Source organism: Coenobita brevimanus, chromosome 40, assembly GCF_032717465.1.
Source record: "Coenobita brevimanus isolate Jiangsu-jjx chromosome 40, ASM3271746v2, whole genome shotgun sequence".
Taxonomy (NCBI): Eukaryota; Metazoa; Arthropoda; class Malacostraca; order Decapoda; family Coenobitidae; genus Coenobita; species Coenobita brevimanus.
In genome coordinates, this window is record NC_136993.1 from 45,195,607 (window position 1) to 45,267,695 (window position 72,089).

General features: G+C 41.5%; 2 protein-coding genes across 2 annotated transcripts; one reads left to right on the forward strand and one right to left on the reverse strand.

Annotated features, from left to right (window-relative positions):
- Nucleotides 1-27,866: 27,866 nt before the first annotated feature.
- LOC145397070 (glutamate receptor-like) lies at nt 27,867-45,311 on the forward strand. Its single transcript, XM_080270279.1, has 4 exons — nt 27,867-28,003; nt 42,650-42,888; nt 44,513-44,697; nt 45,036-45,311. The coding sequence occupies exons 1-4, from the start codon at nt 27,867-27,869 to the stop codon at nt 45,309-45,311; spliced, it is 837 nt and encodes a 278-aa protein (XP_080126405.1).
- A 14,637-nt stretch (nt 45,312-59,948) lies between these two features.
- Nucleotides 59,949-60,710, reverse strand: LOC145397071 (zinc finger BED domain-containing protein 5-like). The gene is made up of 2 exons (XM_080270280.1): nt 60,476-60,710; nt 59,949-60,328 (listed from the first exon to the last, which is right to left on the reverse strand). Exons 1-2 carry the CDS (start codon nt 60,708-60,710, stop codon nt 59,949-59,951), a joined length of 615 nt encoding a protein of 204 aa, XP_080126406.1.
- Nucleotides 60,711-72,089: the final 11,379 nt, after the last annotated feature.

Sequence of the window (72,089 nt, forward strand, 5' to 3'; positions counted from 1 at the left end):
CATGAGAGTCGGGTCAGGTGAGTGCAACAATGGGTTCTGGGAGGCCACATATGGTATGGAGAAGTGGGAAAATATATAGAGGAGAGACTGTTTTCCCCTATATGGAAAAGGCATTGTAGCAAGAGCAAAAATGGTGTATCGTGTGCTGTCTGTCGACAGGGAACATAAGTCCACTGTTTATGATAACCTTGCAGGAGTGATTGGTTGTCTGTGGTAGATGGGTCAGTTGTCCAGACTGAATGGGGTTATTATATAACAACAACTAGTCCCCTCCTCATATGAGGATACTGTTCACTCGTGGTGAGGGTCTAATGACGTACCATATAAAAAGAAAAAAGAAAAAAAATTGTTGCCACCAATTTTCATTGACCACCTACATCATAATCCTCACTTTCAGCTCTCTTTCTATCCCTCTGGTTCTGTTTGTCATTTGTACCTTCTTTGTTGCCTGGTCTTTCGTACTAAGTGATTGGAAGTTGTTATTGTTGTTGTATAACCCCAATCAGTGTGTACAACTGACCCATGTACCACAGGCGAGCAATTGCTCATGCAAGATAATCCCATGCAGTTGACATATGTTCCCTTGCGTCAGACAGCACTTCACGACGGTGAGGAGCAGGAATATTGTGAAGGTTTGGCTCTAAGATGCAAGCTGCAGTCGCACATTCCACCCAGTTAACAGGGGCACCTCGGTGGGCTTCACATCACCTCCATGAAATGTAAAGGACAAGACAGAGAGGAGGGACAGCAAGCACAAGGGTAAAAGAAGGAAAGGAGGGACAGCAAGCACAAGGATAAAAGAAGGAAAGGAGGGACAGCAAGCACAAGGGTAAAGAAGGAAAGGAGGGACAGCAAGCACAAGGATAAAAGAAGGAAAGGAGGGACAGCAAGCACAAGGGTAAAGAAGGAAAGGAGGGACAGTGGAAGAGCTGAAAAGGACTGACTTGGGACCGAAGGGGCGCCAAAACCACTGCATAGGATAAACTTGCAGGGGCGATTGCTTGCCTATGGTAGATGGGTCAGTTGCACAGACTGTCTGAGATTATTCACAAACAACAAAGTAGACCCTTAATATGACAACAATAATTGCTTATTTTCCAATCATTATTTTACATTCAGTCCCTCACTGAAGATCAGCAAATGTGTTCCCAGCCCAATGCTATTACCAAATAGAATATATTAAGTGAGTTTATTTTTTTAATTCCTTGTTTCTCTTGATTTACTTATTTTTCACACAATGGTCTATAATGTCTCATGTCTGACCCAATGCCTGTCATCAGCACATGGGAAATAGCATATGGTGCCTGGTGCTGTGTAATATTTAATAAAGATTATACCGTAACAAATAAAGCTTTGCATTTCATCAAATACAAAAACCCTTCAAGCATACTTAACATGAAATAAAGGACATGAGAACATGAAAATAATCTGAAATGTAACCTGACATATGATTTTACTAATATACCTAAGAAAAACAAGAAAATAATCTGAAATCTAACCTGACAAATGATTTTACTAATATACCTAAGAAAAACAAGAAAATAATATGAAATCTAACCTGACATATATACGTAAGAAAATGTCTAATGAAGCATTGATAATCAGGCATCATTGATACCAATATTTCCCAGCTTGCAGCAGAAATTACCAAGGTTAACCCTTAAGAATGATCATGAAAAGCGTTTTAGGTGATAAAATATTATGGGTCATTAACCTCTCTCTCTCTCTCTCTCCTGTAAACACAGCTGATTGAATCGTACGTCTGGGAGCAATGACAAGAAATGACAGGTAAAGTAGTATAGGCCTACAACATATGTTACTGATAAGTGTTCTCAACGAGCAGTCATGTACCACCCCTAAGGCGTACCGCATTTTCATTAAATCAACATATAACTAATTTTAGCAAAGTGTAGAGAGTATCTTCCTTGCATACTCACTTTTTATTGATGACCCTGCATGTTATTATTTTATACTGTTTCAAGCTCTCTCTCTCTCTCTCTCTCTCTCTCTCTCTCTCTCTCTCTCTCAGCAGACGAGTGACGAAGTAAAGACAGTGGTATGGCCCCTTTTTATATTTATTTAAGCTAAGGCAGCGAAAACTATATGACCTCTATGTCTCTATTATTCTTTCAATCCATGTAAAATATAGATAGTCAGGTATTATATTTATAGTCAAGCATAAAAAAGGTAAATAATTGTGATGAATACTAAACCTGGCATCCGATATGGCTCACTGCTGCGCGGTGTTGCCAAACTAAACACAGGGCAACGTTGCCATATGTGCAAAGTGATGGAACTGGGCAGGAAAAAAAATTTCGCGGGCCGGGGTGGCCTACCTAGGGAAATGCATTACTGCCAACGTCAGCCTCTTGACAGCATCTAATATATAGCAGTGAAATGATTGGCAGGAAATCTAGACAATACATTATAAATTAGGTAGTTCCAGATGAATGTAAATATCACTTACGCTTCTCCCTTCCCTCCTTATATGTATATTTATTACGAAAATAGATTATACGTCATATTTCAAGTGGAAATAAACAGCGAAAATTAGCGAACGAGTGCACGTGAAGTGTAGTCAGGTGATAATTAGCCAATTCCAGATGTATGGCACTATCACTTACCTTATTTCTTTTTTGTATATATTATTTGGTATAAGAATAGGGCATAGGGCTTATTTCAATGGATGAAATCAGTGGAAAATTCCAGGGAAGATTTACTTAGTTTAGAATACAGTGTGGTGTCCTGCAATAATTGTGTAGTTCCAGGTGAATGTAAATATCACTTAGGCTTCTCCCTTTCTTTCTTATATATATTTTTATTACAAAAATAGATTATACAGCATATTTTAAGAGGAAATAAACAGCAAAAATTAGCGAACGAGTGCACATGAGGTGTTGTCAGGTGATAATTAGCCAATTCTAGGTGTATGGCACTCTCACTTACCTTATTTCTTTCTTGTATATATTATTTGGTATAAGAATAGGGCATAGGGCTTATTTCAATGGATGAAATCAGTGAAAAATTCCAGGGAAGATTTACTTAGCGTAGCACGGCCGGGCAGGCGAGAGGATAGGGTAATGGAGGGGGGGTAGCGAGGGGAGTCAAGAACGGGGAGAAATAGCTAGATTGTCAACAATGGATGGGAGTACAGATGAGATTAGGAGTGCTGACTAGTGTTGGACATTGGCAGTACTGATAGATGATACAAGCCACCACTTGAAAGCCCGGGTGAATTCAAAATAACACAGAATCACAAAAGTGACGCCATGTGGTATGATCCCTTGCTCCCAAGCGTCACAAAAGTGACGCCCCGCAGTTAAGGGCTTAATAACGTTCCGCCTGGTCGAAGTCACTTCCTGCTGACACACTCCACCAAATGTCTTTCTCACACCCTGGAGATGGTGGGAGTCGGTGGAGATCCTATTGAAGGAATTGTAGAGGTAGGCAGCGTGTGCAGGTGAACTGAAAACTGAGCAGATTTATCTCTATTGGCCACAAAAAGATACGACTGTGAAACAGAGAGCTCAGAGTTAATACGTCCCTCTTGTTTGAATGATAAATGTGTTCTGCTTTAGCTGGCTGGCGTCCCCTCTGGAAGTGGCGCTGAAGTCAACATATTCAGAGGTGCCAAACTCTACAGACAACTGGGATTTATACATGAACAGAAGCATCACAACTTTACCATGCACATTATACACCTCAATAAAGTAGTATTGCTTACATTAAAGTATACCAACAAGATAAATATTTCCCACAAGACTTTAAACATTATATACAATTCATATTTCTCTATCGCCTTCCTTTTACCCTCAAAGTTTATGATAGAGAATGCTGGGCTCTGCAAAATCTAGGCTCATTTTCTTCCCACACCACACTACACTAAAGTGGTATTTGGTTTCTTATGTCAATGCTACAACACATTTTCTCTAAATATGAATAATATAATATGTACAGTAGCGAGAGACATGCTCAAATGTGGAAAAAATGTCAGACACTAGAATATTGCTCGGCCACACCTTTTCAACGTCCCCGTCGACGATGTTGTTCTAACTACTGTGTAGCCTAACCAATGTGTAGTGTAGTGAACTATGTAGGCAAGTCCACTTGCGATCTGCGAGTACGGACCCTTGGTTTTAGTATGTTTCTCATTTGGCCTCGTAGATAGTAGCCCCAAACTCAAACAAAGGACAAGACCACAATAAGTAGAAGACCAACACCACGACCAAAATAGGAAGGAGAAAGGTATGAAGGGAGATAGGACAGTACATATGGTTCTAAATCAGTCTTGTTCAGGTGAGCGAGGAACTGTATCTCATTGAGCACATGAGATAGCCTAGTCACATTCAAGGTAGAAACACTGAATGAAGGTAAAAAAAAGTCGTAACTGGGACGAGAAGTTCACCAACAAGGTTAGATGGTGCTTGTTAGGTAGAACTGCTATCTCTTTACTGTGCAAGTCACAATAATCGAGTGCAACATGGTAACCTTTTACCGTCAGGAACTGGTTTTGTGAGGCATATGTGAGTGTTACATCCTCTGTCTCAGGAAAGAAGAAGTATTCTTTCGCATGTACATGAGCATGGAAAACTGACTTCAGTTGAATGGGTTGGAAAGTGCAATGTTGCAGTGCAGAGGAAGTGTTTGTGTCCAACAAGGTCATCTTACACTTCTCTACCCCTGACAGAATGAAGACAAAATGGAAAGCATGACATACATGGAGATCAAGAAATAAGGCCTTACACTTCTCAAATTCATCCACAGTCGTTTCAGCTATATACCCTTTGTCATCTGACACAACTATCACCTCTGGTCCCTCATTCAGAATGACAGGTATTTTGTTTGCAGTAGCAAAAGAGAAAGAAATAAACCGCCATGCATGGTATATTACATCATTCCTCATAGGTACGAATATCAGGATGCCATCATGGGTCAACTGGGCCTCTAACAATGGTAAGAATATTCCAGTTGACTCATACCAAAAAGTGACATAAATCCATGCTTCACCATAGCTACGTCAAGAGCATTGATTAAAATGTGAGTAGGAAGCAATAAAGCATTAACCCTATTCAAACTTGCATCGATTAAGCTGTCCACCATATTGGCTGCATGCGACTCTAAAGCAGTGGTTGACTCACTGAGAGCATGTAAGTACTCAGTGATTAACACTAAGTTAGTCAGGGCTGGTAAGTTGGTTTGGATGTTGTTCACAACTCCTACGAGATGGTTGGTAGTCTTAATTATCTCGTTGGCATTGTTAGTGAACTCACCTAACTGCTTATAAGTGTGTATGATTAGCCTGTTATTTGCCGTAGCCACCAGTGCCAAATCATGCATCTGTCTACCTAATAGCACTACATCCTTGTCTAGCGCTGTAACAAAGAGCTCTTGAGACAGGATACCTAGGAGATCCACAAGTCCTCTCTTAGTACGTACATGCACATGCTTGAAAAGATCAGAATTTGCATTAGGTAAAGCGACATGCAGTTTAGAGAGCCTGTCCGTGAGCCTATCTATATGTCCAGTGTGAAGCTCGGTTACACCATGCAAGGTTTGTACCAAAGCTTCACTGTCTGAGGTCATCAACTGTGGGTGTCGGTTAAATAACTTGCTGCCTTCCAACAATTGCTGTATGAGGTGAAACAATCCCTTTAACCCTTTAACCGCGGGCATTGTTTTGCCCCGACTGGCCTCTCCCTCAGGGGTTCCAACCAAAATGTAAACAAACTTTAAGCCTTTATAACTCTGCACAGAATAAATCTAGAGTGAAAAATAAGGTACCATTAGAAAGTACTAACCTTCGGCTTTGCATTGATGTAGGTTTCATGATTTCGTTGACTATCACTGGATGGGCAGTGCCGTTAGAATTGAGCGATCTAAAATCACTATTTTTCGCTCACACACCATTACCTTCGCTCACACACTATTACCAAATGCCAACCTCATTCTGATAATAATACTATACACATATATGAACACTGCACATACGATAAACACCCACTCTGTGTTCACTGAGGCAGGTAAAAGGCACTGTAATTGCCCGCACTTCACTGCCACATCAGCGGTGTTGTAATCACTATTTTTCGCTCACACACCATTACCAAATGCCAACCTCATTCTGATAATAATACTATAAACATATATGAACACTGCACATACGATAAACACCCACTCTGTGTTCACTGAGGCAGGTAAAAGGCACTGTAATTGCCCTCACTTCACTGCCACATCAGCGATATTGTCACTCACACAGCTGGACAGATACTGATGCATGTTGGTCAGGGGTGGGGTGGGGGGCCCGGGGGATGGGAGGTGGGGGCCTGGGGGATGGGAGGAGGGAGGTGGAGGTCGGCTGGAGTGAAAGAACTTAATAGCTACTCTCCCTTGAAACAATTGGCGCACAGAAAAACATGGGGTATTCAAAATATTCACAAACATTCGAGAATGACACCCGCGGTTTGGTCCAGTTTTTGCAATGTCATTCTGGAATGACACCCGCGGTTAAAGGGTTAATAACATCTGGAGCTTGGAGATATCCTTCCATTGGATAGTAGATGCATACTGCATCCTCTACCGCCACTACCTCTCCAAGTGGGCTCTTCAGTGCTCCTGGCATCAACTCAGTCGTGTCCATGTCCGACGTCGTTCCATAGGTTCACTCCATGCAACGCAAGAGGAGTCCAAGTGCGAGTCACATGTCTGTAAGAGAAGACACTCCCTTTATCGCTCTTACTTTGGGATCGTAGCTTGCTGTGATACTCTTGGTTAGGGACAGGTACAGATGACAACATAGACTGCGACGAAGACAGAGGGGACAACACATCAGACGATTGGTTACTTAGGCCTAGCTCTTGACTTGCTGGTTTGATCCTGTCAGCATGTACTGCCTCCTGAGTTCCATTAGCATCATCCTTTATTCAATAAGTATGTCAATGCACGTGTTCCACAATGGTATATGGTCCGAGGAACTTAGGTTTGAGCTTGGAAGTTCTCTCAGGGTTGTTTATCATAACCTTCTGGCCTATCTCCAACATCTTTTCTTGACTACCTTTGTGTTGTTTCACCATCATCTCTGCTTTTGAGGCTTTTAATCTTTTTCGTACTTCACTATGTATGTGTTGGAACTTTGCAAGCTGGACTTTGGCATAATTCTCTTGATTATACACTGGCATAGGAAGTCCAGCCAGCAAATCGTAGGGTAACACCTTCTTCTCTCCATAAAGGATATAATGAGGAGATATCCCCGTTGACGAATTTTCTTAGGAGTTGATGGCCACCGCTACATGAGGTAACCAGTCTTGCCAGTCTCCTTGTGTATGTATCGCTGGTCTCAAGACTTCCAGTATCTTCCTGACTGTCCTCTCCACCAGGCCATTGCTCTTTGGACTGTAAGGCTTAATAAAGACTTGCCTTACCCCATACGTACGACAGATTTTCTCTAACACTCAGTTATGAAATTCGCTGCCATTATCGCTGAGCAATACCTTAGGTGTTGAGTATGGACAAATCACTAAGGTTACAAAAGCATGTGCCACTTCCTCTGCAGTTTTCGTCTGTAAAGGTGCTAAAACAGTGAATCATGAAAAATGGTCCACTGCCACCAATACACAGCTTGAGCCTTGATGACTCCTTGGCAAAGCTATAAGATCAATGGAGACTGTATCCCATGGTTTTTCTGGTAGGGGATATTCTGAGATGGGAGTCGGCAGTCCCGTAGTTCCTCGCATTTCCGTGCACTTGACACATTGACTAACGTGGGCTTCTATGTCCTTCCTCATGGCCGGCCAATAGTATTTCTTTCTTGCCTCACAAATGCATCTGTCATGTTGGGGATGACGCGCTTGAGGTACGTCATGAACCACCTGTAACACGGCTTGCTGTACTGTAGCAGGAACAACCAACTGATACACAGTGTCCTTCCCTGGGGGCTGTTTATACAAAAGGCTCCGTTGAAGATGGAAGTGAGTCATCTGTACCGGAAGTTCAGGTAGACAAGACTCGTTGCCAGACTCCAAGGCATAGATGATTTGAGACCACATCGTATCCTTACGATGTTCCGCTTTTACCATGTTCGAGGAATATCCAGAAAGAAGGATATCCTCAGATATGGCAGCAGCAATGTTTCTACTCAGCATATCAGCAACGACATCTTGTCAGCCTGGTAAATATCTGACCTCTGGGTCAAACTCCATTATTCTGCTGAACCAACGTGTGACCTTACTATGCAAGTTCTTCCCCTTAAACAAGTCAGAGCATGGTCTGTTAAAACAATTATCCGGTACCCGAAGATGATATCCTGGACATGTCCTAATGCCCACACGACTGCTAATGTCTCCAAATGTGTTGCCGAATAATTCTTCTCTGGGGGTCTTAGTGCCCTACTGGCATATGCAGTGGTGTGCATTTTGCCTTCCTCATCCTTTTGCTGTAACACCGCTCCCAGTCCCAAACCTAACGCATCCATTCACAGGTAAAAAGGTTGAGTATAATCAGGAAACACTAACATGGATGCCTCTGTCATGGCTTTCTTGAAGTCGTTGAAGTTTTTCTCTTCCGATGGTCCCCATTGCCATGCAGCATCCTTCTAAGTAGTGTCGTCAATGGTGATGCAATAGCAGCATAACTGTGGACAAAGCTTCTGTAGAAACCAGTAAGCCCTAGGAATAAGCGAACATCATCCTTGGACTTGGGTGTAGGGAAATTTAACATGGCTTTAACCTTATCCAGCAGAGCCTTGATGCCATTGCCATCAGCTAAGTGCCCAAGAATTCTAACATTTGCCTTTAGAAACTCTCACTTCGATAGCTTGATTTTGAGACCTGCGGATCTTAATGTTTCCATCACTCTTTTTAACTCACTAAAATGAGTCTTTGCTCACAATTATTAAGTCATCTAGATACACTAGGATGTCCTGCCCAATTATGTTACCAAACAACTAATTTAACCCGCCCCGTCCCGACATTTTCTGGGCAGTGGTATGCCCCAGTCCCGACATTTTTGGACCCTTTTTTGGGGGGGCTCAAACATCCGCTTTTGGTGAGAAACATCGAAAATTCACAGAGAAATCGCTCACCTGAGGTTTAAAATACTCGATTTATGTACGAGTATCTCCTTACCTGACTGGGTTTTCTAACAGGCTGGCACCAAAGAAAACGAGTTCTTTGGGAGGGTAACTATTTTATCCACTCATAAACAGTATTTATTTATTTACTTGGTACGAATTTATATGTAGTACAAGAGCATATTGGTTTTCAAACAGTAATATAGGCATTTTAAGCATTGTTTCACTCACTAACTCATCACCATGCATGACCTTTTTTTCCCACATTACTTGATCATCATTTCTGACTGTTTCTTCCTCTAATGCTATGTAAACTTTGTCCTCCACATTGTCATCGATTGGGGATTCACTCTGGCCCTGAATGTCTTTATTGGCCAGGTCACTGGTAACAGGTGAATTGCCAAGACAGTGGCATGCAGGGGAGGGGAAGAGGTTATGCGGTGTAAGGCATTGTCCCTGCTTGGCATCTTGTAGAGGACTAGAGGAAGGTGTCCCGTGTATACGTGCCAAAAATCACTCACAAAATCGTTCACGAAAATTGAAAATTGTGCAAATTAGGGACCTTGTAATGTTGCCACGTTAATTCACGTCTCCGGGATATGAGTTCACATCATGTGAGGACGTGAATTCACGTCTCCGGGACGCGGCGGGCTAACCTCCTTTGAAATGTCAAAGGAGCATTACTCGGTCCAAAAGGCATCCTGAGAAATTCAAAGTGCCCACGGTGAGTGCTAAAGACAGTGATGGGACGCGACTCTTCAGTCAGCTCCACCTGCCAATACCCTGATGCTAGATCCAGGTGAACACGGTATTTCATTTACCCAAGGACTCCAGTAAGTATTTGAGATGCGGAATTGGGTAACAATCCGGTATGGTTACCTTGTTCATTTGCCAAAAATCTACATCAGGTCTCACACCACCGTCCTTTTTAGGCACTAGAAAGAGTGGTGCATTCCAAGGTGAGGAAGAAGGCTGAATTCCTTCAACATGATGCATCTTTTCAACTTCGTCTTCCACTGCTTTCCTTTGGCTGTGTGGTAGGCGGTATGCAGGCACATATATCGGATTTGTACGAGGGCACAACCCAATATGATGCTTCATATTGTCCATCATTCCCAGCGGTTCTCCTGGAAGTGTCACTACGTCGGAGAATTCTCTAAGAAATGCTAGGAACTGCGTTTTATGGGCAATATTATCTGTTACCTTCACGTATTGTTCTAGCATCTTTCCTCTCCCAAAACGTGTAGGTTCCGACTGAGCCGTTGTTTGTGATGTGACTATGGGAGAGATCACTGGTACATTTTTTTCTTCCTTTTCAGGGGCACCATGGGACATCAAGTCGCCTATATAACAACCATCTCTGAGCTTAACTGTGCCACCAGTCATATTTGCAATGAAGAGGGGTGTCTTCTGGTCTGGTCCGATAATACTCAGGGTGGACTCCAGCGACAATGCCTTATGTTTTACGGTCTCTGGTAAACATGCCACATTAGTTCCCTTTGACACATCAGGTACTCGGACAGGAATTTTGCAGACAGTTCAACTGGGTAAGTGGTGATTCCTATTCACTATAGCTCTGACCTGCTTCCAATCCATACCGTCTGTTTCATGTGCATCCGGGGACTCCCTTGATGCTTCGCTTGTCGGGGTCACAACTGGTTGAACGGCTCCTGATTGGATGCCAGTTCCAGCTTGTGTTGCTGAGGGATTAAGGTCTACAAACTCCTTTCCATTAAAGGAAATAGAATGTCTCTGAGGGTTTATAATCATGTTATACTCCTCCATGGATTCAAAGCCCAATAACCCATCAGCTGGCAGAGAGAAATCCTCAACCACATAAAATGTAGCACATAACACAGGAGATCATTTATCTGCCCTCAGTGACAATGGTACCTGGCTTGCGATCTTCATTTTACTCCCTGTCACACCTGTCAAGATCACATCAGGTGCTGACAATGTACAATTAGCTCGAGGCATTTCATACTTCAGCCTCTCTAGTACATTACTAGAAATAATATTTGCACATGCCCCGGTGTCCACTATCAAAGACAACTGGCCTTTCCCTATGATCCAAGGTATTGAGAGCAAATCCACCTTTTTAATAGCTGCCACACACGCATCGGTGGACTGTACAATTTTATTTACTTCTGCATGTGGCCCTGAACTTTTCCCGAATTAACATGGTTGCTCAGTTTTTCCCAATTGGCAAGAACAAGTGGGCAATAGTCCATAGAATGAGGACAACGCCCATGGATAACACACCATCGTTGTACCTTTGGCATTTTAGCCTTGGCCTGGTTAAGATAAGTGGTTGCCATAATAGGTTCATGCCATGCAGAAGGAAAATTCACTTGAGTCTGCATGCTAATACTGTTGGTACTCATGCCCCATGGATTAGCAGAAGGATCCTAGGTTTGCATGCCAATACTATTAGTATTCACGCCCCATGGATTAACACAAAGATCCTGGGTTTGCATGTCAATACTGTTAGTATTCATGCCCCATGGATTAGCAGAAGGAACATTAGCAAATAAATGGTCTTGCCCTTGCTCTCCAAAGGTTAATGGTGTACTGAACATGCCTGAGATGTAAGTGGGTGTGTGAGTGGTTGCATAGCTATCAGAGATTTTTGGATCTTGAGTATCCTGAGTGATCACAGATACTGTTGTAGCCTGTTCAACATCCACAGTCTCTTCACTAGGAGTACCCTCATTAGCAAGACTAGTGGCCATTTTGGACCTAACTGAACTTTCAGGAACTGTAGAATAAGAACAACCAGAACGCAAATGTAAAGTGTTTAAGTCCCCACTATCCAGTTCCTCGGAAGTGTCCTGACTATCTTCAGCCCCAATATGTCCCTCACTACATAAAGTTTGAATGCACTTGTCTAGAGTTTCAATCCACTCACACAATTTTGAGTCTGATTCACTTTCCGTTGTGGTTGGTTTGTCTGAATCTCCCCTTAATTTTCGTCCCCACTTCATCACTGTATCCATCTAACCTTGTCAGAATTTATTCCCTTCCCAGTCACAGGAAAAATTAAACTGACATAAATAGATTAGTTATGGCTTTTAGCAATACAGAATGGGACACAGACAAGACATCCAGAAAATGTATATATTTAGGGGAAACTGAGAAACCTTTATTAGACACATTACCTAACTAACACGTGCTGCTTAAAAAGTGTGCCTGAAGGTTCCCTGTGCATGTACACTACCTATATGTCGTATGTTGCTGAAGTTTGCACCGCACCACACAGCCAACCACACACCACACACTCGCCCTGCCTCACTCCAGCCTCCGCGCCCAGAGTTGCCAGTGTCTAGACGATACCACCCTTTACCGCACTGGCCTCAGTGAGCCAATATCTCGCACACCAGAGCGAGATAATTGCCAGTTCGCACTTGAAGGTAGAGGTATCTCTCTCAGGCAGAGATAGAGAGAGAACGAGATTAAATACTCTGATATATCTGCTCCACTTACTCGCTCTGCAATTAGTCTCTTTGCAACAGGAGAGTAAGATTTTCTGTTTCACCTGCAGGATCACGAGCAGTTGCAAGGGTTTTCACGGTACAGATCCCTTTAGCACCTTTTCGTATTCCACCGCTGCCACCAATATTATGTGTCAGCTTGTATGAATTCCTCAACTGGTCACTAATATATCAGCTTATTGGAATCCCACAGCTGATCACCAATTTATATATCAGCTTAGACGTGACCTCATTGTTCCAAGCAAGGTTAATAACGTTCCGCCTGGTTGAAGTCACTTCTGGCTGACACACTCCACCAAATGTCTTTCTCACACACTGGAGATGATGGGAGTCGGTGTAGATCCTATTGAAGGAATTGTAGAGGTACGTAGTGTGTCCAGGTGAACCGAAAACTGAGCAGATTTATCTCTCCTTATTGGCCACAGAAAGATACAACTGCGACACAGAGAGCTCAGAGTTAATACTTCCCTCTCGTTTGAATGATAAGTGAGTTCTGCCCTAGCTGGCCGGCGTCCCCTCTGCGAGTAGCGCTGAGGTCAACATATTCAGAGGTGCCAAACCCCACAGACAACTGGGGTTTATACATGAATAGAAGCATCACAACTTTACCATGCACATTATACACCTCAATAAAGTAGTATTGATTACATTAAAGTATACCAACAAGGTAAATATTTCCCGCAAGACTTTAAACATATATACAATTCATATTTCTCTATCGCCTTCCCTTTACCATCATTGTTTATGATAGAGAATGCTGGGCTCTGCAAAATCTAGCACTCATTTTGTTCCCACACCACACTACACTAAAGTGGTATTTGGTTTCTTATCTCAATGCTACAACACATTTTCTCTAAATATGAATAAAATAATGTGCACAGTAACGAGAGACATGCTCCAGTGTGGAAAAAATGTCGGACACTAGAACATACCCAAGAACTTGAATACACTCACATTCTCCATATTCTCACCATCCAACCTCATGTACATTCTGTGACTTCATTGTCCTCAAACACCATAATTTTATTTTTGTTTACATTACAGTAACTTTCAGATTCCTCTTCCTACACACTGTCCCAAATTCATTCACCAAACCTTGCAACTCTGATTATCCTTCACCCAACAATACTGTATCATCGGCAAGCAGCAACACCGGAATCTTTCAAATCCCACCCTCATTCATTAGAGCCACCCCCACATCCACTGCCCTACCTTGCACCTCCTTTAGAACCCCATCCACGTATAACAATTTCTCCTTTCTCTGAAATCTCCATTTTAGGAGATTTCAATGTTCACCACCACCTTTGGCTCTCCTCTCCTTTCACTGATCCACCTGGTGAAGAAGCCTACACCTTTTCTATCTTCAGTGACCTAGAGCAGCTTGTGCAGCACCCTACTTGTATCCCTGACTGCATTGGAGAGAGCTCCAACATACTTGACATCTTCCTTACAACTAATCCTTCTGCATACACAGTTAATCTTTTCTCTCCATTAGGCTCCTCCAATCACAACCATATCACCTTAACCTGTCCTATCACTCCGGTACGGCCTTTGGACCCTCCAAAGAAACGTCATCTGTGGCAAGTTGGAGCTGCGGACTGGAAGGCCCTCAGGCAGTACTTCTTTGATTTTCCCTGGAATGATTATTGCTTCCATGGCCGGGAGCCATCTGAGTGTGCCTTGTGCATTACGGAGGTTATTCTCTCGGGCATGGAAGCATACATTCCTTTCTCATATCCCTTCGCTAATGCAAGAAAGCTTTGGTTCAATCACGCTTGTTCTAATGCTGTTCGCAAGGAGAGGACCTATAGAAGGTACTGGAGGCAACCCACACTTGTATCACATCTTTTATACATTTCTGCCCAGAATCGTGCTAAGGCTGTTCTTTACTCTGCTAAAAATAATTTCATTCGTACTAAAAGCTCTCAACTCTCCAACTCAAATTCTTCCCGCTCATTCTGGCACCTTGCCAAAAACCTTTAAAACAACTTTACCTCATCATCCATCCCTCCTCTTTTCTACTCTGATGGCTCTGTAGCTATTTCTTCTACTGATAAGACAAATCACTTCGCTCAGACTTTTTCCTCCAATTCCATCTTAGACGATTCTGGTGCTGTTCCTACATCACTTCCCCCCTCTGACTTCCTCATGACTGACATTAAATTTTCTTCAGCTGATGTATTTTATGCCATCACAGGCCTCATTACTAACAAGGCATATGGGCCTGATGGAGTCCCTCCTGTTGTTCTCAAGAACTGTGCTTCTGTGCTTACACCCTGCCAAGGCAAACTCTTTTGCCTTTGTCTATCAACTTGTATGTTTCCTCCTTTCTGGAAGTTTGCTCTCATTCAGCCAGTCCCAAAGAAGGGTGACCATTCCCAACCCTCTAACTATCGTCCAATTGCTTTAACATCCTGTATCTCAAAAGTTTTCAAGTCAACTCTTAATTGAAAAATTTTAAAGCATCTTTCCTATCACAACCTTCTTTCTGATCGTCAGTATGGGTTCCAGCAGAGATGCTCCACTGGCGATCTTCTCACCTACCTTTCAGACTCCTGGTCATCCTCCTTTCGGGACTTTGGTGAAAGCTTTGCTATTGCACTTGACATCTCAAAGGCTTTCGATCAAGTCTAGCATAAATCTTTAATTTCCAAACTGCCCTCTTACGGTTTCTATCCTTCTATATTTGCCTTCATCTCTAGCTTCCTTTCTGGTCGTTCTATAGCCGCTGTTGTAGACGGCCATCGTTCTTCTAGATCTATCAACAGTGATGTTCCTCAGAGCTCTGTCCTCTCACCAAATCACTTCCTTTTATTCATCAATGACCTTCTAAGCTGTACGTCTAACCCTATCCACTCATACACTGATGACTCCACCCTTCACCTTTCCATTCGGTTCCCGCAACTTCCATCTCAGCAGTTACTTCAACAAACAAGGGATGATGGTATGGCAAACCTAATGTCTGACTTGGCTCATATCTCTGACTGGGGTAAAAATAATCTTGTTGTTTTTAATGCATCAAAGAATCATTTCTTACACCTATCAGCTTGACAAAATCTTCCACAGGTGTACCCAGTAATGTTTAATAATATTCAACTTAATCCTGCATCATCCTTGAACTTGCTTGGAGTTTCATTTACTCGGGACTTATCTTGGAAAGATCATATTACATCTCTTGTAAAATCTGCTTCTAAGAGATCAGGTGTGCTAAGCCGACTCCATTCCTTCTTTATCACTGCACAATTGTTGACTCTATACCTGTGTTCTGTCCGCTCCTGTGTGGAGTACAACTCCCATGTATGGGGAGGTTCCCCACATACAGCACTTCTCAATGGGTTGGAGTCAAAGTCTTTTCGTTTCATTAACTTTCCTCCTCTTACTGACTCCCTTCAACCTGTCTCTTCGCCGCAGTTGCATGTTTAACTCTTTACTATTGCTACTTCAATGGTCACTGCTCCTCTGAACTGTCTGCATGTATTCCTCCACGACTACGACAGCTGCGGAGCACCCGTCTAGCAGAAAACTCTCATCCCTTTTCTGTCCAACTCTCTAATGCAAGAGTTAACCGTTACTCCCAGTCCTTCATTTATGCAACAAGTCAACTCTGGAACTGTCTCCCTCTGTCAGTATTTCCTGTTTCCTATGATCTCCAGTCTTTCAAACGCAGTGTGTCCAAACATCTCGAAATGATCAGATCTTGAATTTGGCTCTATCTTGTATTTTGTTTTTCTGTGGGAGGGAACAGTTATTGTGGGCTTGTGGCCTTTGGTTCCTTCTTCCTCACATAATATATATATATATATATATATATATATATATATATATATATAGATAGATAGATAAAACAGCCATGGAGATATCACACAACCCTGTTTCAGTCTCACACTGAGATAAAAGAACTCACTCAGCTCACGATCCACTCGCACCGTAGCCCTAGATCCGTCGTACATACTCTTCACAGCACTCAACTATTTTCCCTCCACTCCGTATATCTTTAATACCTCCCACATACCTTACCTATCTATTCTGTCATAAGCTTTCTCCAAGTCCATGAAAGCAACATACACTTTATTTCCCGTCCTTAGATACTTCTCCACTAAACATCTTGGAACAAATATTTGATCCACGGACCCTTTTCCCTTCCTAAAACCCCCTTGTTCTTCTCCAGCTAGCTCCTCTGTCATATGTCTAACCCTATCAATGAGTATTCTGCCAGATATTTTTCCAGTCACACTAAGAAGGCAAATACTTCTATGGTTACCACAAACTTCTCTCTCCCCTTTCCTTTGTATAAAGGAACAATTATACCTGATTTCCAGTCCTCTGGATCCCTTCCCTCTTCCCAAGCCAACCTACACAACTTCCATACCCACTCCACAACAATCTCACCCCCATACCTCAGCATTTCACCACACACTCCATCAATTCCTTGGGCCTTTCCCATTTTGATGTTCTTCCTTGCTTAAACTACTTCCCATCTTGATCTTCGTTGCTTCCACTACTTCCGCCCGACTGACCTCCTCCTCCCTCCTCTCACCTATTCTTCCAGCCATTCCCCAACCACTTATACTCGCACTGCTCTCACTCTCTGCATTCAACAAACCCTCAAAGTGCTCCTTCCATCTCCTCAATTTCTCTCTCTTCTTCACCAACAATCTGTTATTCCTATCTTTCACTCCCCTATTATTTCCCATTTCGCACTGCCTTACTTTCTTTACCTCCTTCCAAATCAATTTCTTACTCTCCCTCCATTTCACACTCAGATTCCTCCCAAACTCTTAATCCACTTTCTTCTTACTCTCCTTCACCAGTCTCTTCACCTCCATTCTCCTGCTCACATATACCTCTCTTTTCTCTCTTTCATCTTCTCCCCTACCTCTTTTCGCTAGCCATTCACTATATGCCTTCTTCTTTTGTTCCACAGCTCGTTTCACCTCATCATTCCACCATGCTGTCCCTTGCACACCCCTGCATCTCCTCCTCACTCCACAAACCACCTTACACGCTGCGCCTATCTTTTCCTTGAATATCATGCATACTTCTTCCACTCCTTCCATCTGCTCTAACTCATAGCTTCCCAATCTTTCTTCCACTATTCTCTAATACTCTGCTATTTTCACACTGTCTTCCAACTTTTCCACTCTCCTCACAGGAGCTGTTTCCTCCTGTCTTCCCCTTCGTCTCTTCAACCATTTTCTTTGCATGTTTACCTTGGCCATCACAAAATGATGGTCCGAGATTTCATTCCCCCACCCTCTCCACACTCCTGCATCCAACACTTGTCTTCTCATTCGCACATCCACACACACGAAGTCTATCATTGCCTTTCATTCAACAAGTTCACCATCCATCCTCCTCATTACACTCTATGTATACCTGTGGATCACCATATGCTGAAAGGAGGTGCTAGCTATTGCCAACACCCTTACCAGCACAGATATTCACCAAAGCACCACCATTCCCATCTACTTCAGCTGGCACATCCCACTGACCAACCACTCCATCCACTCGTACATTCCCAACTTTGCCATTCATGTCTTCAATCAAAAACACTCACTCGCTCCTCCCAATTTTGTCCATATATGTTTCTACACTCACCCAAAACTCATCTCTCACTCTTGCCACTGGGTCCTCTGTTGGCACATGCGCACATACAGTCGCCCACGCTTTTATACCTACTTTCATCCTCACCCATAGAATCCTTGCACCCACTGTTCAATACTCTCTTATATTCTCCTTCCACTTCTTGCTTATCATCAGACATACTCCCTCTCTTGCCCTGTCATTCTCATTAACTGCCGTACATATTCCTAAACCACATTCCCATTCTCTGTCCCTTTCACCTTCCCATTTAGTTTCAGTCAATCCACATATATCCACTCTTGCATCCTCAAGCACCTGAACAATCTCTCTTTAACTTCATCAGTCACTCCTCTCATATTCCATATCTCCACCCTCAGAATGTCCTTTGTTCATTCCTTAGTCGTCAATGTATAGTCCGTCCTGGTCCGAGGTGCTTTATTTGCTTGTTTAGTTAGTTCTTTTTAAGTGGTGGGGCAATAACCCACCACCAACACTTTTAGTCGCCTCGTACGACAAGCAGGGATACTGGCGGAGTATTCTTGAAACCCCCCTACCCCCAGGGGTTGGAATGCCATCTGGACATGGTAGCCTTGTTGGTTGGTAGATTCTCTAGGATGGATTATTTTTACGTATCTGGTCTGTACCTTAGGTGTAGCGATTTCGAGAGAGTCAAGTTCTAGTACGGGGACGTTCTGACTGACTTCCATTATTGTAGGATTTTTGGCAAACGCTCTGGCAAGGATGTTCGGTTTTCCACGCAGGTAATTTACAGTGTTTCCATCTGAAGTTTTTAGTGGGGGAATGTGTGATGACTTGCTAAAGTTACTGAAAAAACTAAGAGCTGACCAAAAAAATCTATTGTTATTACGATCGTTTAATAGTCTGGATTCTTGGTTGTGAAGAAGTTGTCACATATTACTTTTGTCATAACTTTCTATAAATACCTCTCCTTGTTACATCATCTACCTCACTGTTGGTCATAGGCCAACCAGTGTTGTCTCTGGTCATCTACAGATTAAATCCCCTAACTCCCTGTACCGTCTGGCCACAGTATTGTTGTCATAGGGAGTACATCCACATTCACCTATGGGTTTCTTTTAGGTTAAAGCACCGCCATGGGCAAATGTCCAGTAACAATTTTATACCAGTTGTGGTACTGTGAGGTATTACATGAGTTATTTTTCTGTGAATGTAATACTCTTTGAAGTACACAACTAAAGCATAAGAGGGACATACAGTGTGAGTCTTTTGGGAAAACGAGAAGTATGGAGGGCAGGACACAATGCAGACAGTTATGTCGGCGAAGTTTTGTTCATGATTGTCCTTTCTTTCTCATTATCCCTTCAATTTCCATCCGTCAAAAATATACTATTTAACTGTGGCAACCACTAACTATATATTATACTCAAAATATACTAGTATATTTTCTTTTTCAGGTGTGAGTGAGCCAAGAGAGCTGCAACAGTTGATGGTGTACCGCCGCTGTATGTACTGCAACGCTGGACAAGCGGGCATTCAGTTTCTGTTCAGAAGAAATTTAACTTCACTGAGGAAAAACACATTTCTTCAGAATGACATCCCCTTGTTCGAATGTATGTTTTCACACATTGTGCAAAAAATCACGTACAAGACAATATGAGAATAAGAACCAGAAGGAGTGGGCGAAAGTGTGTGAAACAATGAAGGAATAAAAAACTAAACAGTAGTGTAAAAATTAATGCATGTATAAGATTGACAGACAAGTTAGATTACCGATATCTCCAAATATTACTCACGCTTTAAAAAGGTGAAAACAGTTTAAAATCATGGTGTAATTCATCTCAAAGTGAGTTCAATTTCAACACCAGATATGTATTAACCCCTACATCGCGGGCATAGTTACCGATGTTTTGCGTGTGCCGCGGGGTTATTCGGGCTCCAACAGACTCTCAAAAAATATTTGCCAAAAATCAGTTATTAGTCCTAGAATATTAAAATTATATATGCTTTTGGCACATACCTTCAGCTTTCTCCTGGAATGTTTGTTGAGCCTTCGTCAGTTACCGTAGGACTTGTGGAGACCTCTGAATTTGGGTAACGAAGTCTCCACTTTACACTTCCCGACAACCCGTAATATGATTACCACAGCCAGATATTAACACTATAAACACTACGCAATGATTTTCAAGTAGTTTGGGATCCATACTCCAAAAAAAACCCCACTGTGAAAGCAATGAAAATTATGAGCGCGTCTGACTGTCGCACTTGCGCTAGTTCGCTCTTGGTACTCTGTCATTTATTATTCATAAAACCCCTCACACTTTATATTTCTATTACTATATAACACTTATATATATCTACAGTCTTTATCCATAAGATTCCTTCAGTAGTATTAGTTTATTGTCACTGTAGGGATTCAATTTCTTTCAGTAAAATACGTAGCATTCACTTTCTCGTCCTGTATACTAGCATTGAGAGTGAATGTCCCTTTCATCTTCACTGTCATAACTCATAGTATTCAGACATGCTAGAGTGAAACTTTAACTTTCATTACTCCTAGGGTATATACTCGTATTTTTATAATACTACTCATTTACATTTCTATTTACGTTCTCTATTTTATTTACGTTATTTACATTTCTATTTTATTTACAGTTTGTTATGCACTGTCACTTGAAGTAACTTATAAAACTATTTTCCACAATTCACGTATATTTACATTCATTACTTTCACTTAGCTCCTATGAGAAGAGTGGAGAAATTGCAAGATAGTGAGAAAAGGACAGAGTATAAGAGCATAGTGGAAGAAAGATTGGGAAGGTATGAGCTAGAGCAGATGGAAGGGGTGGAAGAAGTATGTAAGATATTCACGGAAGAGATAAGCGCAGCGTGTGAGGCGGTTTGTGGAGTGAGGAGGAGATGCAAGGGTGTGCAAGGGACAGCATGGTGGAATGATGAGGTGAAACGAGCTGTGGAACAAAAGAAGAAGCCATATGGTGAATGGTTGGCGAGTAGAGGTAGGGGAGAAGAGAGAGAGAGAAGAGAGAGGTATATGTGAGCAGGAGAAGGGAGGTTAAGAGACTGGTGAAGGAGAGTAAGAAGAAAGTGGATGAAGAGTTTGGGAGGAATCTGAGTGTGAAATGGAGGGAGAGTAAGAAATTGTTTTGGAAGGAGGTAAAGGAAGTAAGGCAGTGTGAAAGGGGAAATAGTAGGGGAGTGAAAGATAGGAATAATAGATTGTTTGGTGAGTGTAGCCTATACACTGTACATACACTGTATATGGCTAGTGAGGGAGTGATTGCCCTCTACCCACATAGATCAAAAGCCCTCGGGAGCAGGGGGGTGGTTGCTTTCTCAGGCAGAGGAACTCCTTGAGAGTGAAATGGCTGGGAAGCATGCCGGCACGTGACTGGCTACAGCATAGCTGGGTCTTTCGGGTGTGGGTAATCAGGCAAGTTAGCTGCCTACTGCGACTGCAACACAATGGCGAGGTGTTCAGGAAGTTAGCCAAAGAAACCTTGATGGACTCTGAAAGAACAATAATGGCCCCCAGTCCCGTGCAGCCCTTAAATGGGCAGGGGGTGCTAAGAATCTCACGGCTGCCTCAATTACAATCTAATTCCTTTGTCAATGCAAAAAATACAATTAAAATTGGTAACTGGAATGTGAGAACGCTAAATCATGACGGTAAGATCGAGGAGTTAGTGAAGGTTTTTCAAAATTACGGACTTGATATTTGTGCTCTGACAGAAACTAGATTAACTGGAGTCGATAAGTTGGATTTGGAGGATGGTATACGTTTATTGATATCTGGTCGACAGGACGGAATGCATTATCAGGGAGTAGGATTGTTGCTGGGTTGTAAGGCAAATAAGGCTTTATGTGAGTGGGATCCTATAGATGGGCGATTGTTATACGCACGGTTTAAATCAAATCATGGCAACATCAGTCTGTTTGTGTGTTATGCACCTACTAATGATGCACTCGATGAAAGGAAAGACACATTTTATGAAAAGTTGCAGGAAGGAGTAGGAAGGGTATCTAGACATGATGTTTTGATCTGCATTGGAGACTTTAATGCAGTAATGGGCTGTTCAAATGAGGGATTTGAGGCATGTATGGGTAAGATGGGAGTTGGTAGTAGGATGAGTGAAAACAGAGTGAGGTTTGGAAACTTCTGTCTAGCAAATGACTTAGTCATCGGGGGCACACTCTTTCAGCATTGCAGTATACACAAGACAACTTGGGTGTCGCCGTGTGGAAAATATAAAAATCAGATTGATCACATCGCTATCAGTAGGAGGCATAGAAGTTCCCTGCTAGATGTTCATGTTAAACGGGGAGCGGATATTGGTAGTGACCATCAACTCAGCATTGCAAAAATAAGGTTTAAACTTAAAAATCAGAAGAAGGAAAAATCTGGTGTTGGTAGATACGATATTGTTAAGCTTAGAAGGGAAGGAGAAGAAAAGGAGGAATTCAGATTAGAATGTAGAAATAGGTTTTTGGTGTTGGAAACGTTGGAAGAGGGGGAGAGAAGTGTAGATGAGATGTGGGAGGATGTGAACAAAGTTTTGCATGAGACTGCTGAATGTACGATTGGAAGGAGACATAGCTTCAGGAGAAAGAAATGGATATCAGAGGAAACGTGGGATATGATAAAAAAGAGACGTGAGGCTAAACTGAGGAGTGAGACGCAATGCGTTGATGAACGAGAGATTGAATTAGCAAGAGCTGCGTACTGGAGTTTGAATTCAGAAGTAAGAAGGTTAGCTAGGAGAGATAAAAGAAGATGTGTGGATGAAAAGGTTGCAGAGACTGAAATCTTAATAAACAAAAATGATGGACAGAGTCAAAGAATAGCATATGAATCGATTAGAGAACTGAGTGGTAATGCAGGTAAATGCAAGGAAATACCAGTTAGAGACAGGGAAGGAAATATATTGACCAAAGATGGAGATATTAAAAATAGATGGAAAGAGCATTTTGAGACAGTTCTTAATAGACCAATACCACCAGAAGAGGATATACCGTCTGCTCAGGAAGATTTAAATATAGAAACAGGAGAGTTGAGGCTTGCAGAAGTGGAGAAAGCAGTAAAACAGTTAAAGAATAATAAGGCACCAGGGGAGGATGGTTTATTTCCGGAAATGTTTAAAGTGGAGGGGGATAGATTAATAATGATCTTGACCAAGCTATTCAATAAGATATGGGTGACGGGGTTACTACCATCAGTTTGGAAGAATGGTGTAATTGTTAAAGTTCCGAAGAAGGGAGACCTGAGTGAATGTGGTAATTGGAGGGGAATCTCTTTGTCACCGATAGCTTTGAAAGTTTTCAGTAGAGTGTTGTTAAATAGGTTGGAGCCGGTGGTTGAGGGTATTCTGAGGGATGAACAGGCTGGTTTTAGAAAGGGACGTGGTTGCAATGATCAGATCTTTATAGTTAGGCATTTGATGCAGCAAGTTAATGATATGAGAGTACCGTTAAGTCTTTGTTTTGTTGATTTTGAAAAGGCTTTTGATAGTGTTTCGAGAGAGACTATGGGGAAGATCATGAGACATTATGGAATACCAGAGGAGTTTGTGAGGGTCATTATGAACATGCATGAGGACACATTTTGTAAAGTGATGGTTGATGGTTGTCTGAGTGATTCGTTTGAAGTCAAGTCCGGAGTAATTCAAGGTGGTGTTCTATCGCCTTTACTATTTAAATTGGTCATTGATTACATTATGAAACGCGTTGGAACAGAAACCGGTGCAGGTATACTTTGGGGAGAGAACAGGAAACTTTTTGGATTTAGATTATGCAGATGATATAGTTTTGATTTGTGATGGGCCAGAAGAGATGCAGAGAGTGTTGGACTGTTTGGTGAGTGAAGGTCGCAAGGTGGGTTTGGTTATTAATTGTGGAAAAACTGAAATAATCAATATGAATATGGAAAATGCGCAGGAATGTGTAATTGGAGGTATGGTTGTAAAGCAAGTTGATAGGTTTAAATATTTAGGTACTTATTTAGCCAAGGATGGTTCTTTGAACTTTGAATTCGAGGAAAGTTTAAAGAAGGCTAATCAGGCAATGGGAATGCTTAAAAATATTTGGAATAATAACAATCTCTCTGTACATACAAAAAACAAACTTTATAAGGTAATGGTTAGGAGTATCTTAATTTATGGACACGAGTCTTGGTACAGCACAGTGACTATGGAAAATAAATTCTTGGTGTTTGAAAATAAAGCACTTAGAAGAATATTAGGAGTTAAGTGGTGGGAAAGGATACCAAATAGTAGAATTAGAGAAATAACGGGAGTGCAGCCGATCGATGAATTTGTTAGATTCTCACGATGGAAGTGGCTAGGACATGTGTATAGGAGACAGGGAATAGTACGAGGTACACCAGGGTGGGTGGCACTTGGTAGGAGAGGTAGAGGAAGGCCAAAAGAGACGTGGGTGAGGACAATGAGACGGGAAGCTGGAGATGAGTGTTGGGGAGATCTTGAGGAGTTAGCACAAGATAGGATGTGGTGGTGTGAGTTCATCGAGGCCCTATGCATCCCCGAGGGTGCCACAGGAAATGATTGATTGATTGATTGGTGGAGAAGAGAGAGAAATTGAGGAGTAGTGGAAGCGATGAAGAAGATTAAGCTGGGAAAGGCCCCAGGAATTGATGGAGTGTGTGGTGAAATGCTTAGGTATGGGGGTGAGATTGTTGTGGAGTGGATATGGAAGTTGTGTAGATTGGCTTGGGAAGAGGGAAGGGTTCCAGAGGACTGGAAATCAGGTATAATTGTTCCTCTGTACAAAGGAAAAGGGGAGAGAGAAGTATGTGGTAACCATAGGGGTATTTGCCTTCTTAGTGTGACTGGTAAAATATATGGTAGAATACTCATTGATAGGGTTAAGCATATGACAGAGGAGCTAGTTGGAGAAGAACAAGGGGGATTTAGGAAGGGAAAAGGGTGTGTAGATCAGATATTTGTTCTAAGATGTTTAGTGGAGAAGTATCTAGAGAAGGGAAGGAAAGTGTATGCTGCCTTCATGGACTGGGAGAAAGCTTATGATAGAATAGATAGGCAAGGTATGTGGAAGGTATTAAGAATGTATGGAGTGGAGGGGAAATTGTTGAGTGCTGTGAAGAGTATGTACGAGGGAGCTAGGGCTACGGTGCGAGTGGATGGTGAGCTGAGTGAGTTCTTTGATCTCAGTGTGGGACTGAAACAGGGGTGTGTAATGTCTCCATGGCTGTTTAATATATACATGGATGGGGTTGTAAAGGAGGTACAAGGTAGGGCAGTGGATGTGGGGGTGGCCTTAATGAATGAGGGTGAGGTTTGGAAGCTTCCGGTGTTGCTGTTTGCTGATGATACAGTATTGTTGAGTGAAGATGAATGGGAGTTGCAAGGTTTGGTGAATGAATTTGGGACAGTGTGTAGGAGGAGGAAGCTGAAAGTTAATGTAAACAAAAGTAAAGTTATGGTGTTTGAGAGGAATGAAGTCACAGAGTGTGCAGTGAGGTTGGATGGTGAGGATATGGAGAATGTGAGTGCATTCAAGTACTTGGGTAGTGTGATGAGTAAGGATGGAACTTTGGGGGATGAAGTACGTGAAAGGGTACAGCAGGGAAGAAAGGTTGTTGGTACACTGAAAGCAGTGATGAGAAATAGGGAGGTGAGTATGGAAGTTAAGAAGTCACTGCATGATGGTATTGTGATCCCTACCCTGACGTATGGAAGCGAGGCGTGGACATTGCAAGAGGGGAACAAGTCAAGAGTGAGAGCAGTGGAAATGAGTTACTTGAGAGGAGCATGTGGAGTAACGTGGAGGGACAGGTTGGTGAATGAAGAAGTGAAGGAACGTTCTGGGGTAGGTGTGGATGTGGTTGAAAAGATTAGGAGAAATACACGGAGGTGGTTTGGACATGTGGAGAGAATGGAGAATGAAAGGCTGACTAAGAGGGTGTATGTGGGTGAGGTGGAGGGAGGGAGAGGGAGGGGTAGACCGAGGATGAGGTGGAGGGATGGAGTTGAGAGGTATATGAGGGAGGGGGGGGTGAGTTGGGGGGAGGGGAGTCAAATGGTGGGTGACAGAGTGACTTGGAGGCGTTTTGTCTGCGGCCACCATCTGCGGGATTAGGGCGTCAGGCTATAGATAGATACATAGATAGAGACTTTCACTTGCTGTTTACACATTATTTACAATTCCACTTGCACTGTTTTACTCAATAGAAAGATCGTAGTCACTCTTTTTATCAATTGTCAGCCCTTTACCTCTTTCCACACGAGGTTTAGTAGGGGTAAAGGTCACAGGGCCCTTTGCATGGGGGTGAAAAAGCCCCTGAAGTCAGCAAGAGGAAACAGACGTACCTCCACTTCGGAAGATGAGAGTAAACTGATAAGGGAGGGCCGGGTGGAGGCCTACTTAGTGGATATTCAGTACTACCAATGTTAGCTCTTGAAACAGCTATGTGTAGCACTGAAATGATTGGCAGGAAATCTAGACAATACATTATAAATTAGGTAGTTCCAGGTGAATGTCAGTATCACCTTGGCTTCTCCCTTCCCTCCTTATATGTATATTTATTACGAAAATAGATTATACGGCATATTTCAAAGGGAAACAAACAGCGAAAATTAGCGAACGAGTGCACGTGAGGTGTTGTTAGGTGTATGACACTCTCACTTACCTTATTTCTTTCTTGTATATATTATTTGGTATAAGGATAGGGCATAGGGCTTATTTCAATGGATGAAATCAGTGAAAAATTCCAGGGAAGATTTATTTAGCGTAGCACGGCCGGGCAGGCGAGAGGATAGGGTAATGGAGGGGGGGTAGGGAGGGGAGTCAAGAACGGGGAGAAATGGCTAAATTGTCAACAATGGATGGGAGTACAGATGAGATTAGGAGTGCTGACTACAGTAGTGTTGGACATTGGCAGTACTGATAGATGATACAAGCCCCCACTTGGAAGCCCGGGTGAATTCAAAATAACACAGAATCACAAAAGCGATGCCCCGCGGTATGATCCCTTACTCCCAAGTGTCACGAAAATGACGCCCCGCGGTTAAGGGGTTAAGGGACAGATTTCACAATTAACTTATCATTACCAGTTTTAAGACAGTGATTACCAACTTCATAACCAGAATTATCATTATCATTACATTTCCCACTGCTAAACAGGGTAAACAGTGTATCATTTATCATCATCACCATAACTATTACAAATACAATTCTGGGCAACGTAGTACATCATCACCACTTCTCACTGATAAAAGGGTACGCCATCTCTCATCACCATCATCATCATCGCAACTATTACAACTACAATTCTGGGCTACATAGTACATCACCATTTCCCACTGATATAAAGGATATGCCATCTCTCATCACCATCATAATCTTCATAAACATTTACAACTACAGTTCTGGAAAAGGTAGTGCGTCATCACTATTTCCCACTCATGTAAAGGGTACGCCATCTCTCATCATCAGAATCATCATCATTATCCTATTTGCTACTGCCATACCTAGTGGGGTAATATATATATATATATATATATATATATATATATATATATATATATATATATATATATATGTATATATATATATATATATATATATATATATATATATATATATATATATGTATATATATATATATATATATATATATATATATATATATATATATATATATATATATATGAACTTTTTTTTTCACAGATCAGTTCCCTAATATGAATGATCACGGGATGAAGATAGTTGCTGTTCGCTACTTCCCCTACGTGGACTACACCCCGGACACTGATGAACCATACAGCACCGCCACCCTTAAAGACTCCATGGATGCCAGACTCATAAAGGAATTCTCAAAAAAGTTGAATTTCACGTAACTAACTCTTTTGTGTATTCGGCAAGAATGTTGACCGTGCTGGTTGTCTACCTGTCCTTTCTATGTGGAAGTTACTATTCTGTCTCTTACCGCACCTGCATTGCTAAATGGTGATTGTATTGTACTGAAGTGAAGTTCTTTTCTTTAAACTGTTTAATTACTTGTACACTGTCTGTTCCTATTGGCACCTTTCTGGCCTGGAGTTTCATAAAAGATAAAAGAGCTCAGATAGAGAACGCACAGTTCTTCGTAAATTATCCAGATGTTACATCAACATCTGCACTACCTGTACATTGCTTTTTACTACAGTTCCTTGGTGAAATTCCTTTGCTCTTGACCAAAATAGGTAGCTATTCCAAAGTTAAAGCTCTTTCTTTTCTACTGAATTATGTGTTTCAGTGTTCCTCATATAAAAGCTAGATAGAAATATTAATAACGAATATTCATTCTCAGTGTTAAAAGAAGTTATGCACTGACTTCTCATTCTTTCCTGTTGATCATGTGTCAGTCAAGCAGATCATGTGTCAAACAATCAAGAGCTTGAGGATATTCATATTTCCATGCAAGTTTACGTCACTGCTTGGTCTTCGAGGCATCAGGGAGAAAACCGGTGCTAGGTAAATGCTGTCTCGGGAATTATGTTTCCCATCTTTACTCTGCCTAGGAACAGGAAAACAGGTAAACATTTTAATTCATCTCTGTCTATTGCCAGACACCTGAATCCCGTACGGGGCGGCCACAGACAAGTCGCCTCCATGTTGCCGTCCCCTGCCATTTCACTGCCCTGCTCCCAACTCACACCCTCCTCCTCTCTCTCATATACCTCTCCACTCCATCCCTCCATCTCATCCTTGGCCTCCCCTTCTCTCTCCCCCCCTCCACCTCACTCACACTACCCTCGTCTGACTCTCACTCTTCATCCTCTCCACATGTCCAAACCACCTTAGTGTGTTTCTCCTAACACTTCCTATCACATCCACATCCACGCCACAACAGTCCTTCACATCCTCATTTGTCACTGTGTCTCTCCATGTGACTCCACATGCTCCTCTCAAATAACTCATTTCCACTGCACTCATTCTTGACGTCTGTCCCTCCAGGAAGGTCCAAACTTGACTTCCATACGTTAGAGTTGGTATCACAATACTATCAAGTAGTAACTTTTTAACTTCCATGCTTACTTCCCTGTTTCTTATCATTGCTTTCAAGGAACCAGCAACCTTTATTCCTTGTCGTACCTTTTAAGCACTTCATCCTCCAAACTTCCATCCTTACTCATCACACTCCCCAAGTACTTAAACGCAGTCATATTCTATTTCCTCCTCATCCAACCTCATTGTACAACCACTGACTTACTCCTCTCGAAGACCATAACTTTACTCTTCCCTACATTCACCTTTTAACATATCTGTAACAGATTTTTTTTTTTTTCATATGCTGGGAAGAAGGTACAAAATGCCAGGAGCCCGCAAGCCATTCCTTCCAAGAGAAAAATAATAAAAGCAGTACAACAGAGAGCCAAATTCAAGATCCGTTCATTTCGAGATGCCTGGACGCACTGAGTTTGAAAGATTGGAGATCATAAGAAGTAGGAAATACAGACAGAAGGAAACAGTTCCAGAGTTGGCCTGTTGCATACATGAAGGACTGGGAGTAACGGTTAACCCTTGCATTAGAGAGTTTAACACAAAAGGGATGAGAGTTTGTTGCTAGACGGGTGCCACGCACCCGTCGTGGAGGTGGAGGGATGCAAGCACAGAGTTCAGAGGAGCAGTGACCAGTAACAAAAAAATTACGTGTGACGTTTCTTCTTAGACTTTAATGCTATTATGTAAACTGGAGTGCAATCCAATGATATCCCAGTGTGTGATTTATTATCATCGTCATCATCATCATCATCATCCAGACCTCCTTTCCCACCCTAGGGCAGAGTGAGGAGTAGTAATGTCCTGACAGCCCAAATTTGCCCAAACCAATTGGCCACGCTTCCATTCACCAATCACTCAAGCCCCCGGAATCATGGCTCTGTCGAATACGCCAAAAACATTCACCACGCTCTGTAGCTTCACAGAAACGTATCCGATTGAGTAAATCCGGACGCTGCAACGTAAAAAATATCTGGAAATATTTTATGAGTTCACCTACACCTTTGTGTACCTGGTTTTAATATTATGGAACTTTGAGTGGGGTATGTGGGGAGGGAATTGACCCAAGCGACCTGCCGCTTAGTTTTTCTTCTCAGCTAGTGTGATACGGATGATTTATGTCCTAAAAAATATAAAACGGAACCCTTTTGCCATATGCTATATACTTGTAAAATATTCCAGAAAAATAACGATACCAGGATCTTGACAGTAACTGGAGAGGACTGACCTTTGTCCATGATTATTGTATGTCTCGAATTATGTATGATATTTATGTACTGACAAAGAGAAACAGTCAAGGAATGCAGAAAACACTTCTAACCCGCTGAAACATATTTGATTTCACACATTTGGCTCAGTGCTGTTACTTTTTCACCCCTTCAGCATCTATAGATGCCGCTTTTCACTCGTCTATAAATTTTTAAAAGTTGTCTGCTTTGGAGATAAAATTTGCCGTTTCTTATGGATTTGCAGTGCACTGAAATCAAAAATGATAAAAAAAAAACAGCTGATCTGCTAGTGTTTCGAAAATAAGTTTTATATATTACAGTTATGTACATAGCGCCGACAGTACACTGTTACTCATAAACTTCAAAGCAATGTATTTCCATCCGTTTGTGATTCTACATGGATATATTATTTTTACATACCACGTATATAATACTCTTATTATTTGTCCGTACATAGAGTTAAATATAGAAACAGGAGAGTTGAGGCTTGCAGAAGTGGAGAAAGCAGTAAAACAGTTAAAGAATAATAAGGCACCAGGGGAGGATGGTTTATTTCCGGAAATGTTTAAAGTGGAGGGGGATAGATTAATAATGATCTTGACCAAGCTATTTAATAAGATATGGGTGACGGGGTTACTACCATCAGTTTGGAAGAATGGTGTAATTGTTAAAATTCCGAAGAAGGGAGACCTGAGTGAATGTGGTAATTGGAGGGGAATCTCTTTGTCACCGATAGCTTTGAAAGTTTTCAGTAGAGTGTTGTTAAATAGGTTGGAGCCGGTGGTTGAGGGTATTCTGAGGGATGAACAGGCTGGTTTTAGAAAGGGACGTGGTTGCAATGATCAGATCTTTATAGTTAGGCATTTGATGCAGCAAGTTAATGAAATGAGAGTACCGTTAAGTCTTTGTTTTGTTGATTTTGAAAAGGCTTTTGATAGTGTTTCGAGAGAGACTATGGGGAAGATCATGAGACATTATGGAATACCAGAGGAGTTTGTGAGGGTCATTATGAACATGCATGAGGACACATTTTGTAAAGTGATGGTTGATGGTTGTCTGAGTGATTCGTTTGAAGTCAAGTCCGGAGTAATTCAAGGTGGTGTTCTATCGCCTTTACTATTTAAATTGGTCATTGATTACATTATGAAACGCGTTGGAACAGAAACCGGTGCAGGTATACTTTGGGGAGAGAACAGGAAATTTTTGGATTTAGATTATGCAGATGATATAGTTTTGATTTGTGATGGGCCAGAAGAGATGCAGAGAGTGTTGGACTGTTTGGTGAGTGAAGGTCGCAAGGTGGGTTTGGTTATTAATTGTGGAAAAACTGAAATAATCAATATGAATATGGAAAATGCGCAGGAATGTGTAATTGGAGGTATGGTTGTAAAGCAAGTTGATAGGTTTAAATATTTAGGTACTTATTTAGCCAAGGATGGTTCTTTGAACTTTGAATTCGAGGAAAGGTTAAAGAAGGCTAATCAGGCAATGGGAATGCTTAAAAATATTTGGAATAATAACAATTTTTCTGTGCATACAAAAATCAAACTTTATAAGGTAATGGTTAGGAGTATCTTAATTTATGGACACGAGTCTTGGTACAGCACAGTGACTATGGAAAATAAATTCTTGGTGTTTGAAAATAAAGCACTTAGAAGAATATTAGGAGTTAAGTGGTGGGAAAGGATACCAAATAGTAGAATTAGAGAAATAACGGGAGTGCAGCCGATCGATGAATATGTTAGATTCTCACGATGGAAGTGGCTAGGACATGTGTATAGGAGACAGGGAATAGTACGAGGTACACCAGGGTGGGTGGCACTTGGTAGGAGAGGTAGAGGAAGGCCAAAAGAGACGTGGGTGAGGACAATGAGACGGGAAGCTGGAGATGAGTGTTGGGGAGATCTTGAGGAGTTAGCACAAGATAGGATGTGGTGGTGTGAGTTCATCGAGGCCCTATGCATCCCCGAGGGTGCCACAGGAAATGATTGATTGATTGATTGACATAGTTCAACCATTACTCAGCTTCTGAACTGTGCATATGGGCTTGTTTCGAGTGTTCATGAAATGGAGCATCCCTAGCAATAGCCTGCAAGCGTTGGTGGGCTTCATTTGCCCTGATACCGCTTCTCCAATGCTGCACTGTCCTGGTGAAATCGATCGCCATGTTCGTCGCACACTGCTCCGCAGTTTGTGGAAAGAAAACTAAATGAGAGTGCAAATAAATAAGTCTTGAGTGATTTTTGCAGCCAAGCTTATTGTATGTCGCAAGGAAGTTTTACACCAACTCCCTGTAGTTGTCTGCCATGATGTTTCCAAGAAATGTTGTTGTTACTAGCCTGAAGGCTTGCCAAGCATCCTTTGCCACACATTGCGCTCTCAAATGGATCATTTTGAAGAAGTTAAGGAATCTCAGGACCAACAAAAACACATTTATTTATTTTTGTTTGACATAACCCTGGGAATTTCACACAGAGACACTTGAAGGCTTCATTGAGTTTGTCCATGGCTTTGACAAGGTGGTGAATGCTTAACATTCTTCCTCTCTGGCTCCACTGACTATCGAATGAGTAACCAGTCTCTCTTGGTGTAGCGAGACCGTCTTGCATGACTATCCTTTTCACAGAGCAAACAGCAGTACTTTGTGTATCCAATCTACAGACCAAGCAAAATGGTAATAATTCTTCAGGTCACCGCAAAGCTGCCACTGATATAGGTCGTTGTTTATTGACCTCAACAGTTGTTTCATTTTGTCATAACTTTCCATTACATGGACTGCATGGCCAACTGGAATGGATGGCAAAACATTATCATTGTGCAGCAAAATACCATTACCACTCGTCTTTGATCAATCAGTGGTAAGTCAATACTCAACTGGATTATGGACGATGTTGAGTGTTGCCATCGGACCATCGATGTTGTTGCAGGCTACAAGATCATCATCCATGAAGAAAAGCTGGACAAGATTCCTTTGACGGTCAGGAACATGGAATTCCTAATCATATGCTAGGAGTATCCACTGCTGTAGTTTGTAGCCCGACTACTCTATCTTGTTCTTGTGCATTTCCAAATCCCTAACAAGATCATTCACTTCAACTTCTGTTATGAGGTGGGATTCAGTGGAAGAGGGTGGGACAAAATCTGAGTCAGGTGACGTTGTTGGTTCTGAGGTAGATGTTTTAAGGTTCCCCTCCTCCTCGTCTGACCAAATAAGAAGGATTCTGGTGCTAAAGGAACAGGCACCAATCCCCGTGGGGTACTGGGCGAATAGCTGCCTGAATGTTTGGATATTTTACAGTCCACTTTATCTGCTCTGACAGACTGTTCCTGAATAGGGGGCACCACATTGAAGTAGCAATTGCTTTAATGATGTGTTGGTTCTCGACAAATCAGCAAACGGCATATATTTCCTTTCCTTAATTAAACACTGGCCAAGATTTGTTGCACAAGTGTTGCAGCGTATAGCTGGAGCCCGGCATTTGTCTTGATCTCCAGTTTTACAGCCACATTACAGGTGGTAGTTTTTAACTACAGCAGTAATACTGTGCTTTTGACTCAAATGTCATTTCGCCACAAATATCTCTGAAATTACCTGCCTTGTTAAATCAAGTACGAGGCATCACTGTTCACTTTCGCTAAACAGCAATATGTCCCTTCGCAATATCAAACAGAATTATACAACGAGGGAGTTGACTGTACCACCAGTCGAACAAGGCAGTAGTCCAAAGATGGACGGAAGGCCAATGATAGGGAAAGCTAGAGCTCCCATTTCATCAGCCCACGGAAATAACTTCTGACCATCCCCCATTACCGATTTTTTTTTCCATCTTTCAGTAACAGAGAATAGACCAGCATAATCTCTTATACAATTTCTTCCAACTGTCGACACCAAACTACTTGCACAATACACACCACATTTCTTTTTTATCTTAAAAAGAAAAATGGCATCTCAGCACCCAGTCTTTGAGTCCCCCAGGGTGGCTGGGGGACATAAATTCTCCCACCATCCTCGCCTCTCCCAGTGACGGCCAAGAGAATTGCTTGGAACCAACGTCTGACTCACTTCTTCATTTTCATTAACATTCACTGCCTTTCCTCTAATTTCTTATCTGTTGAACACCATCTCTCTTCCTCTAAACCTCACCTCCTCCTCTGTAATGAGACCCAGTTGTCTGAGGCGACTGATAGCAAACCCTTCTCTATATCCTCCCGCTTTCTCTGTCTCTATCTATATACCTAAGCTGCTTCCCCTCCCTTAGCCAAGACAGGACGATACACTCTCAATTTACTCTCTCTCTCTCTCTCTCTCTCTCTCTCTCACACACACACACACACACACACACACACACACACACACATATTTACATGTATCTTAGTCCCAAGGGAAGAAGGGACAGATTCTCACTGCATCACACTCCACAAGGGTCAACTGTGCAGTGCAACCAGCTACATCCACTGCAGGGCCCAACAGTAGAGCTGGTTTATCTCTGCCACATCATAATGGACCCATCCCCTTACCCACACCTGACCTGATCAGCTGATCAGACCAAACGTGGAAGAATATCCTCTCGGGCCGCATCACCATTTACCCATTCACAATTTTTCTCCAGTCATCCCTAGCATGCGCAGCCATTCTTCCTTTCTCTACAAACAACACACTCGCATCTACTGCTCTCTTCACATTGTCTATCCATCCTATTCGTGGTCTTCCTCTCAGCCTTACACCTCTCACATCCGACCCCACTATCTTTTTCACCAATTGCTCTTCATCTATTCTCTCCATATGCTCAAACCACAGCAACAATTTCTGTTCAACTGGTTCTCTATGCTCACTTCAGTGCCAAAAGTTGCTATTGTTCATATATACGCAACAACATATCTTGCTCTCATATTCCTTAACTTGAATCTTATGACTTCTCTCCCCTCTGACCTCAGCTATTCTCTCATTCTCTGACTAATATGTCTGTGCTGTTTGCTTATCTGCTACTTCTGTTGACTACGAAAAATTCTTTGACTATCTTACGTCAAAGATGGAACACATCCTCACATTTTCTCCTTTCTCTTAAATCTTTATTCTAGGTCATTTTAATCGTCACCACCACTTTTAACTCTCTTCTTTCACTGGTCCACCTCCTGAACAAGTCTACATCTTCTCTGTCCTTAATGACCTAAAGCATCTTGCTCAGTGTCCCGCCTGCATCCCTGACTGCCTTGGAGAGAGTTCCAACATACATGACCTTTTCCTTACAACTTATCCATCTTGTTATGCGGTAAATATTTTCTCTGTTAGACCTCTCCAGCCCTGACCTCGTTATCTTAACCTGTCCTATCACTCCAATAACGCCTGTGGACCCTACCAAGGAGCGGCAGCTTTGGCACTGTGGAGCTGCTGATTGGGAGGCCCTCAGGCAGTACTTCTTTGATTTTCCCTGAAATGATTATCGTTTCTATGGCCGTCATCCATCTCAGTATGACTTGCATATCATGGGGGTTATTCTCTTGGGCATGGAAGCATACATTCCTCTGTTATCCTCTGTCTGTTAAAAAAAAAAAAATGGTTTAATCGCATTTGTTCTACTGCTGGCTACAACAAGGAGACAGCCTTCAAAAGTTACCGGAGCCAACCCTCCCCTGAAATTCATCTCTTTTATGTTTCTGTCAAGAATCATGCCAAGTCTGTCCTTTGCTCTGCAAAAAATAATTTCATTCTTACTAAATGCTCTGAACTTTCTATTTCAAATTCTTCCCACTCCTCCTGGCATCTTATCAATATATATCGTTTCTAACAACTTTACTTCATCATCCTTCCCTCCTTTTTTTTTTTTTTTGCTCTGATGACTCTGTAACTGTTTCTTCTACTGATAAAACTGAACTCTTCACTCAGACTTTCCATTCCAATTACACTTTATTTGATTCTGGTGCTGTTCCTCAATCACTTCCCTTCCTCATGGTTGACATTAAAATTTCTTCAAGTATGTGTTTTCTGCCTTCTGTGCTACACGCTGCCTAGGTAAACTCTTTTGCCTCTGCCTGTCAACTTGTACCTTTTCTTCTTGCTGGACGTTTGCTCTCATTCAGCCTGTTCCAAAGAAGGGTGACCATTTCCAACCCTCTAACTATCGTCCAACAGCTTTAACGTCTTGTATTTCTATTAGGCTGGCTTGGCGAGCTGTTGGAATGTTGAAATCTGTTTGGAATAATAATACGTTTTCGGTTCATACTAAAGTAAAAATTTACAAGTCCATGGTTAGACCAATTTTAATTTATGGGCATGAGTCATAGTTCAGTACAATCGCAACAGATCAGAAAGTATTAGGATTTGAGAATTTAATACTGTGAAGGATTCTTGAGGTAAAGTGGCAAGACAGAGTTACGAATGAAAGAGTACCGAATATTACGAGAGTGGAACCAGTTGATGAATATGTGAGACTGTCTCGCTGGAAGTGGCTGGAGCACATATATAGAAAAGAAGGCAGTTTAATACAGGATGTGCCAGAGTTGACTGCTAGAGGAAGAAGGGGTAGAGGTAGGCCGCGGGAAACCTGGTTGAGGACAATGAAAAGAGAAGCAGGAGAGTAGTGTTGTGGGGCCTGAAGGAGATGGCAAAAGACAAATTTTGGTGGAGAGAGTTCATCGAGGCCCTATGGTTCCCGTGGGGTGCCACAGGAAATGATCGACTGATTGATTGATTTCTAAACTTGTTGAATCTGTTCATTACAAAATAATTTTAAGGTACGTTTCCAATCATGATCTTCTTTACGATTGCCAGTATGGGTTCTGTCAGGGACACTCCACTGGTGACCATCTCACTTTCCTTTCAGATTCCTGGTCATCTTCCTCTCGGGACCTTGGCGAAAGCTTTGCCATTGCATTTGACACCTTAAAGGCTTTCGATTGAGTCTGATATAAATCATTAATATCCAAACTGCCCTCTTATGTTACTGTCCATCTGTCTGAGCCTTCATCTCTTGCTTCCTTTTTCGTCGTTCTACAGCTGCTATTCTAGACGTCCGCTGTTCTTCTCCTAGAGCTATCAGTAGTAGTGTTCCTCAGGTATCTGTCCTATCACCAACTCTCTTCTTTCTCTTTATCAATGACCTTCTAAGCTGAATATCTAACCTTATCATCTTTCCATCTGCACCTTTCCATCTGCTTCGCACAGAGTCCATCTATGCAGTTGCTTCAACAGAAAAGGGATGAGGAGATGGTAAACTTAATGTCTGGCTTGGATCTGATTGGGGTAAAATTAATCTTGTTATTTTTAATGTATCAGAAACGCAGTTCTTACATCTTTCGATTCGTCAACATCTGCTAAAGAAATATCCTCGAAATTTAAAAATGTCCAACTCAATCTTGCATCGTCTTTGGTCATACTTCTCTTGGAATTTGATTCTCTTGAAATTTATTTTGGAGAGATCATATTAGCTCTCATGTAAAATCTGCTTCCAAGTGATAAGGTATGCTAAGCCAAATCAATGCCTACTTTACCCCCTCACAGTTCTTGACTTTGTACATAGACTTTATTCGCCCCTGTGTGGAGTACAACTCTCATGCGTGAGGAGGATCTCCACGTACAGTAGTACTCAACAAGGCTGAGTCGAAGGCTATTCGTCTTATAAGCTCTCCTTCTCTTACTGGCTCCCTTCAGATTGCATCTCTTTGTTGTACTGTTCCATCTTTTATCTCTTTTCAGTCCCTACTTCAATGGTCACTACTCCTCTGAACTGTCTGTTTGCATCCCTCCACCATTATGACGTTTGCGTAACACCCGCCTATCAGTAAACTCTCATCCTTTTTCTGTCCACTTTTCTGATGCAAGAGTTAACCGTTGCTCTCCGTCCTTCATGTATGCAACAGTTCAACTCAGGAAGTATCTATGTCTGTATTTGCTACTACCGCATGACTTTCAGTAAAGGCATCTCAAAATTAATTAATCTTGACTATGGATCTCTGTTATCTTGTTTTTATTTTTTCCTTGGAGGGAACAGTTTGCGGACTTCTAGCATTTGGTTTCTTTTTCCTTACAAATATATATATATATATATATATATATATATATATATATATATATATATCAGAATAACACCATTTGATCTGCAGGGTTTATATAGGACACACACACACAAAAAAAAAAAAACTTTTATTTATACATTCAGTCAAATTGTTGCCCGTGTATGGATCATTTCTTGTTTGAAATAAGATCCAAGTCCAATTATTACTCAAGTATCTTATGCTATTCAGTTCAATGATCGTAGATACTCAGCAAGTAGAATATCGTTAAAAGTAGAGCCGATCAGACATTCTCACTGACTCCCAAACAGTAAAGTCTGATTATGTTTGTCTTGGAAGCATTTTCCATTTTGAATAAAAACTCATTTCCACCCTGTTCCCACTATCTCCATACGACATTCGTTAACTCAGAAGAGACTTTTCGAAGTCAAGAGAGGGATTAGATGTGGACCATTACAACATTGTTACTGGAGTGATGAAAATGGCATCATAACCTGTGGTAACAGTCTAAAAAATATTAAATTTTAGGCTGTGACCACAGGTTGTGATGCCATTTTCCTCACACCAATAGTCAAAGTATTGCTAGTCCTTATCTAATCCCTCCCTTTATTTCGAAAAGTCTCTTCTAAGATAAGGAAGGTAGTTTGGAGATAGCAAGAACAAAGTGGACATAAATTTTTATTCAGACCTGAGGAAATAATTTTAAATTCTCTTTAACCCCTTCATTTCTGTCGTCTATCTATATACCTAGGCTGCTTCCCCCAAGGAGAGGGAGGTAGCTGAGACAGGAAGACACACTCCCCATTTACTCATCCATTCAAACACATTCATTCGCATCTTAGCCCCAAAGGGGAGAACAGACAGATCCTCACCACACCACACCGCACAAGGGTCAACTGCGCAATGCAATCAGTGACATCCGCAGCACGGCCCGACAGCAGAGCTGGTTTACCCCTGCCACATCATAACAGACTCATTCCCTTACCCACACCTGGCCTGAAATAGCTGATCATACCAAATGCGGGAGAATATCCCCTCAGGCCTGCGTCATCACTTATTCATTCACAATTTCTCTCCATTTATTTATATCATGCACAGCCACTCTTCCTTGCTCAACAGAAATCCCTCTCGCATCCAGCACTCTCTTCACACTGTCCATCCATCCTATTAGTGGTCTTCCTCTCAGCCTTACACCTCTCACATCAGATCTAGTTATCTTTTTCACCAATCGCTCATCATCCATTCTCTCCATATGCCCAAACCATCGCAACACCCTCTGCTCAACTCTACCAGCCATCTCCCGAACAACTCCAGTTCTCCTTCGCACTTCGTCATTCCGCGCTCGATCCATACGCGTCACTCCACACATACTCCTCAGACACCTCATCTCCATTACATTCAAACTTTTCCTCTCTGCTACACCCATATTCCATGTTTCAGCCCCATATAATGCAGTGGTACCACAACACCCTCATACAGCCATCTCTTTACATCCATTCTAAGAGAACGACATCTAAACACTTTTTTCATTCCTCCCAGCATCTTTCCCACTTCATTTATTCTAAACTTCACTTCTGCATCTATTCTTCCATCCACAGCAACATGTGACCCTAGATATTTAAAACACTCTACCTCCTCATGCAACTCGCCATTCAAAACTATATTCATCCCCCTACCATCTACCAACCTCGTATGCTTCATCACTTTACTCTTATTCTTATTTACTTTCAATTTCCTCCTTTCACACACCCTTCCAAACTCATCTACCAACTGTCTCAATCTCTTCTCTGAATCAGCCACCAGTGCAGTATCATCTGCAAACAGCAGGTGCTTCAGATTCCACTCTCCACCATCAACATTCACCAAAGTCAGACCTCCACCTAAAACTCTTGCATTCACCTCCCTTACAACACCATCCATGTAAATATTAAACAACCAAGGCGACATCACACATCCCTGTTGCAGCCCCACTCTCACAGGAAACCAATCACTCACAGCATTTCCCACTCTTACACACGCTCTACTATTTACATAAAAACTTTTCACCCCTTTTAGTAACCTACCATCAAGTCCATACAATCTTAAAACAGTCCACAAAGCCTCCCTATCAATTCTATCATACGCTTTCTCTAAATCCATAAATGCCCAAAACACATCCTTGCCTTTCGCTAAATACTTTTCACACACTTGTCTCACCGCAAACACCTGATCCACGCATCCCCTCCCTCTCCTAAAGGCACATTGCTCATCACCAATCACTCCCTCTGTACCCTCTCTAACTCTTAGAATTAACACTCTACCATACACCTTACCTACAACACTCAACAGACTTATACCCCTAAAGCTAGTACATTCATACTTATCACCCTTGCCTTTATACAACAGGACCACACAAGCACTTGCCCAGCTAACTGGCACCATACCTATCACAAAGCACACATTCAACAATCTTACTAACCAGTCAGCAATAGTCACTCCACCACCCTTCAGGCATTCCACAGCACACCCATCCATACCTGCAGCTTTCCCTGTTTTCATCTCCTTTACTGCCTTCTCCACTTCCTCCTTCGTGATCAAAGAATCATTGAACTCTCCCAACACATTTATTCCTTGCACCCTTCCATCCACCACAATCTCAGCCACCCTTTCCTCCTCTACATTTAACAATTTTTCAAAATACTCTGCCCATCTCTTCCTTACTGGATCCATCTCAATTAACATCCTTCCATCCTCTGCTTTTACTTGTTCTTACTTCCCAGACTCTCCCTTTCGCACCCTTTTCACCTCCTTCCAAAACATTTTCTTATTCTGTTGAAAATTCTCTGTCAGCCGCCTACCCCACCTCTCATCTGTAGCCACTTTAACATCACGCACAGCCCTTCTCGCCCTATTCCTCTTTTCCTTATACCTCTCATATGACATCCTTCCTCTGCAGCCACATTTCATATGCACGTCTCTTCTCAGCAACAGCTATACTTACTTCCTCGCACCACCATTCACTTCCTTTTCTTACACCACCACCCACACGTCTCACGCCACACACCTCTTCTGCATGCCCCACCACAGCACACTTAAATAACTGCCATTCATCCTCCACACTGCCATTTTCCAGATCTTTCACTGCGTTCCACTCATCTTTCAATTTCTCCTGATACTCTATCTTTTTATCTCTTTTATCCAACTCACTCACTTTCAAAACCTCCCTGCCACACCTAACCCACCTAGCTCTCACCCATCTCTTACCTACTCTTAACTTCCCTCCACCAGGTAGTGGTCAGACATACCTCCACCCTCCCCTCTCAGAACTCTCATATCCAACAGTCTTCCTATTACATTCCTAGACACAACCACATAGTCCATCAAAGCTCTATCAACAACCCTTCCACCCTCCTGTCTCACCCATGTATACTTATAAATATCTTTCTTCTCAAACAGCGTATTTCCAATCACCATCTTTCGCTCAACACACATAGCTATCATTCGCTCCCCATTTTCATTTCTTCCAGGCACACCGGGCATACCAACTACACCTTCAACTGCTACATTTCCCACTCTAGCATTCAGATCTCCCATCATTACCACGTTCACATTCGCTCCAAAACTCTGCAGACACTCATCAACATCATTCCAGAAAGACTCCCTCTCGTCTTCATCCCTTTCACTACCAGGCCCATATGCACTCACAAACACCCACAACTCACGTTCAAATTTCGCTTTCACCCACATCAGTCTCGATGACACCTCCTTCCATTCAATCACACACTGCTATACTTCCGGACTCACTAACAAGGCCACACCTTCTCTTGCCCTTCCTCCATCAACACCTGACAATCTTCCATTCACACTTCCAAACATAGACTTACCCTTCCTTTTCATCTTCGTTTCACTCAAAGCTAACACATCCAACTTTCTTCTCACAAACATTCTCCAAGTCTCCTCCCTTTTAGCCTCACTCGTACTACATTCACGCACATTCATAAACCCAATCTTCAGGGTACGGGGATAACTCTATCCCCTATCCCTTTCTTTGGCCTGTCTCTTTTTAGGAACTAAAAAACAGAGGAGGGGGTCCCTAGTCCCCTCACCCAGCCCTTTTTAGTCGCCTTTTACGACACGCAGGGAATACGGTGGCAGTATTCTTCCTAACACAACCTGGCTGCAGAGTAGTAGTACCACCCCATAGTGCGGCCAGATTGTGTCCCCCCCGCCACTGGGGATGTTTCATGGGTAAACGGTATTAAATCAGTAATTTCTTTTAGTTATGTTGTTCGTGAGGAAATAGACCGCGTGGCGGGTAACCTGAAAAATGGTGTGTATGATGGAATGATGGGCCGACTCCAGAGACACGAGGTAGATTTCTGCAGCGTTGTGGCCCCTTTACGAGAGCGGTTGATCATTTTGGATTACCTGAGAACTTACCCATCCGACGTCATGACTTTGGTGTCATTGAAGCCACCTCCTCTACCACAACACCTCGCCCTTGTCGGACCATTTACAGGTAACTATCACTAAAGCTGTAACTGTCCTTTGCCCGTCACTCTTAAGTTTGACTAATTGTCACTGTTTCGCCATGCTGGCAAAACTACCTCTCTGACTTTATAACCACACTCTCATTTATTCCAACACATCTTCCACAGCACGTGAGCATTTATCTTTCACAGCATGTGAACATTTACATTACCATCGGTGGAGTTCTGGGTGTGGTGGAGGGAAGTGTAATGAGTGTGTGTGGTATGGTGGTGGGTGAGTGGGAGGGGCAGCAGGTGCAAAAGGGAAAGGGAGACAGAGGCAGTGACAGAAGAAGGGACAAAACAATGTTTTAATGTGGAAACAGGTGAGTGGAGGGACTTTCTGCTTGTCAAGAAAGCATATCAGCCAACTCTGCGTGTACAAGGTTACTTAGGGATTTTACCTTGTTTAAACACCAGGTAGTGATGCTCGCCATTGTATAAAGTCCTTATTTAAGGTATTTAAAAAAAAAATACTGTAGGGATAAGATAATTTTGAAGAAGCTCGAATTTGTCATCAGAGGCAAAATGAAATATGGAATAGACCGATAAAACACAAATTACATTTTTCTACAATGATTAATATAAATGCCGTTGCAAGAGATTCTTCCGCTTAATTACTCTAGACCCGATTGTGTCTCTACATTGTGTTATCAGAGAAATAAGAATTTACCAAACATTTTGCACAAACATTTTTTTTTTGTTCTCAGCAGTACAATAGTTGACAATGATATTCGTCAGCATAATTTATGACCAATTAGCATCTTTCCTATCACAACTAATTTTTTATGCCACCATGTAATTGTAATTCTTGTTATTTTATGCCATTAGCCGAGTACAGTCGTGTACAATTTGCAAAATTACGTTGTTAATAATTGATACGATGTATTTAAAAGTGTTATATCAAACTCTAACAATGATTACGAACAAGCTAGCAATGTGAGCGAATGATGTTTACTCTCAGGTAAGTTTGGCAATGGGTGGCCTGGCCCAACCCGACCGTCACGCTAAGCAGAAGCTAATAACTTTACTCCTATGTGAAGTAGAGTTTAAATTCTTTCTGCATGTGATACATTCATTCAATAAATTTTATCAACTAAAAACTCACCCATAAAGGCGTAGGAACCTCTTGGAATCCCGAGTTCTCCAAGGGAGTGTCCGGCTCTAAATGTGAAGGAATCAGATATGAAATCACATTAAAATAGATTTGCAGTCATAACACTGTTTCTTTTTTTTTTTTTTTTTAATCAGCCCTAGCAATTAAATATCGCAGATTCCACGCTCACAAAGTGCACTTTACTGGTATGGTGTATATCAATCATTCTAATATGGACAGCTACTGGCATCCCTTCTTTTGCAAGGAGTGTTCGTTCTGGCGTTGCAATGTTTACCCGCTCCTGCAACTACGCTCGTTCAGAAATTTAGGATTTCCATTGTGTATATTTATGTATTTGGTATTTAGTTTGTGTTGCTCCATCAACGCTGAAACCCAACATTTGAGGAAAGAAATCTTGATTATACTGATATGAATTATTATTATTATTATTACTACTACTACTACTACTACTGCTACTACTACAACTAATATGAAAGAAAAATCTCCAAAACTGTCAGCCATAGTGTGGTTGGGTACCCTGGTGAGTCTGCTGGTGTGGGCAGTGGTGTTATGGATGCTGCAGAGGCTGTGGGTGCAGGTGGCAGGAGGTAAGACTGTACAGTTCATCATCACATTCCTGTACGGCTGGGCCATCCTCTTGGAAGAACCGCCTAAGGATCCATCTGTTAATGTCTCTGGACAGGTAATCACTTAAATATTGAATATTGCATAGTATATCATCCCCATCCGCTGCCCTTGGACATTCCTGACACTTCAAGTATAATATATTTTGCCTTAGAGATCTTTTACAGTAGATGATCTATATGGAGCTTGTTTTCATGTACTCGTACTTCACTGTAAAAGGCTTTCCCCTCATGTAAAATAGTTTTGAGGTAATATATTTAAGTTAATCTTGTTTCATCGTACAGAACGGGTGAACTAGTGGTCTATAGTATTTTATAATTGATGCTTAGTACAGTTGGGAAGCAATATGTGAACTGACTCGTTATAATGACTGATTTATAATTGACCATGTTGTAGATGTTGGTTGGCTGGTGGCTGGTGTTCTGCCTCATCATATCAACGGGGTTCAAGTCTGCCCTGATCGCTCACCTCACCGCCCAGGGCAAGGGTAAGCCGGTGGAGACATTTCAGGACATGCTACATATCCCAGGCTGGAAATGGGGTGTTGAAGCATGGCTGATGACGGGGGCTCCTCTCCACTATTTTTCAACGCACACTGACCCTACTGTCAAAGCCGTATATGAAGGATTTGAGGCAAGTGAACTAAATCTCATTCAGGCATACAGACTATAGTAGACTATAAATAAAGTTATGAGTATCAATGCATACTCTGCAGTAAGGAACGAGGTAGTGTACAGTTCTTTTGAACTGTCTACTACATCCTTTCTTACTGCCATCTTAAACCCCAGCAAACTTTGGATATTAGTGAAAAGTGTCGGTATTATCCATAATTACACAAGTAATAAACCTCTTCAGACAGAGGACATAGGTGTTTTAGTCTACAAATCTCCAAACTGTTTTCATCAACTTAACACATTCAGGTAAAGTAATTTTTATCCATTGTATTCTTGTATTAGTAAGGTTAGATGTTACCCCACGGCATTACACATCATCGCATACTTATCCCATTGAGGAAGCAGTATCTGAAACATTTCAGGTCAGTGAACCGAACTTATCAAAAACTTACAGACCAAACTGATTAGGAAACTGCCATTGAAGATATTGAATTTAGAGATACTGAAATTAGTTTTTGATAGCAAAAGTGGGTTTCATTTAATTTTGGGGGGTTTTGCAGTGCCGTTGATTAACGGTAAATATTAAACACATACACTTTAATTGTGGTATGATACAGTTCCATTTGAAATCTCTTTGTCAAACCGAGGTATTTTATTATTATTATTATTATTATTATTATTATTATTATTAATGATAACAAAAACCCAAACCATGTGAAAATATAAAACAGTCAACACCAAATCATCACACCCTTCTTCAGCCAATGTTCGTCCATCAGTCCCACAATCATACACAGGTGTTAGTTGCAAGAAGTATAATCAAAGAAGTAGTCAATACCCTCACAGCACCCCGATCATGGCAGGGTGCAGTCACAGCCGGTGCTAGACTTTTAACTGAATTACAGTAAATATATATATATATATATATATATATATATATATATATATATATATATATATATATATATATATATATATATATATATTGTTACGTCCCCACCCAACACTACCACAGGCTCCAGCAACAGTAGTACAGGACAGAAAGGACGTTGCCCAGTGAGTTGTTCTTCCTATGGTCAGCCTCTAGGTGCACAGTACGCAGGATCAGCTCAGGCATAATAAATAAACACTGGCTTCCTAAGTTCACTGTCTTTATTTTCCAAATAATTACACTGAATGCTTTCAAGTTGCACTGCCCTCTGCCAACCATCCCAACCATTCTGATCCGCAAAGTAACTCGAACTGTGCACGGTAAGCTTCCCAAGATACTCTATCATCAAATCGTGAGGTTTCTTTTTAATTGGACCTCCATTATAGCCATGCACTTCATTGGCTTGGGGCCAAAAAAAACTGGGGCCTCGTAATTAAGACCAGGACTTAAAACTTCTGCATTCTGATTATTTATCCCTGTAATGCTACCTTTAGATGTCTGGGATCCGTTAGGATTCATCATACACTGTCCTTTCCTTTTATATGCCCACTGTACACAAACCTGAGTCTCAGCAGCGCAATATTTCTCTACAGCTTCAATTTTCTCACTAATTAGCTGCACATGGTCAACTACATGCTTCAACTGGTTATCTACATGCTGCCTGCACTCCATCACAGTTCCCTCGCTAACTGTCTTCATCTGGTCATCTACATGGTGTTTGCACTCCGTCACTATTTCCTCACTAACTGACTTCGACTGGTCATCTACATGTTGTTTACACTCCATCACATTATTGCTTACCTCATACTTCTGCTGCTCTTGCTTGGCACTACTTCCTCCTTAAACTGTTGCTGCTCTTCCTTCATTTCCCCTATAAAAGCATGTGGCTGTCCTTGCATTCTCAGCTGTAATTCCCTCTGTTGTTCCTGTAATGTCTCTTGAAGCTGTTCATAACGTTCTTTCTCTTCTTCGTTCTGTGCCCGCAGTTTTCTTTGATTTGATACCTGAGCTCTTGCCGGTCCTCACTTTGGGCCTGTAGTTGTTCTTAGAGTTCTTTCTGTCCTTCATTCTGTGCCTACAGTCTTTCATTCTGTGCTTGTCGTCTTTCATTCTGTGCTTGTAATTGGACACTTTGTACTTGTAACTGTTCTTTAATTTCTTTCTTTCATGCTTGTAATAGCTTCATAATTGCAGCCAGGGTCACCTCCTCCTGCCCAACTCGGGATCTTGTCTGCACACCACCTTGCTTCATGCCGAAGATTAGACTTACTGCAGGACCTAAATTATCCACACTCCTGACACCAGTATTACGTCCCCACCCCTCACTTCCATAAGCTCTAACAGCAGTTGTACAGTACAGGAAAGACGTTGCCGAGTGAGATGTTCTTCCCTATGGTCAGCCTTCAGGTGTACAGTACACAGGTCAGCTCAGGCATCATAAATAAACACTGGCTTCCTAAGTTCAAATCTTTATTTCCAGATAATTACACTGAATGCTTTCCAACTTCACTTCACTATTCTCACAAACACTGGAGCTATAGAAACTTTACTAACTGCAATCATACTTAATGCTTAACAACACTTCACTGTTTTTTCACAAGTACCAATGATGTACAAACTTCAATAACATCTCACTGTTTGCCTCCGTTTTCACAAGTACCGAAAATATACACACATCACTGACACTGCACTACACTCAAACTGAACTGAAAACCAACTGACTTTGCTCTAGTCTCCTCCCCATCCATATGTAAACTTCCATTGTTCTCGAAAATTCCAGCACACACTCGACGAGGCAACAATTAAAACATTTACCAACTAGGAGACATCAAAACGTGCCAGAGCTCTCCCACACAACACTAAATTATTTAGAATACAAACTTAAATTAAGTTACATAATTTAACAAACAATCACATAAATAAAACATTATTGAGATAAAGAGTACAAAAATTAATGCATAACTTACGAAACAACAACGCTCACAAACAGCAAGCTAACGGGCAACTCTGACTCATACCGGAGCTGGCTACTGTAAACACTGGGAAATTTCTCGACCACCCAACTGGCAAATCTTGCTTCTTAATAGTATAATACTGGTATAATGCGTTTTTTCTTGTGTGTGTGTGTGTGTGTGTGTGTGTGTGTGTGTGTGTGTGTGTATGTGTGTGTGTTCAGACAGACTGTGAAATCAGTAAATTCGTGAAATACCTAGTACGTTCGTGAAATGAGTGTAAATTGAGTTGGGATAATTTAGTCTAGATTAATTTAGGATTCGTTTAGGTTAGGCTACTATAATCTAGGTTAAGTTTAGGTAAGGTTAGGTTAAGTAAATTTAGATGAACGCTAACCCTATACTGACCTACCTGACATAACTTGCCATTCATTTTAATTAACCCAACCTAACCTAACGTACTGGGACATCTGTGGTGCGGTGTTATCTACTGGCCAAAACATCCTGTGCTGTCGGCGATTTATTTGTGAACGTGCTTCCCTTAAATACTGCAGCACAGCAGACGCCCTTTTCACCCTTCCTATTATGATCTCATTATGATTAATAAATTGATGGCTTTCATGAGGGAGGCTGGTTTGGTCAGAGTAGTGTAACCATTTTACTGTGTTGGTTATTCGTATTCCGAGTGAACATTTGTATATTTGTATGATTTATTTAGGGTTGACAGTAGATTTATTTCGAATAGTTCCTGCTTATGATGGTTTTGTTTCTTATACTGATGTCCCCAATATTTAACCATGTCCCTTGCCTGAAAGACTCCCGTTGATGAATGCAAGTGTGTAATACAAAGAGGTACTGGTTACTTACAGTTGATGGGGTCCAGTTGGGCGATGTAATTCTATTTTTGTACTGTACATATGTTGATGTTTTGTATCTTTTTTTTTTTTTTTTTTAAGTTTTCGTAATTGTTGATGTATATGAAATAGCTCTTGACTTGCTTAGTTCTCTTTCAAATATTGCTGTTCCGTATATTAATGCCTGTGCCTCGCCTGAGAGTCAGCAGGTGATGAGAAGGAGTGTAATGTAGAGAGGCATTACATAATTACTGTCGCTTGTGCTGTGTCGGTCGAGGTATTTCACCCATTAATGTAAGCACATTGGCTATTTAGTTTGGTTTAACTATTTCTATTTTAAGATCTTTCTATATGGTGGCGATTTGTCTGGTGGGTTTATTGATATTACGATTTTTGATTAGGTGTTTTTCTGTATAAATTAGTGAATAACCTTCTCTCAGTATATGGCAATATATTGGTAATGGACGTACAGCTCATCCTTAACCACATCAAAAACCTTTTCCCAAGGCGACTGGGACGATTTTTTTTTTTTTTTTTTATGTGACGAAGACGGAACTAAAGGCAACGAGCCTGCAAAACTGTTCCTTCCAAGAAAAAAACAAAATACAAGAGAGAGACAAATTCAAGATCCATTAATTTCGAGATGCCTGAACACACTGCGTTTAAAAGACTGGAGATCATAGGAAGCAGGAAATACAGACAGAGGGAGACAGTTCCAGAGCTGACCAGTTGCATAAATGAAGGACTGGGAGTAACGGTTAACTTTTGCATTGGAGAGTTGGACAGAAAAGGGGTGAGAGTTTCCTGCTAGACGGGCTCGCTCCCGTTGTAGAAGTGGAGGAATGCATGCAGACAGTTCAAAAACAGTGACCATTGAAGTAGCGATAAAAAAGAGATAAAGATGCAACAGTGCGGCGAAGAGACAGAGGTTGAAGGGAGTCAGTAAGAGGGGGAGAGTTAATGAGACGAAAAGCCTTTGACTCCACCTTATTGAGAAGAGCAGTATGTGGGGAGCCTCCCCACACATGAGAGTTGTACTCCACTCATGGGCAGATAAAACCCCTGTATAGAGTCAACAATTGTGCAGCGGAAATGAAGGAACGGAGTTGGCTTAGCACACCCAATCTCTTGGAAGCAGATTTTACAAGAGATGTAATATGAACTTTCCAAGATAAGTCCCGAGTCAATGAAACATCAAGCATGTTCAACGATGATGCAGGATTAAACTGAATATTTTTAAACATTAGTGGGTATACCTGTTGAAGATTTTGTTGGGTTGATAGGTGCAAAACTGAGTCTTTGATGCATTAAAAACAACCAGGTTATTTTTACCCCAGACAGAGATACAAGCCAAGGCAGACATTAGGTGTGCCATAGCCTCATCCCTTGTTTGTTGAAGTAACTGCTGAGATGGACGTTGTGGGAATCGAATGAAAAGGTGAAGGGTGGAGTCATCAGAGTATGAGTGGATAGGGTTAGATATACAGCTTAGAAGGTCACTGATGAATAAAAGGAAGAGAGTTGGTTATAGAACAGAGCCCTGTGGAACACCACTGTTAATAGATCTAGGAGAAGAACGATGGCCATCTACAATAGCGGCTATAGAACGACCAGAAAGGAAGCTAGAGATGAAGGCACAGATAGAAGGATAGAAACCGTAAGAGGGCAGTTTGGAAATTAAAGATTTATGCCAGACTTGATCGAAAGCCTTTGAGATGTAAAGTGCAAAAGCAAAGCTTTCGCCATAGCCCTGAAAGGAGGATGACCAGGAGTCTGAAAGGTAGGTGAGAAGATCGCCTGTGGAGCGTCCCTGACGGAACCCATACTGACGATCAGAAAGAAGGTTGTGATAGGAAAGATGCTTTAATATTTTTCTATTTAGAACGGACTCGAAAACTTTTGAAATACAGGATGTTAAAGCAATTGGACGATAGTTAGAGGGTTGGGATTGATCACCCTTCTTTGGGACTGGCTGAATGAGAGTAACTTCCAGCAAGTAGGAAAGGTACAAGTTAATAGACAAAGGTGAAAGAGTTTGCCTACGCAGGGTGTAAGCACAGAAGCACAGTTATTGAGAACGACAGGACGGACTCCATCAGGCCCATATGCCTTATTAGTATTGAGGCCTGTGATGGCAGAAAATACATCAGCTGAAGAAATTTTAATGTTAGTCATGAGGAAGTCAGAGGGGGATGTGATGGAGGAACAGCACCGGAATCATCTAAGGTGGAATGAGAGGAGAAAGTCTGAGCAAGGAGATCTGCTTTATTAGTAGAAAAAATAGCTACAGAGCCACCAGTGTAGAAAAGAGGAGGGAAGGATGATGAGGTAAAGTTGTTAGAAAGGTTTTTGGCATGGTGCCAGAAGTAGCAGGAGGAATTCAAGTTACAGAGTTGAGAGCATTTTGTACGGATGAAATTAGTTTTAGCAGAGCGAAGAACAGACTTAGCACGATTCCAGGGAGAAATGTATTAAAAATGTGATTCAGGGGTGGGTTGGCTCTGGTACCTTTTATAGGCCCTCTCCTTGTTGCAGACAGCATTAGAACAAGTGTTATTAAACCAAGGCTTTCATGCATTAGTCAAACGATATGAGAAAGGAATGTATGCTACCATGCCCGAGAGAATAACCTCCGTAATGCGCAAGGCACACCCAGATGGCTCCCGGCCATGGAAGTAATAATCATTCCAGGGAAATAAAAGAAGTACTGCCTGAGGGCCTCCCAATCTGCAGCTCCAAAGTGCTACAGATGACGTTTCTTTGGAGGGTCCACACGCCATACCAGAGTGATAGGACAGGTTAAGGTGATAAGGTTGTGATCGGAGAAGCCAAACGGAGAGAAAAGATTAACAGTGAAAGCAGAAGGATTAGTTGTAAGGAAGAGGTCAGGTATGTTGGAGCTCTCTCCAAGGTGATCAGGGATCCGGGTAGGGTGCTGTACAAGCTGTATTAAACTGCAGTGAAAGGAGAGGAGAGCCAAAGGTGGTGGTGAACATTGAAATCTCCAAGAATGGAGATTTCAGAGAAAGTAGGAATGGATAGAATGTGTTCCATCGTAGAAGCTAGTCAAAGAATTTTTGATAGTCAGTAAAATTAAGAGATAAGTAAACAGCACAGATATATTTAGTCAGAGAATGACATGATAGCCGAAGCCAGAGTGTAGAGAATTTAAAAGAATAGAGTTCAGGAACACGAGAGCAAGAGAAGTTGTTGTGTATATATACACAACAGCCACCTTTGGCTTAGAAATGAGTATAGAGAAAGTAGGAGGATACAGAAAAGGGTCTGTTGTCATTTCCCTCAGACAGCTGAGTCTCATTTAGAAAAAGAAGGTGAGGTTTAGAGAAGGAGAGGTGGTGCTCAACAGAGCAAAAGTTAGAGGAAAGGCCACGAATGTTGCACAAATGAAGAAGAAGAGAGTCAGACAGTGGCTCCAGGCATCTTGAGCCGTCACCAGGAGACGGACAGAAGGTGGGAGCATTTATGGTTCCCCTCCCTGGGGACTCCGAGGCTTAGTTATTCGACGCCATTTTTCAAAATTTTGAAAAGGAAGTGTGGTGTGTACTGTGCATGTAGTTTGGTGTTGATAGAGAAACTTGTATTGGAGAGCATGCTGGCCTACTCTCTGTGTTACTGAGACCATGAAAAAGTTCAAGAACGGGGGATGGTCGGGATCTAGTCCCGAGGGCTGATGAAACGGGAGCTCCAGATCTCCCTGTCATCAGCTTTCCATCCACTGCCCTGCTCGACTTGTGCTGCCCTGCTCGACTGGTGCTACAGTATCACAGTTGTCAAGGAGTGGCTTGCCCATTGGAATATTCAGTCTAGTCCACTGACCTTGTCCCAAAAGATTTAATGATTGCTTTCTGACGAAGAGACTCGACTGTAGATCATGAGAAAAGTTCCAAGTCTCCACGAGTTACACAACTGACTTTGCAAGTACTGTAAGTCAGCCTGCTCAGTGTCTTAAACAAGACAATAACCAGTCACCCAGATCAGTGTGAAGGACTTGTTGCATGAAAGTAGTTCATTAATAATGCGGCCCTTCATCCCATGAGAATCAGTAGTGCAAGAAGTATGTCCCCAAATGTTTGATGTAGAGTCTGAATAAATGACAGTTGAGTCATAACGAGAATTTAGAGCGTATTCTATGGTTTTGCTGATGGCAAACAGTTCACAGGTAAGCACAGATGTATAGGACTACAGGACGGCAACTAAAACTTGAGGACATATTCATTCAATCACAAATTAACACCCACACATTCACTCGACTTGAAGTCATCGGTGCACAATTGGTGGGATCCCAGATGATGCCTGATGATGTTATCAATCAAGTAATGGACGTCCGACCCCGGAGCCTTGGTCTTCGATGCTGGGAGCCATGAAAAATCAACACTGATGTTGGGTGGCTTCCAAGGCAGTACATTTTTAAACAACTAATCACAGTCATTCATGTTCACACTAAGCTTCTGAGTCAGGAAGCAGAGGTGAATGGCAAGTGGCAGACGAACACCCTGCATAAGATGGAGGTGTTGATGCCGGGGGGTAGAGGCCGCATTGCCTATATCACTATTTGGAACAGTTCATATGCTGTTTGAGAAAAGATGGTCCTGACGAATACTGAGGAGAGGAACAGTCAAAGAAACAATTATCTTTCCACTTCCATCTGAAGAAATAATACAACTGGCGATATAACAGTGCGTGTTCCAAATGCTTCAATTTTTCCGCTATGTATTTGTCACACTCTGGGAAAATACTTGTGTCTGTGCCTGTGCATTCACCTCACCTGCACTTCCATTATGAGTTACACCTGTACATCTTAAGGCTCCAAGAAACATTTGCAAACATTTATTCTGTTTCACATCCTCCTCAGTGTGGCATCAGGTGCTGACCCATGTGTCATATAAGACTTTGTAGTTACTTGTAGAGAAGTTATATATATATTAGACGTGTGGACGAGCGGTTGTTATACTTGAGTAGCTCTGTAAGTAGATAATCTTCTTTCCCATTTGTCATTCAATGACGAGGAGAGGTAAAGAATAGTATGGAACTATTTTTATTTGTCTTGGAAATATTAACAAGTCTCTCACACAGAGCGAAGTATAAAGTAGAGTCCCGGTAGCTATCTCCCCGTCTCGCTCTCTCTGTCTCTCTCTCAAGTTGCTAAGCCCTTCTCCCTGCGACCTGTCTGTTCTGTGGCTAGCTTCCTTCTGAGCTCTCTTTCCTAAATTCTGGTGAAACAAGAGTCGTATCACGTGTGTTCCCTGTGATTGGAAAGTTCTAGAAGCTTGTGTGTGAGTATGTGTGTATGTGTGTGTATGGTCAAGAAGGCTTTGTTCCTCTGGTGAATTGCTGACAACTAACTGCATCATCTCCTGACTGGCTACTTCGTAATCTGTCGTCAGCTTTTCCTCAGTGTAACTTGCAAGCTCATTTCCCATTCCCAGGCTCGCATAGAGCTGTCTATCTATCTATTTATCTATCTATCTATTATGATTTGTAATTATAATATGGAGTCCTAACACATGCACCTAGGAGCCATAGTTCAGCATAAATACAATAAGGGACTTATACACCCTTCATAGTTTGATGGCTTTGAAGATTGTATGGGTAAGGAGAGTGTTGGTATAAGAAACGAAAATGGGGTGCGATTTGGAGGCTTTTCTTTGGCAAAAAACCTTATAATTGGTGGAACTCTCTTTGAGCATAGAAGTATACATAAGACTACTTGGATTTCACCACGTGGTAAATAATGTAACCAGACTGACCACATTGCAATTAGCAGAAGGCATAGGGGTTATTTGCAAGATGTTTGCTTAAGGAGGGGAGCAGATATAGGTAGTGATCATCAACTTGTTGTGTCAAAGATTAAAATAAAACTTAAGAGAAACGTTAATGGTAATTGTACAGGAGATAATAATTATGATTTTCATGAGCTGAGAATGATGAGAACACGAAGGAAAAGTTTCGATGGGAATGTAGGAACAGGTTTCTAGTCCAGCAGACTTTGATGGAATCTGAAGACTGATATTAATCAAATGTGGAGAGAGGTAAAAGAGGCTTTGCATGAGAGTGCTAAGGTTACTATTAAGAAAAAGGGAAAAGCGAGAAGGGAAAAATGGATGTCAGATGAAATGCAATTCAGAAAAGGAAAGAGGCGAAGTTAAGAAGTGAAGAACAACATGTTGATGGCCAGGTAGTTCAAGTACTTAGAGTAAAGTACTGGATTTTACATTCTGATGTAAAAAGTCTCGTTAGACGTGATAAGAGGAGGCTATATGATGAAAAGGCAACAGAGACAGAAATTAGATTAAGTAAAAATGACGGACAGAGCACAAAAGCTGCGTATCAGGCCATAAAGAAGTTAACAGGGACTGAAACGAGAAGGAAGGAAATACCAGTACGAGATAGAAATGGTAATTTGATGACTAAAGATTTGGATATAAAAGGAAGGTGGAAAGAGCATTTTGAATCTGTTCTAGATAGACCAATCCCAGCTGAAGAGGATATTTTGCCAGCCGAGAGAGATTTGCAGGTAGAAACAGCGGATATAACCTTGGAAGAGGTAGCAAAATCTATAAAGGAGTTAAAGAATTTTAAGGCCCCAGGAGAGGATGGAATATTTCCTGAAATGTTTAAGGTGGAAAATGACGAGTTGATGAATGCGCCTTTGAAACTTTTTAATGTGGCTTGGGATAATGGTGGAATTCCAGAAGAGTGGAAAACTGGAGTGATTATAAAAATACCAAAAAAGGGAGATTTAAGTGTGTGTGGCAATTGGAGGGGGGTAACTTTGACAACTGTCGTTGCAAAAGTCTTTTCCAAAATCTTGTTGAACAGAATAGAGGCAGTAATTGATAAAATTTTTAGAGAAGAACAAGTGGGATTTAGAAAGGGTCGAGGTTGTAATGATCAGATTTGTATTGTAAGGCATGTAATGCAACAAGCTAATGAGATGAAAATGCCACTTAGTATGTAATTTGTGGATTTTGAAAAGGCGTTGATAGTGTTTCACGTGAAGCTTTGTCGAAAATTATTAGATTTTATGGTATACCAGAAAAGATTGTAAATATTGTTAGAAGCCTGCATGAAGGTACTTTTTGTAAGATAATGGTGGGTGGTTCTTTGAGTGATCCATTTGAAGTTAGGTCAGGAGTGATTCTAGGAGGAGTTCTTTCACCATTGTTGTTTGTTTTGGTTATGGATTATGTTATGAGAAAGGTTGTAAGGAGAACAGGTGCAGGAATTAACTGGAAAGAAAATAAGAAGCTGATGGATTTGGACTATGCTGATGATATTGTACTGATTTGCGAAAGTATTTACGAGATGCAGAGGGTGCTTGATTGTCTGGTGGAGGAAGGAGAAAAAGTGGGACTGGTAATAAATTGTGGAAAGACTGAAATTATTATTATGAACGTGGAGAACCAAATCGATTGTGTAATTGGGAATAATGTGGTGAAGAATGTAGAAAACTTTAAATATCTGGGAACGATTGTATCATCTAACAGATCATTAAGCAATGAAATTGATGAGAGGATTAGACAGGCTTGGTGAGCTGTTGGAATGTTGAAATATGTTTAGAATAATAATATGCTTTCGGTACATACTAAAGTGAAAATTTACAAGTCCGTAGTTAGACAAATATTACTTTATGGGACTGAGTCATGGTACAGTACAATTGCAACAGATCAGAAAGTATTAGGATTTGAGAATAAAATACTGGGAAGGATTCTAGGGGTAAAGTGGCAAGACAGAGTTACAAATGAAAGAGTAAGGGATACTACGAGAGTGGAACCAGTTAATATATGAGACTGTCTCGCTGGACGTGGCTGGGCCCCATATACAGAAAAGAAGGCAGTTTAATACAGGATGTGCCAGAGTGGACTGCTAGAGGAAGAGGTAGAGGTAGGCCGAGGGAAACCTGGTTGAGGACAATGAAAAGAGAAGCAGGAGAGGAGTGTTGTGGGGCCTGAAGGAGATGGCAAAAGACAAATATTGGTGAAGAGAGTACATCGAGGCCCTATGCATCCCGAGGGGGCCACAGGAAATGATTGATGATTGGCAATATAGTTTTTCTGTTTGCTTCCCAAGCAGTAATTGCTAGGTACTTAAGGACATTTAATGGTTTGTCACAACGAAGAAGAAATCATTAAAATGAAATTTAAAGTTTAATCATCAATCAACATGTTTGCCCAGAAGTTGTACAGAATTCTGAAAATGTACTGGCTGATTATCCAAAGTCAAATGGAAGACAGGGACGTTACGGGTGATAAAACAAGAGCAGCACACTTAAGAAGAGAAAACTTAAGTCCCCACTGCAAGGCCCACTGGTGGACGGAATCAAGGTCTACTTGAATCTGCCCAGCCAAAAATTGCGCATAACGGGAGGAGAGTCACATTGTACAACTGTCAGCATCGTGTAAGTATTTAAGATTCCTCGGGATGGGAGCTGATGACAGAATATCATTAATCGTAATATTAAACAAAGTAGGGCTAAGCACGTTGCCCTTAGGCACTCCGTTGTAATGAGTAAAAACATCTGCTATCATGTAATGGGGCAGATTCCTAGAGAACGTTCTATCTCTCAATAATCTGGAAAGAAGAATGAACAAATTAACTTTTAAATCAATATTGTAGAGCTTCATTAGTATATAGTGTCCCCACGTCATATCACAGACTTTATGGACGACCATGAACACGTCTGTCATGGATTCTTTATTGACAGATGCTTACAATACACAATGCTCCAAATTCATTAAATGATATAGTGAACTGATTTTATGGAAGCCACATTGTCTACCATTTAACGAATTCTTCAACTCTAAAACAAAAAGAGGCCTATTATTAACCATTCTTTCCACGACCTTACATTGACAAAAAGTCAACACAAGAGGAAGAAATGAAGTAGGATTCATAAAACGACCTGCATAAAGTGCCATACATTTGGGAACGTTAACGACGCCTACAGCTCACTTTAAAATCCTAGCAGCATAATCAGGGTTCCTGATTAGGATGGTGGACCATACCGTATGTGATTATATTGTATCTGGTCCGTGAGTGGTGTCTCTACAGGATTTTAGAGCAAAGAGGTTCAGATGTTGGAGTGACCCTATTGAGAGAGGGCAGTGTTTGGAAACTCCCTGTACTGTTGTTTGCAGATGATACTGTGTTGTTAAGTGAAGACGAAGGGGCGTTGCAAGGCTTGGTGGATGAGTTTGGGATAGTGTGTAAGGAACGGAATCTAAAGGTAAATGTTGGGAATAGTAAACCTGTGGTCTTCGAGAGAAGTGAAGTCAGTGAATGTACGGTGAGGATGAATGAGGAGGAAATGGAAAATGTACGTTTAAATACTTGGGTAGTGTGATGAGTAAGGATGGAAGATTGGAGGGTGAAGTGCTTGAGAGGATACAACGAGGAAGAAAGGTTGCTGGTTCCTTGAAAGCAGTGGTAAGAAACAGTGAAGTGAGCCTGGAAGTGAAAAAGTTACTACATGACGGTATTGTGAGACCAACTCTAACGTATGGAAGCGAAGCTTGGACCTTGTTAGAGGGACGCAAGTCAAGAGTGAGAGCAGTAGAAATGAATTATTTGAGAGGAGCATGTGGAGTCACATGGAGAGATAGGCTGACAAATGAAGATGTGATGGAGATTTGTCGTGTGGATGTGGATGTAATAGGAAGTGTTAGGAGAAACACACTGAGGTGGTTTGGCCATGTGGAGAGGATGAAGAGTGAGAGACTGACGAGGAAAGTGTATGTGAGTGAGGTGGAGGGGGAGAGAGGGAGGGGGAGGCCAGATGAAATGGAGGGATGGAGTGGAAAGGTTTATGAGAGAGGGGTGTGTGAGTTGGGAGCAGGGCAGTGAAAAGGCAGGGGACAGGGCGACATGGAGGAGATTTGTTTGTAGCTACCCCGTATGGGATTAAGGCGACTGGCAATACATAGATAGACAAAGGTTCAGTCATGCTGGGTTGACGCTCTCTGCTGAAGGGACCATATTGATAAGCCGGTGGGACCTAGCTATCAAACATTCTCCTTCCTGGTCTGCATTACCATTTGTCCGAAGGATAGCTGTGTTATTTACTATGTTGGCACGAACTAATTTCCATTGATTAACTACTCAACTGCAAAATCGGAGAACTCTAGAGTGAACTGTTATGTGAATGTGGTTGTTGTACTGAATTGCATACTTGGACTATTGTGCACTTGTAATATTGAATGATATCATTGTTGTGAGAATGAGTATACTGTCTGTTAGTGGCATGTGAATTGAGTGAACTTGTTTTGTTTATTTGCATTATATTTATAAGCTGAATTTCCTTTTATTTCTTTGATATTGGATGAAATCAGAGAATATCAACTGGGCAGATTGTCACTGTTGCTATGAAACATTCAGTTCTTTGACATCCTGTAAACCATATATCTCCACATGTCACCACTTCGGCGCTAACACCCTTTGTCCATTCTAGGGCTGTCTTATACAGGAATGGTGTATTAGTATTTGTGAGGGTGTTCTTACGGCATGCTTGCAGGTCTTATGGTAGATCAGGGAAGTTTGTTATTTAACGAAATTTTGTACTCGTATTCTGTTCCTTGCCCCAGCCGGGAATCGAACTTGCGTCCTATGGAACCTGAGACCACTTCTTTACCGACTCGACCACCGGCACCACCGTCTAGTCCTAGTAAATTGGCGATATTCAATTGTCCACCAAGTTCTCTCGTCTGTTCCTCTCTGTCCATCTACAGCAGTGGTTCTTAACCTTTTTATTACCACGTCCCCTCTAGGAGTTGGTCCTTCCCTCCACGTCCCCCTCACGTCCTCAACCAACTTGATAACATTCCCTCCCAGATGATTTTTAAAACTGAAAAGAAGTGGGTGTGTTTAGTCTTTTTTATTGATCATGAAATCTGTGCAAACAATATACCTAGCATAATTAATGAATTTAATTTCTTACAAATTTAATAAGATACTTGACACTCCTTCTTAGCTACCAGTTCTTGAATGCGTGGTCGAATGCCAGAGAGTGCACAACGTAAGTCCCCTTCAACGTTCAGCCGGTTTCTGTACTTGGTCTTGATGGCAATGAGGATGGAAGGTGCAGCTTCACAAAGATACGTGGATCCAAACATTGTCAGAATCCGAAGTGCTTGATGTGAGATCAGAGGGTAAACAGGAAGGTACTTGACCCAGAACGTCTCAAGATCCAGTTCTTTGAAATCTTCGTCAGCTGAGGAGTTGAACTTTAACTCAAGAAACTCTTCTTGCACTTCATCCGAAACATCAGCTACTTCACACTGAAATGGGTTCCTGATGAATTTCCAGGCTTCACGCTTCTCATCTATATGTGGGAATTATCTGATGAATTCTTCCTTCAAGTCAAACAGATGAGTGATTATTTGTTTCTTTAACTCAGAATCAAGGTAAATGTCAATGAGAGCAGAATCCAAGTAACTAAAACTGGCTGCATTTCCATCCTGAATTCGACATTTCCAGAGGTCGAGTTTGGCCGTGAAGGCTCGAATGGTGTCGTAGTGCATGATGATGTTGATGTTTTTCCCTTGTAGTTTAAGGGTGATTATATTCAGCTCTTCGAAGATGTCCATCAGGTAAGCTAGAGACAGCAGAAAGCCTTCAGACTGGCATTTGTCATGGAGATCAGCCGTCTGCTGCGATTTTAAAAATGTTGCTACTTCTCGTAGTTCATAGAGCCGTCCAACCATGTTTCCCTTTGAAAGCCATCGTACGTTTGTGTGAAAAAGCAAGGCTTGATGTTCAGATTCCATATCCTTACACAACAGTTTGAAGAGACGACTGTTTAAGGCTCCAGTTTTGATAAAGTTGACTACCTTGATAGCCACTTTCAGGACATCCCTCATTTCAGCAGCAAGAGTTCTGGATGCTAAGGCTTCACGATGAAGTATGCAGTGTGTACCAACAACAGATGGACTTCTTTCTTTCACCCTTGTTATGAATCCAGACTGCAGACCAAGCATGGCTGGAGCTCCATCAGTACACACCCCTACCAGCGAGTCCCAGGAGAGTCGATTATCCTGAAAGAAGAGTGATACCACATGAATAATAGCTGCTGCTGTTGTACTAGTATATTACAAGTGTATCTTGGGTGTGGCATTTGACTGGCCTGCAACCCGTGACGTACTCACGCGTTTCTTGTGTTAAACAGGATAATGAATGGGTTACCAATTACTGGTTAATATTGACACGTATATACGATGCATATATTTAGAAGACTATAGTATAAGTAACCATATGGACAGGTGTTTTCCATTAATGTCAAAGCTCATTTCGCTGATAGATAAACTTCAACTGCAATTATGATCATAGTGATATTAAGAGATTTTTTTATGAGAGACTGATTCAGTATGTGCTCACTCATCTTTAAAATACTCCCGTCTTACATTGTCAGATGGTGCAGCACACTCTTCATTAATGCTTTAAAACAACAACAAGAAAACAGGTTTCCATAAATTATACAATGGCATTATCTATCTATATGACATACGCAAATTTGGTTACTGGCTAAAATATAATCCTTCCTTTCTCTCTCCTTTTCTGTCAATTCATTCATTGCTGGAATCTCACTTCCATCTTCCACCCCCCTCCCTCCCGCCCTCCCATTGCCCCTCTCAGCATCCAGATCCTCTTCTGCCCCCCATCCCTCTTTGACCCAGGGAGGTGAAGGTAGCAGTATCTGCTCTTCTTACATCATACCAACATAGTGGTTATCTGACTTTATGACCGTAAGGCGGAATATAAGCTGTTGTTATTGAGTCTCTTTTTCTGTCTCTGTCTCTCTCTTCCCGTCTGTCTGTCTATCTGTCTGTCTGTCATGGCCATATTAACTTAAATTCAGTCATCCCAACTCCAAACGGTCGGGGTGTGGGGATCTTAAGGGGAACCCCACCTGATGTAATGCTGTCACACCTTTCAGACCTGCAACGGCGAGGCGGCACCAAGGCCTCGGTCTTTGAGTCGTTAATGGACCTGATGGTATATATATATATATATATATATATATATATATATATATATATATATATATCATCAGCAGCAGCAGCAGGACCGGCCTATCCCGAACGAAGTCGGGACGATACAGCCAATGTATCTCTACCAAGTGGCTTAGGCTGTCTGGTAGAGATTGTATGTAGGGTGAGAAGTGCTTGTAAGTGTAATTGTAGTGTTGGAGTGGCCTTGGATGTTTGTCTGTGAACCAAGTGTAATCGACCCGCACAAGCCGACTGGGTGCAAGCATATAGTAAGCAACACTGGTTCAACGACAGCACCCCTTGTGTCCGCCAATGCAGTATGTGACCGGGTGAACACTCCCAAAGTTTATTACCCTGGCGGGGCGCGAACCCTGGCTCACCCGTGTACGAAACACACACTCTACCATTGCACCACAGAGGCTCATATATATATATATATATTTTTTTTTTTTCATTCATTGCCAAACGCCATGTATCCCAAATGGGGTGGCCAAGGACTTGGAGTTAATTTTTTTACAGGGAGGAGCACTAATCCTCCACCAACCCCACTTGACATGTAGGGAGAATGTTATGCCAACAGCATCTGGTGTTCCCAGGCGGTCACCCATATATATATATATATATATATATATATATATATATATATATATATATATATATATATATATATATATATATATATATATATATATATATATGGGCGGATTGAAAAGGAACTAACTTAGGGTTGCCAGGTTGAAACATAGTCAGAATTGTGCTCCTTTACAATGACAATTACACTACGAAAAAAAAGATTCGATATTTACGTGCCCATTCCAACAACCGGGATCTAAAAATCGAGTTATTTCTCAAAATACTTGAAAACAGATGCTATTTTTTGGAATGAACTAAAATGGAGTTTGTGTTAAATTTCAGTTTTAAAAATAAAAGTAATTGTTCAAATTAATGTATTCAAATCACATGAAAGGCATTATCATGAAAAAGAAAAAGAATAGTAGAAATGGCATGAACAGTTGAACAAATCAAAGTCTTGTTTACTTTCACGCTCCAGGAACAAGCTGCGAGATCGCTTACATTGGATGAACATACCATGACGTGATTCATGCCCAAATACTTTACTTGTGGTGGATGTGACGTCCTTGACGCAGTGTTCCACTCCTTGGGAATGACAAGAGTACACGTCCAGTACGATGGGTTGGCTTTCGTCCATTTGGCCAAGTCTGTTCTTCAGCAATGGAGGAACTGTGGCAGAAGAAAACCCCACCAGCTCAGTGTATTTCTTGGCATCCAAGTTTAACTTCAGTGCCGATTTTTCAAATATTCTAACTGAGTCTTGGTCATCAATCTCATTCATCTATGTTTGTTTCATCAACTTGCTCGCCATCGAGCGTACGGCAACATCTTCATCAGCAACAGCCAACAACAGGGTGTTCTCTAGGTACAGAAGTAGCTGTTATTGGCAAGCACAGGGTGAATGATCGCCTGATCCTCCAACTGCAGCTTTTGAAGGAGCTCCACTATGTAGAATAAATTTTTGGCTCCATCCTGACACAAGCTGTTGGCTTTCACCCTGAACCACACAGGAGCATAGTGGTTCATAGTGAATGAAACGAGACGTTTTAGGGTTGGTGATGGTTGCTCCTTTGACATGTAAAGTCGTAGTGTGTGATTAGCTTTCGTAAGCAACTTGACATGATTTTGCTGTCCTGGTTGTGCAGATGGTCCCACAAATTCATTAGTATCTCTTGGCACTTGTGGAGGCACGGTGGCTCAGTGGTAGAGCATCAAGCTCGTAATCAGGGGATTGTGAGCTTGAGTCTCGCCCAGGACTGCCGCGCCGGGAGTGGTAGCACGCTCCTGTAACCTAACAGGGCTATATGATCCAATACAGGGACTAGCTCGGAGGAACGCCATTTCTCCCATTTCTTGGCTATTGCACTGGCAAACATGCACGGTATATATATATATATATATATATATATATATATATATATATATATATATATATATATATATAAAGTGCCAGGTTTTCAAAGTTCGGCTTCGTTTGGAGGGGAAATAAAACAACGAGAACAATGTATTCTCCTATGTTATACTTTGCTTACAAAACTTTTTCGATTGACTGTCACCAAAAGGGTGAAAAAAATGCTATCGTCGTTGGGTCAGCCCTTAAATCTGGAGAAGAGAGCACATGAAAACACGTCTGCACTCCCCGCGATCAAGCATGAAAGTCCTATCACCATACACCGCTGCCCTGGTGATAACCACTCACCTGTTCTAAACGCTAATGATTGAACCTGCTTCACTGGTTAAGAAAGTTTCGCCATACAAACAACTGAAACTGGCATTTCAGATCATAGTACTACTTAACAGATACAGTTCCACCCATACAGATCTGCAAGCAGCTACCTAGATGGTCTCCAACACAAACTCGCACCGATGTAATCTGAAGTAATCAATCATACACCAATACTTTACCTCACCTTAACATAACAATTTAACTATTGTGAGTTGTGTCTGGTGATGGATAGTGAAAATTAATATCCCTCTACTTAACGATGCTTCCTGTCTGAACTATCTTTTTCCAGACCAAAACATTTGTATCTTCAGGACACGCAGTTTCAGTAAAAGGGTACATTTTTTCTCCCCGTTTTGAAACTATGTCTCTTATTCTCAGTATACCAACTACGAAGATGCCTTAGAGAAGGTGTCTAGAGGAGGCTACACATTAGTTACCTTCGAGAATCATATCATTATAATCATCGAGTCCCTGTACACTGATGAACGTGGTCGCACACCCTACCACATTGGCAAGAAGCCCATCTCTTTCGTGGCAACCTATGGATGGGGACTGAGGTAAGCGACTTACTTGATCGTACTTCATGATTATACCCACGTCATTAAATGCTGGCTATCAGGATGATAGTGCCTAGATAATTATTACACAGCTGTAATCACAGACTATTATTGATGATGATTATTAACCTAATGATGCTGAAAATCTTGTGCTACATGCAGTATATTGATGACTAACTGCTTCCATCCGAAGAAGGAAGTTGTATGTTCGCGCTCATAAAGCGATGCAATTTTATTGGACAGTGCGTGTGTGTGTGTGTGTGTGTGTGTGTGTGTGAGAGAGAGAGAGAGAGAGAGAGAGAGAGACAGACAGACAGACAGACAGACAGACAGACAGAGACAGAGACAGACAAACAGACAAACAGACAGACAGACAGACAGACTTTTATCCAATGTTAAGCAAACATGATGGAATGACCTAGCAAGATCAACATAGCCAGTTATAATCTGATTTAGGCTGACTTCTTGGAATGATTAAAGGTATGGCAGAACAACCAGGTGTATTTGAAAACAGTCAGCCAAAGGTCAAGGTCACATGATAAGGCCATATTTTAAGCCATGTGTTAGTATGTAAACAAAATGAACAGGTTTAGTTTGTCTGGGAGAAAACTTGGTAAGAAAAGGTCAGGGGTCAGATGGCAAGGTCAACTTAACAGCTTTTATCTGATTTAGATTTGGAAAGATTTATGGTAATGCTACAAAAAATAAAAAGAATTCTATATTGAAACCAATCAAATGTCAAGGTCATAGGGATGTGTCAACAGTCACTGAAGCATGCATGTCATCTTATTCAGTTCCGATAAAATGCAGGCTACACAAAATTTTGGCTGGTAGGTTCTGGGTGGAGCAATAGTGAAGGAATTTTATTTTGAGAACAATCAGAAAAAGTCAAAATCACAGGACCAGGGTACATGTTCGGTCCTATAACTCAAATAGCTTTGACTGTGTTCCGACTTTACATGGTCATAGGTCTCAGGGTCAGAGAAGGATGAAGAAATTTAAATTTGAGAACAACACAACAATGACCAGAGTCACAGGACAAGATCAACTCACAAGCTTGATGCAATTTTGGTGAAAGATGGTGGAAGGACTGAGGGTGAAGCACAACTGGAGCAATCGGAATTTTAGGGAAATGGGTCGAAGGTCAATGTCACAGAGTAAAATCAAATGTTCGGCCATAGGAACAACTGCGGATGGGAATATTGCACTCTTAAGTGTTCCTGCTTGTTCACTATATCGTTGCAGCTACCTGTCATTTTTTTTTAACTTACGACAGAGCTATAGGTGTGAAGTGGTTAGTAAAGCGTATATCTAACCCTTTCTAATTCGGAATGTCTTCAGCTAGCTAAAAAAAATACAACCATCTATTAGCTAAACGAAAATAAAAGGTGCATAATCGAATCTGATTATGTAAATACGGTGCTAATGACTGATCACACTCTTAGTGATGATGACAGACGATGATTTAGACACCGAGGGCGATGATGATTATATGATTTCCGTAATAATTAATATCATGCTTATACAGCAGATGACTATAACTCTGCCAATGTTTATTACACAAAGGATAGGTTCATTCCTTACATTAATCCTCAGGAAAGGGTCACCGTATTACCAACGTTTTATCCAACTTATTCATCGCCTGGAGGACGCTGGGATCATGCAGCTGTGGCTCAAGCAAATTATTGCAGGCAGGGTCAGGGAGAACAGAGCGATTTCCAGACAGAATGCTCAGCATACGAGAACATTAAATTTTGAGGTAACTATCCTAATCCTATAGACCGGCAGTTCTCAGATAGTAGGAATTACCCCTGGAAAGAAATCTGAACATTCCAGGGGATGACAGACTGAATCTTGAGGTTATATTCTCTCGGAATTTATCACAGAAAGGTCATATTACCTATCTTGCAAGATCTACTTTCAAGAGAATAGGTGTGCTAAGATGACGCCGTGCCTTCTTTACTCCCACAAAGCTGTTGACTCAGAGGTTTTATTCGCCCGTGCTTAGAGTACAATTCTCATGTGTGTGTAGGGGTGAGGTGCTCCAAACATACACCGTCTTCTCAACAGGGTGAAATGAAAGGCTTTTCGCCCCCAGAACTCCTCTACCGACTCCCTTCAAAATCTGTCTCTTCACCGCACCGTTGCATCTTAAACTCTTTTCTATTGCTACTTAAATGTCACTGCTCTAATGAACTATCTGCTTGCATTCCCCATCCCCCCCTCCATTACAGTGGATGCAATGCATTTGTCTAGCAGCAGACTCTCACCCATTTCCTGTCCAGCTCTACTGCAAGAGTTCACCAATATCCCCGGTCCTTAATGTAAGAAACAGGCCAAATATGGAATTGTCTCGTCTGCCTCTATTTCCCTCTGTCTATGACCTCCAGTCTTTTAAAGGCAATGTGACCAAGCATCTCGGTGTGAACTGATCTTCTGAATTTCATTTTTTTTTCTAAGAACAACACTCTTGTGGGCTTCTAACCTATGATTCCTTCTCTCTTGCGTAAAAAGTAGCGTTTTCAATGCGTTGTCGGTTATAAATTGCACATATTGTCAAGTGCTTTTGGAATTTAATTTGACTTTTATTTTTTAGTAAGATCAAAAAATATTACAAACGTAATTCTCTCTAAACTTTGTAAAAATCTCCCTCATACCGCTGCTAGATTTCTTGCCATTAATGTTAGGAAGAACCGCTAAGTGGCCACAAATAACTCTGGAATAGAGGCATTTAAAATTCCCAAAAGGGAGTTACCTCTTTTTCAGTATTGTGTGGAGAGACTCAATGGGATTCCGGAGAAAAGTGAGGAATGACCAGGAAAAGTACGAGTACCTCTGCTATAAACAAACCATAATGCCCATCTCTTGGATTTATTCTTGAGAAATAATCCAGATCAATACAGGATAGAGGTACTGTCACCATTTGGATCCTCCGACCACATTCTCATCAAAGCCTCATTAGTTAACCCCCTCACACCTCCCCCTTCTAAACCTGTCAGGGTGACCCAATGGCACTTTGATAGGGCAAACTGGAAAGGATTTAGACATTATCTTGCTGACATTCCATAGGAGTCTTTCTTCTCTAGTGATCCCAATTCTACCCAGTCCCACATTTGCGACTTAATACTAGCTGGTATGGATTTATTTATACCAAGTCAACAGTTCAATAAAAAATCGAACTCTCCAAAATGGTTTGATGGCAATTGTACCAGAGCAACAGCCCAGAAGTCATTAGCATATAACTCTTACTTAAAATCAAAAACATCTGAATCACTCTCTCAATATAAAATTGCTAGAAATCATGCAAAAGCTGTAATAAATCTAGCTAAATCAAAGTTTCTCCAAAAGTAAGCATCAAAACTACTTAACAACCCTAAAGACAATAGAATATTCTGGTCAACGCTCAATTCTTTTAATAATAACTTTAACAAGTCATCATCCATTCCCCCACTAAAATCTTCAGATGTCAACATTACAAAGAACCCGCGTGGGAAAGCAAATATTTTGCCAGTACATTTGCCAGAAATTCCACCATAGAGGATGCCAGCCAGAATGTCCCAGTACTGGAACTTGACTCTCCCGAAATTGCCCCACTAAAGGTGAAGTCAGTGAATGTACAGCGAGGTTGGATGGTGAGGAATTGGAAAATGTGAGTACGTTTAAGTACTTGGGTAGTGTGATGCGTAAGGATGGAGGTTTGGAGGGTGAAGTGCGTGAACGGGTACAGCAGGGAAGAAAGGTTGCTGGTTCTTTGAAAACAGTGATAAGAAACAGGGAAGTGAGCATAGAAGTGAAAAAGTTACTACATGACAGTATTGTGATACCAACTCTAACGTACGGAAGTGAAGCTTGGACGATGTTGGAAGGACACAAGTCAAGAGTGAGAGCAGTGGAAATGAGTTATTTAAGAGGAGCCTGTGGAGTCACATGGAGAGACAGGCTGACCAATGAGGATATAAAGGAGCGTTGTGGTGTCGATGTGGATGTGATAGGAAGCGTTATGAGGAACACACTGAGGTGGTTTGGCCATGTGGAGAGGATGGAGGGTGAAAGACTGACGAAGAGAGTGTATGAGTGAGGTGGAGGGGGGAAGAGGGAGGGGGAGCCCGAGGATGAGATGGAGGGATGGGGTGGAGAGGTATATGAGAGAGGGGGGTGTGAGTTGGGAGCAGGGCAGTGAGATGGCGGGGGACAGGGCGACTTGGAGGCGATTTGTTTGTGGCCACCCCAAACGGGATTGAGGCGTCTGGCAATAAATAGATAGATAGAAAATACAGACAAGATACGTAAAATCCATCCTAGACAATATACCTACGAACAAAGCTCCAGGCCCAGATGAAATTCCGCCAATTGTTTAGAAAAAGTGTTCCCCTGAACTTGTTTCTGTTCTAGCTAAATTATTCAGACTATGCATACGTACTTCTTCATTCCCAAATTCATGGAAAGAAACCAATATCCACCCAATTCCGAAGAAAGGAAGTTCGTCTGACCCCTCTGATTACAGACCAATAGCTGTCACATCTCCTCTTGGTAAGGTATTTGAAACTTTAATTAATACGCACATTGTTAAACATTTTGAATCCAACAACTTAATTAGTGATAGACAATATGGTTTTCGCCACGAAAGACCCACCATTGACATACTCAATCTCCTAACTCATATCATCCATCAATCAATTGACCTACATGGAGAAACCCATGCAGTAGCCCTTGATATTTCTAAAGCATTCGACAGAGTTTGGCACCATTCCCTGCTGTCCAAGCTCCCTTGCTATGGTCTAACGTCTTTTGTTCCTTTTATTTCCTCATATCTTAGTGACAAGAAAATATGAGTAAAAGTAGATGATGTATATTCCAGTTTCCACTCAACGCCGGCGTGCTGTAGGGATCAGTTCTGGTGCCAACCCTATTCCTAGTTCATGTTAATGATCTCTTATCTGTCACCCACAATCCTATCCATTCATATGCAGATGACTCAACACTTTACAGTTCATTCACACTCAAACATCTATTCACAAAATTTAATATCTCTAACTCTCAACCCAGTGCTGCTACCTACATAAATCAAGAGTTATCTACGATCACTGAACGGGAACAAAATTTAATGCTAGTAAAACCAAATATGAACAATTGACTAACAAACAGATATTGCCAGACTCGTTTATTACCTTCAATGTTACTAATATTCCCGTCTCCAAGTGTACTGAAATTTTCTTTGTTTCATTTAATAATACCTTCAGCTGGACCTCTCATGTCTGATTACTTGCTGAAACCGCCTAAAAGAAACTTGGATTATTGTACAGAGTCCGTAACTTCTTCTCTGACGAGAAGTTTGCTATAATTTACAAGAGGCATGTGCAGTCTCAACTAAGATACTGCTCACTCGTGTGGAATGAATGTGGAAAGGTTGCACTAAAACAACTAGATAAAATACAGAACAAAGCTGTATGAAGTTTTAATAACCCAGCTATTACAAGTAAACTACCTCCCCTACAAGTAAGAAGGAATGTTGCCTCCCTTGCTTTATTTTACATATACTTTTATGGCAAATGTCCAGACGAAGTTGCATTCATTGTGTCACCTCCCCATGCCTTCCCTCGTGTTGCACGGGCATCTGGTAGAGCTCATGACTGGAATGTCACACAGCCATACCGCAGAACTTCTGCCTATCAGAATTCTTTTATTCCCCGAACTGGATCTCTCTGGAACTCACTTCCCCTGAGCTGTTTCACCCCAAACTTCAACTTGCAGCTGTTCAAGTACTACTGTTACAGATTTTTTATGAATGAAGTACTCCAGTAATCTGGTGTATGGATTATTATTTTTTATCCATTTTTTCTTACTCTGTTCTGTTATTTAAAAAATAAAAAAAAAATATGCATGTTCTCTCTAGTGTCAACAGAGCCACCAAAATCATGCAAGTAAGACGATTCAACAACATGATGTCAGACATTAGTATGGCTGTCACCATAAGGAAACTATCCTGCATCCGTTTAGCCTAATGCATGAGACACACACACACACACACACACACACACACACACACACACACACACACACACAGAAGAAAGTAATTTTGAGAGGGATGATATGGAACAAGCATGCCTACACATATTACCAGATATACAAATATCAGAAAAAGAAGTACAGGACGAGTTAAGTAAATTAGATAAAGGAAAAGCAAATGGTCATGTCGAAATTTCGTGTTAGGTGTTATATGAATGTGCAAAAGAGTTAAGTAGACCAATATATTTAATATTCAAGGAATCCTTAGGTCAAGGTAAACTACCTGATATTTGGAAGAAAGTACACATTGTTCCCCTATTCAAGAAAGGGAATAGACAAAATCCACTCAACTACCGACCAATATCATTAACCACTGTTGGTAGAAAGATACTAGAAAAGCTGATAAGAAAAGTTTCGGTAAACCATCTACAACAACACAATATGATAACAGAAAGGCAGTTTGGTTTTAGAAATGGAAAATCATGTGTTACTAATGTATTAAGCTACTATGATAAAGCTTCAGAAACATTACAGAAAGGAGAAACATGGGTGGACAGTACCTATCTAGATTTCATGAAAGCATTTGACAGAGTACCACACTAAAGACTTCTATGGAAACTGTACCATCAAGGAGGAATCCAAGGTAACCTGTACTGTTGGATGGAAGATTGTCTCAGAAAAAGGGAAATGAGAACTGTAATAAGGAGAAATTACTCATCATGGAGAGAAGTGACTAGCGGAGTTCCACTGGGCTCAGTGCTTGCACCAATTGCATTTAGCGTATATAAATAACACAGATAGTAACACTGGAAATGACAGCTATCTAAATATGTTTGCTAATGATGCAAAAAAACAAAAGAGAATTACCTTAACAGAGTCTTGTAGAGAGCTACAAGAAGAATTAAATAAACTTCATGAATGGAGCAATAAACGGCAAATGGAAGTCAGTTTGGACAAGTGTCATGTAATTAAAGTTTGGTAAAAGTGGAAAAAGACCAAATTTGGATTGTTAGTTAGAAAGTAATATTCTACACATATCAGAAGGAGAGAAGGACCAATGAGTAATTATCAGTAACAGACTATCTCCGGCTGACCACATCAGTGAGAAGGTACGGAACATGTATACACTACTTACTGATATGAGAAGAGCATTCACATACATAAATGAAGACATGCTGAGAAAGATAACATCATTCATAAAACAAACCACGGAGTATGCATCAGTGGTCTGGA

Excerpts from the sequence above, each read along its gene's own strand:
- LOC145397070 (XM_080270279.1), top strand. The coding sequence starts at position 27,867 with ATGAAGATAGTTGCTGTTCGCTACTTCCCCTACGTGGACTACACCCCG. Across the intron at positions 42,889-44,512 it reads CCTTGTCGGACCATTTACAG|CCATAGTGTGGTTGGGTACC; the intron begins GTAACTATCACT and ends CAAAACTGTCAG. Across the intron at positions 44,698-45,035 it reads CTGTTAATGTCTCTGGACAG|ATGTTGGTTGGCTGGTGGCT; the intron begins GTAATCACTTAA and ends ACCATGTTGTAG.
- LOC145397071 (XM_080270280.1), bottom strand. The coding sequence starts at position 60,710 with ATGGTTGGACGGCTCTATGAACTACGAGAAGTAGCAACATTTTTAAAA. Across the intron at positions 60,329-60,475 it reads CAAACTCGACCTCTGGAAAT|ATGAGAAGCGTGAAGCCTGG; the intron begins GTCGAATTCAGG and ends TCCCACATATAG.